General features: G+C 27.3%; 2 protein-coding genes across 6 annotated transcripts; one reads left to right on the plus strand and one right to left on the minus strand.

Annotated features, from left to right (window-relative positions):
- Positions 1–13337: 13337 nt before the first annotated feature.
- Positions 13338–41612, plus strand: LOC119668018 (BAG domain-containing protein Samui). 5 transcript variants are annotated; one of them, XM_038077393.1, is made up of 4 exons: positions 13338–13397; positions 13457–14969; positions 39326–39437; positions 39499–41612. In XM_038077393.1, the coding sequence occupies exons 2-4, from the start codon at positions 14718–14720 to the stop codon at positions 41079–41081; spliced, it is 1947 nt and encodes a 648-aa protein (XP_037933321.1). In that variant the 5' UTR covers positions 13338–13397; positions 13457–14717; the 3' UTR covers positions 41082–41612. The 5 variants fall into 5 exon arrangements, with proteins under 5 accessions (XP_037933321.1, XP_037933315.1, XP_037933334.1 ...); XM_038077387.1 differs by having other exon boundaries at positions 13349–14969; XM_038077406.1 differs by having other exon boundaries at positions 13349–14969; positions 39329–39437.
- A 4123-nt stretch (positions 41613–45735) lies between these two features.
- Positions 45736–51218, minus strand: LOC119668601 (drebrin-like protein). Its single transcript, XM_038078167.1, has 7 exons — positions 50764–51218; positions 50074–50245; positions 48754–49205; positions 48514–48690; positions 47906–48444; positions 46389–46481; positions 45736–46327 (listed from the first exon to the last, which is right to left on the minus strand). The coding sequence occupies exons 1-7, from the start codon at positions 50844–50846 to the stop codon at positions 46188–46190; spliced, it is 1656 nt and encodes a 551-aa protein (XP_037934095.1). The 5' UTR covers positions 50847–51218; the 3' UTR covers positions 45736–46187.
- Between the last annotated feature and the right edge of the window lie 20871 nt (positions 51219–72089).

Here is a 72089-nt window from a genome sequence, read left to right on the forward strand (position 1 = left end):
TTGCTAATAATACTAATCACTTACCATCACTTTTAATATGGATGCACTTATGGGTGTCAGTTTTCCATTAGTCATAATTTCTTTTTATTCGTAAACGTTTTCATACCGATCTTTAAACACATTACCTTAAATATTAAGTACCAGGGAATTTCAGACTTGAAATTTTATGGTAAAATTTCCATAGTAAATAGTAAAATAAAACAAGTTTAAGTAAATGAGAAAAGTTTAATATTTATTAGAAAGATTACTCTCACTTTATCTTTACCTAAAAAATATAAAATATTCTTTAAATATTAATATTCAAAGCTAGCCGTGAGGTGCACGACACGGTGGTTCGAAATGGGTTAAACTATCGAATATTTGTGAAAATATAGAATTAATGAATCATTCATGGATTAATCCTGATTTTAACTCCTAATGAACTATTTTTTTTGTCTCAATATTATGGTGTGCTAATTATTTCACATAAGTTCATATTTAATATAAATTAATAATTTGACTAATTATAAAACTTAAATTACTAATTTTTTTAAGTGTATCACCGACAAAATAACGTGTAAAAAATAAAAAAACAATAATTTTCCGAAAATGTCCATTTTTTTTAAGTGACTCACAAAATTTTTATTATATTTTTATTACATTTTTTTTTATTTTTTAAATTTATTTATTAACTAACAAATGACTTATTTTTCTAGAAAGTGTGCATCAGCGTCTTCCTTTTTGGATAGATAACTTGCTCATTCATTATGTATAAATAATATAACAAAATACCAAAAATGACAAATGTTTTATTTTATGGTGAATGAGAATAAATTCAAATCAGCTGTGAACATTCATTTTATATAATGAATAGCAATAATATTTCTCAATTCCAACTTAAGTGTTTATCACTCAATAAAGGCAGAACGCCCACAGTGGCCACATTTTTAAAGTGGAACACAAAACGATATTCAAAATAATTTTTCCTTATTTGAAACTTTTTCTTCAGATTTGCGTAGCATTCATTTTAAATAATAAATTAATGAATAAAAGAAAATCTTAACAAAAGAAAAATATATTAATATCAAAAATTATACAAAATATTCCTGTAGTTTTATAGATATATATATATCTTATACTTGTACACGCATACACATTTTAAAATGAATATTTTATACAAATTATAAAATATATATCATAAATAATTTTTTTAATTCTACATTTATTAGACCTTATGTAGCGCTGTTTTTATTGCAATATATATAATCTATGCTATATGATATAATATTTTCTACTCCTTGAGAAAGTAACCAGTACTACACTTCTTTTGATCTGGAGCATTATAAAATGCTTGTAATTTCTAAAAAGAGTTACAACAAGACTTGCTTATCGGAACCTTATTAGCAGTCAGAGTTCCTGGAATGAATTCGAATGAGTCTGAACTAAAACCGCTATAATAATCTATATAATATAATAAATATAAATACCAGTGGACTACTTATCGCACAGTGTTGATTTTTAAGGCCTGTTGTTATTCGTTCGTGACATACCCTTGGGTGTAGTCAAATGAAGGCACATGGGCGGTTGCCTCCCAATTCATTAATCAGCAATTTATTTTATTACTGTTCGCTTGTATATGAAAATATAATAATAAAAACTTCATTTATTTGACAGTTTTTATAAAAATGGTTCGTTTCCGCCAAACCGGCCTACCCCACTTCTAACTACAAAAACGTCATACCTCGAAGAGTTTATTATTATTAGCAACACTTTTAATTAGACACTTTCATTATTATTTTTCTTCATTTGAGTTTGACGTGGATTTCCATATCTGTTAACCGCACTTTCATAACTTGATTTTACTTTTGTAAAACAAAAATTTGTTTTATAATCAAAGCAATAATTAGAGATGTGGTAATATAATATACTTGTTTCTGGTTTTTTGAAAAAAAATATTTTGTTATTAAAAAAGACGTTTGTTTAAGTGTGCTCCGAAATATTTTGCACTATATTTTTGTGATAATTGTTTACTGTTCAAAAACACCAAAGACATACTTACCATTACAAGGGCTTTATGTTCCTCGGGCTGATTACGGTCTAGATGTATTGCAACTATATTCTTAAGATAATTGCTTGCTATTCAAGAACACCAAATGTACAGTCTTCTCTGCAAACGATATTTGATAGTTGGGCTGATATGGGACGAGATGTATTTTGAAGTACTTTACACTATATTCTTAAGATAATTATTTTGTTTTCAAAAACACAAAGAGGAGAATCCTCTCTTCGATTGACTTATATTCCTCGGTTTGACTACAGTCTACATGTATCTTGATTTATTTTACAGTAACTTCTTGAGATAATTGTTTACTGTTCAAAAACACTACAAGACCACTCACTTCTACCAAGGGTGCATGTTACTTGAATTGACTGCGGTCTAAAAATACCCTGACATGTATTGTATTAAATTTTTCAGATAATTGTTTTATGTTCAAGAATACGAAAGGAATACCCGCCTCAACAAATGTTACATGTTATTTAGGGTCACTTCGTTCTAGATGTCTCCTGAGATATTTTCAAAAACACCAAAGGACCACACAGTTTTACGAAAGGTATATGTTGTTTGGATTAACTGCGGTCTAGACATATCCTGACGTACCTATATTGTCACTTCATTCTAAATGTCTTCTGTGATATTTTACACTACATTCTTGAGATAATTGTTTGATGTTTAAGAACACGAAGGGGAGATTTACCACTATGTATATTTTACTTGGATCTCACGGGGTCTTTTGCAGTAGATTCTTGAAATAATTCTTTGCTATCAAAGAAAATGAAGGAGACAGTTATCTCCTCAAAAGGTATATTCAATTTTCAATTCAATTCAACATTTATTTGCTTCTGCTTCTAAACTTAAAGTTGTAACTTTAGGAGGTTTGGTGTTTACTTATAGCTAGGTTTAAAAGATAAGCGATAAAATTATAAGAATATATATATTATATATATATATATATATATATATATATATATATATATATATATATATATATATATATATATATAATATATATATATATATATATTATATATATAATATATATATAATTGTATCTGTGCAAACAATTTTAAGGAAAAACAAACCTTATTCTTTTGTAATAAATTATATGATTTTTTAGTTAATTGGATCAGTGCAGTTGAAAATTAAAGATTTGTTGTTTCTGAAAACTGCAAGTTAGAAATTAAGATGATAAAAATTGCTTACGATCAAAGAGGTAAAAGGCAGATTTGTCATCAAGGGCTCTTAATTCATGCAATTCATGAAGTGTGGGTATCTTTGAATATCTTTGAATTTTAGATGTCTCTGATAGCGTTCAAGAGACGTAGTTCAGTTTTCAATCCAAGTTTCTGCAATCGGTGTTTCCCACAAGTTTGTTATATTTACCACTTGAAGAAAGTCATTAAATTGTGTAACCCAATTAAATTCACTTATAGAAGGATTATTAACATGTAGGTAAATGAATCGAAGGATACATTGTTTGGGCTGTCTTGATTGTAGGATTCGTATGATTAAATCGATTGAGCGTTTGAAAACTCTAAATGAAATTTTCACATGGCCTAGCTCAAATCTAAGTGCTGCATTATTTGTAGCACTTTTTGTAGTACTTATTTAAGTACTAAGGTACGTAGTATTTAAATTTACTTGCAGGTGTTAAGCTTGTTCGTAGTTGATTAGTTGGAACTACTTGGTTTGATTATTTAGATATGATCAAAATGTCTTGCCAGCGAAATATTGCAATTTATATTTCCATAGGTGATGACAGATTATTTATATATGATATAAGAATAAAATTAGAATGTTATAAAATTCATTATTTACTTTTACAATATTTTATGAGAGATAAAGATAATGTTAATGCAAGATAAGATAATGTAAATATATCAAAGAATCGGGTACTGTATCTGTGCAACATCTTCACCTAAAAGCGAATGCAAATGGTAATCGAAGTGAACAGTTTTATTTCCCATTAACAAATCATCAGTCTATCAAAAATATTTATTTTTAACTATATTTTTATTTTATTTTGATTGCACACATTACTTGCAAATATTGAATGATCACAAATATTCTTAATGCCACAAAAAAGACTTGTTGAAACCTTCTGAACAGGTTTGAAATATTATTTATATTTCTTGTGTGATGTTCTAGATGTTCAAAAATCTTTTGTTGCAAATTATAAAAATTATACAAAAATACAATTTTTATATACAAAATGAAGAAAAAAAATCATTTTTATTAAATTTGCAAAATAAAAAATTTATTATTTTGAATTTTGTATGCTTTTATAAGAACGTGAGTCACACAACTTTTTCTGTTTTGTGTACTAATAAGCACTTCAGTTTATAAATAAACAATAAAGTTCAATTAAAATATATATAGACATATATGTATGCAAGAATACATCCGATTTCATTGTTTATTAATTAAAATGTCATTGCATTCAGTCTCTATAAATTAACCTTAAAAGGCGATCATCGAAGTCCAAATGGCAATACGAAGTCGTAAAAGCAACACCTACGGCCCGACAAATGTAGTAAAATCGGCGAAGCAAAAATCAATCTGTCGTCATACACTTTTATTTAAAATTTTTATTCATAAAACATCAACCGGTTGATTACGTTTTTAAATTTTTTATTAATATCGTATTTTGCATTAATGAACTTCAATTAGTAGGCAGAATCTGCGTGTCAACACGTACTTAATTTATGCGTCTTACAATTATGGAGAAAAAACGAATAAATTTAACGGCAATTTGTTTATTATTAGAAAATAATGAATGAACACCGTGACAATTTAATTTAAGTTCCAACTTGTGTTCAACCGGTTAAGGTTCATACTATCTTATGCCATATACCTACAAGTATCTGATATGTGAGCCAGTAAAACTGGAAAATTCGCCAACACATTTCACTTTTTGCCGCATTATTGTAGGTTGCACTTAGTTTCAGTGGTTTTGTACTTAAAAAGTGGATTTGAATAACTTTAAATATTTGTGGTCACTTTTCTTTAAAAAGATAAGCTCAATTTATAAATAATATAGATACTTAGATAAGTAAAAATATACTTTTACCATAAAAGAAATATCATCACTCACTTAATATTCCAGTTAAACTTGACTAACTAGTCTTAAATAAAACATATTCTCTTAATTTGTAATTATCAAAGTATTATTATTTAATTACACTACTGCTTTAGTACTCTTATTTATTTGAAAAAAATTATTATTATTACTTATATATGGGTTATACAGATCTAAGATAAAAAAGAAAATAATTTAAAAATTTCATTTAAATCTTTTTCTTAAAATTTTTATTAAAGCCTTTTGTTTTCCTCTCAACAAATTTAAGTGCGGTTTAGTAGGTGTTTAATTAACAGGTTTATTAGATGAGTTTATCTCATCAAAACTCCTGTAATTATGGAGTTGTGCACTCACCAGGAATTACCATTTTGATCAAACAGTTGTACAGCAAAATTAATAAGAGAAATTATAGGTATATATTGGTTGATTTTCAGAGAGAATCCTGTAGAACTTCGGTACAATTCTTTTGAATGGCGCCTACGCCTACCAAATGCTTTCCTTTCATTGAAAAATATATTTTTTAGAAAAGGATAAAGCTGTACAAATCCAAATCAAGTGGATGGGTTGACAATTGAATTAAGAATTCAAACCAAATATTTGATCACCAACTTAAATAATTAGTAGCCTTAAGTCAACTAATTTGAAACAAGGCGAGCACACCCTTTAATAGCCTAACATATATATTCATATTTGACTAGAATGCGATAGATGTTATGTTTGTGAGGTACTAAATTCTAATTCCATAAAATTCTTTGATCATTTTCGTTGCTATACAGCACCATAGGTTTCGATAGGCTACATGTCCGATTTTAGACCAAGTATACCATTTATGAATTTTATCAACAGTCAGACATTCAATATGATAAATTCGTTTCATCAAACTAAATATTTTGGTAGAAGTTTGACTGAAATTACTAAATCTATAATTAAATTTTCTTTCTTCATTTTTGTACCATTAATACTCGTATAAACCTGTTTTCATTTCAGATATAATAACTTCACTGCTATTAGACAACATTTCATGAATTATTAATTTTTCAAATTTTTCCTCATTGAAACCTATATATCGGTGCATGTAATTATTATTAAATATTCTAACTACCCATATAGATGATCTTACTACTTATACTTGTTTTAGGTATAGTTTACCTAAATAATTACAAGATATTTAAATAAATCCCTGCAAAAGTAATATAGATAATTGAAATGATATAAACGATATCGATTGAGAGGCCATTATCTCTAGGTAGCGAGTTTTAAGCTATTTAGATATGTGTTGCTATTTAGATATATATCTTATAAAACACATATCTTATAAAATTTATTTTAATTAAGTAAGGTAGTGTGAACAGTGTTATCGTTATTGCTACCCATTTTTAAGTAATCACGAAATGATATCCTAAATTTCTAAGTTTATATATGAAAAGAAAGATTTTCATAACTCATTGGTCAGCATAGTCCTATGTTTATCAAAAACATTTTTCATTTTTTTATACATTACATGTTGATTTCAGATTAAATATTATAATATTTATTTACTTAAAAATATGAATAAATCATTAATAGTACTTTTACCTCACACTTATAAGGAAATACCTGACTTTTATCCACATTTGTATACATACTTCCTTTCACAAATGTACGTTTTGGTTTGTAATTGTCAAGCACGTGAAGAAGACTTTATATGCAAATATTAATTCATTCATTTCGATTTTACAATTGTACTTTCAATGAATACTAATATGGGGGAAAAACCTTATTAAATTTTTTTAATCAAATTAAAACAAAAACCGACATGTTGACAAAAACATATACATACATATATTATTATATAGATAATTATTTTGTCAAGTTTAATAAATATATTTATTTAACAATTTAATTATATATTGATTTATTTGCTTATTAATTTTTTATTTATTATAATTTTTATTTTACTGCAATAATTTCTAGTTCGAAATTATATTAAAAAGAAAGTTAACTGTATTACTGTGTTTCTTTATATCTTTTTTTATAAAAGTAATACTTTAAAACAGGAATTCATTTATATATTTAATAAATTTATAATATACTATTTCATGTGTTCAAAAATATATTTATTCATTATTATTTTTATTTTATTACAGATATTTTAAATAAAGATGTTTTTTCGAACAGTAGTGAAATACAACAACAAATATTTTTATTTTTTATATTATTTTAATTAATTGAATTTTTGGCTGACCATACAGCTGTTTCGAGTATTGCCAAATACCCATCATCAGTGCTCTTGGAAATAATTCCTGTATTTAATTATTAGTAAATAATTATTTTTGAGACTGCAAGTACCAGGAATTGAACTCGGGTTCTGCCAAATGTGAAGCTCAGAATCAGCGCACCTTAACCAACTGATATTTTAAATTTGTACGAAGGTAATCTTTTATTTTATTGATACGATTCTTAATATCTTCTATAAAAATAATACTTTGAAACTATAGGACTAACTATCCTATAGTCGCGATACGATATGAGTTTTGGTTTTATTTTTTACAGTTTAATTTTTTTACAAATTATATCCCTTTCCTCATTTCGTCCCTAAAAACTAAAATGTATTATATTTCCACAATATATGAACTGTTAAAATTTCCCGATTATGGAAAAATCACTGCTGCAAATCAAGAATCACTGCTGCATTGTGCTTAGATATGTAGATTGATAAAATTTTTTGACGATAGAGGTATCAAAGAAGTTAACATATGGGGCGGTGACTTCTACCTATCTAAAAAAGTGCCCGAAATATTTATTTATTATTTAAAGAGGGGTTTATACTTTCTCCTAAATAATGTAGCTCTATGGCGATAGTATGGTGATCTTATAGAAAAACTGCAATCCCAGATTCTACATTTTTTGCAATGATCTTTTTTTAAAAAAATGATTTAATAATATATACGGAACAAATACTTAATTCATTGGAATATATTTTGTTAATCATCCTTTTTTTTTTAAAACCTCCTTTATTGGATATGGGTAGTACAATCTTAACTATTTGTTAGTTTATTGTTATTACTGAGTTGTACTTAATAGATATTAAGTAATACGTGTGCGGGTTTACTGAACCAGTGTTTAGCTTCCATACAAATAATTTATAATACAATATTATCTATGTTAACTGATGAGGTTTTGTTTGTTTTAGCCTTCTCAGTTCATTGATAATATCCAACAGTTGAATAACTCTACATTGATTTGTTATAAAACTTGTTGTAATATATATATTTAAAGTTTACTAGTCAGATTTAATTAAAAAGTATATGTATTTTGTTGATTTTGTATTTTTATTATAACGTCAAACAATTTATAAACATTTTAACAATTAGAAAAATTAGTGCTTGTTTCCCTTTTCTTGAATGTTTACCTGAAATATGATTTACACTATTAGAAAGATTGTCTAATAGAACAATCATTTGCGTCGCAATAGGCGTTTCATTGTTCGGCGAAAGTGATTAAAACGTCTAAAAATTTTTCGCATGCTGCGGTATTCTATTGTTCCTAACATAATATAGTAGACTGAGACTACAGTTTAAAAGAATTAATTAACTTTTGAATCTTAGATGAGTTCCTGCCTAAAATTTTTCGATGACAATTTTTCGAATACTAGATTCCTTGTCTTCAAACATTTTGTATATATATGATTCATATTTCATAAAACATATTTATGATTTTGTATTCAACAAAATAGTTGAAATACAAAAGTAAAAGAAAAGTATATCAAGTTCTTAGAACTGATTATTTATTATTTAAATTTAGTGAAATAAAATTAAAAGTTATGACATTTTTTTCGTATTTTATTCTAACACTGCAAACGGTTTTGCCGGTACACATACATATATTCTATTTATCTGTGGCTAATTATGGTATTTCTAATAATGACAATTGCAAAATATTTTACTTAATATTTTATGTAACTAAATCTAGACTATTATTTTCCTTTAAAAATTAAAATTTTTTTTAAAGTAACTCCGATGAAAAACTGTAATTTAATATGCAATAAATATATTACACACTAGTGTTATTTTTAATTAAATTCAATTTTCTATAGTAAATTAATTTTATACACTTATTATTTTTTAAATAAAAACAATATATACATATATATAGATTTACATGTGTACGTGCACAAATGTTTGGTTTTTTTTTGTATATTATTTAATAGAACAAAATATTTTTAATCCACCTACAAAATAATTTTGCAGCTGATTTTATTTAAAAATTTTATAAACAAAATTTTGTTCGAGATTCGTCTACAATATCTCGGCATGTTGGGTTGATATAGTGATTATTATTTTCATTATATTTTTTCTGAATCTTTGTAGTTTATGAGATATGAGATAGCATAAAATTGAGAGAATTTGAGAAAGAGTGCTATTGAGAGTATTGTTTAAAAATTAGTTCAAAAATGCTCTAACATTTTGCTACGAACAGAAACAGCGCAAATCTTATTACATTTATCTGACTTTTATGATATTATAAGGCACGGCACATATGTGCTATGCAACAGCACTCAACTGTCAGGAGTCCAAAATCTTTCCAACAATTCATGTAAGTATTTTCGTGAATGTTTCCATTGGCAACAGTGCAAGTAAAATTACTTCGTGCCAAAAAAAAAAATTATATTAAAAGAGCTGAAAAGCGCCAAGAAGCGATATTCGTGCATTTGTGTTTGTCGATCATTTCGTTATTCCCACGTTAATTCTATTTTTAAATCTGATGTGTGTGTATTCCGCACGTCAAAACGCTTTGATACGTACTCGCTTGTTGGTTTGTCGTCTCCGATGGCTACCGTTCCACATATGCCTGTTCATCTTAGCCTTTGTGTTCAATCCACTCTGTCTATAATCGTTCTCATTCGATTGGGCATTTGTATTGTTCGATATCTGAAACGGTGTGCTCATATTTAATTTAATTATCTGTTTAGATCAAACCAATCTACATTGTACGATACAGTGGAAAAATGAAAACTATTTTGCGCAAATAAATTAACGAAATATAATTATAGGAGTTTAATCGGAGTATACTTGGAGTATGTTTGGAGTATTTAACGCTTTTATGAATAATCGTATATCATTATTGGTACTTATTATCTGTTTAGATCAAAACAAGCTACATTGCTCGATACAGTGGAAAAATAAAAACTATTTTGCGTAAACATATTAACGTAATATAATAATAGGAGTATAATCGGAGTATATTTGGAGTATGTTTGAAGTATTTAACGCTTTTATGAATAATCATGAATCACACATTAACGCAACATATTAATAGGAGTATAATCGGAGTATATTTGGAGTATGTTTGGAGTATTTAACGCTTTTTTGAATAATCATGAATTATAAATCAACGCAACATAATAATAGGAGTATAATCGAAGTATATTTCGAGCACGTTTGAAGTATTTAACGCTTTTATAAATAATCATAATTTAACGTAATGTAATAATTGGAGTATTATCGAAGTATATTTGGAGTACGTTTGGAGTATTTAACGCTTTTATGAATAATCATGTATCATTATTGGTACTTTGATGTGACACAAATCCGATTTTATGTTAAAGAGGGTAAATACCAATTGAGACAGTGTCACGGTTTGAAAAATAATTTTAACGAATTTCAATATTCTAAACCAGGACCGTCCAGACCAGATGCCATCGCAGACCAATACAAATCACTGTATAGATTGAAGGGCCGCAGAAACAAATACATAAGTTCATAGTTGTTTTCGATAAAAACAAAAATACGGTTATAATGTTAAATTTAGTTTTATTAATTTATCATATAAATTCATTTGTTTGGTATACTATAAAAAGAAATTAATGTAATTTTATCAGTACATCAAAAAAAATTTACGTAATTATTGTAGATTAAAATAATGTCGCGGGCCGTACAAACATTAGCCGCCAGCAGTACTTTGGACAGCCCTGTTCTAAAAAATTCTTTCCAGTTTTACGAAATTTTTCGAGAACTAAATATTTTAAATATAGGTAAATATGCTTGCGTAGAAAGTATGATATTACACTATTTTTGTAAAAACTTGTCTTTCATTGATATTTTATGAAAATATGATATGAAAATATTTTAAACAAAAATATGTAATAATTAAGTAGAACTGATCAAAATATTTAATTGAAAAATGAAATATTAATAAGGTAGATTTTTTTTGTCGAATGTGACGTGTCTTATGACGAAAAAAAAACTAGAAGGGTTAGAACCTTCTAGTTCGAATGAAGTACTTATAACTTGCATAGCTTCTTTGTAAAATTGCACCCAAAAAAAGGTACTTTATATATAGTAAGTATAAAAATAAAAAATAGGCAACCACAAAAATAGTTTTTAATTCGTTGAACTTGTGTTTTCACAAGTTGTAGTTTATAAGCTCGATATAATATAACCACAGATACTTGTGGAAAAATACGATTAGCCATAGTTTCTAATTTGATAGGTACAAGTTCTAAGCCTGGCACTTGCAATCCAAGAAATTATATGTGGACTATAAACTAATTAAATAAAAATTCGAATAGTTTACAAGATCAGTAATAAGTACTTGGCAATTCTCGAAACAGCGTTGTATGGTCAGGAAAATTTCAATAAATTAATAAAATTTTTGTAGTTGTTGCTTCTTCATTACTGTTCGAAGTATTTTAGAAATATTAATATATTAGATGTAAAAATTAAAATTATATAGCGTAAAATAGTCCAAAATATTTTAAAAGGGATTGAAGTAAAATTTTTACAAGTGGTCATTTTTTGTACACTTGAGAAAATAATTTGACAAAAATAGGTGTAATCAGCCGCTCCAAAAACAAATCTCTTGCTAAAATCTCTTGCTGACAAAATGTCATCACTGCTGAAATTATTCAAATGTTATGTTTTCACAATTAACGAGTTTTACGTCAAAAATTAATATGAATTAATTATAGTTAAATATATCTATGTCTTAAAAAGCATGAACTTGTTAGCAACTAATAAGATGAAAAATTAAAGGTGCTTTTAATAGTATTTTCTTTATGTATTCTTTATTATTTTTGTTCAGCGGAATACATCTAATGGAATCAAACCATTGTTCAAGTAATTAATAAAAAATTCATAAAAAACTGAATGTTGTAAATATAACTAATTTTTATACCTTTTATTTTTAACAAAAATTTTGGGGTCTTTTTGGGAAATAAAAGTACCATAAAAACTTTAAGCATATTTAAGGGTCTAATAACTTTAAAAATGTAACAAAAAACAACTATAACAATATTTTACATTTTATTTTTCCATAATCAGACAGCCAAATTTCCTTAATTTCGTAAAAATGAAATTAAGTTAATTTTCATAGTGTTCATACTGTCCAAAATTAAGGAAATCATGTTTTTTGTTTACAAATCGCATTTTAAAAATTATATGTTCCAAACACCATTTGTATATACTATAAAAGAATGGCTATACTATACTATGTACTATACTATAAAGAATGGCATTCAGTAGTTTTATTAGCTTTAGTAAATTTCAGGTACGTGAATTATTATTTTTCACTCTATTTTAAATTAATAGCAGTCACAGTTTTTTCTCTATAATAAAATTTCAAAATTTGCACTACTTTCAAAATATTTCCCGTTTGTATTAAACTCAATTGTCATTTACATTTATTTGAAAAGAAGTGATTTTTTCATTATCTCAACTTTATTTTTTGCTTATTTTTGCTTAAACTTTATCTTACGCGTAGTTGCATTTGAAATGTCCCTTAATTTTAACCTTCATTTCAACGAAATTAAGACCATTTTCCTTAATTTCGTTCTAACCTCGAAACTGAAATTTGTATCAAAAAAACAAATTAATTTCGCTGAAACGAAGATGAAATTAAGATTTTTGCAAAATTAAGCATATTATTAATAAAAACTTAGGGGTCTTTTTGAGACATAAAAGTCCCTTAAAAACTTAAATGTATTTCCGGGTTTAATAACTTTAAAAAACTAACTTTAAAAAAGTAAATGGTAAAAAAATTACTAATTTTTAAACATTTTATTTTTAACAAAAATTTTAGGGTCTCGAAAATCTTCAGTGTATGTAATGTAGAATTCAACAATTTAAACATATTCAGTTTCAGTTGTCAATTAAAATTAAAAAAAAAAAATTTTATAAAAATTTAAAATTTTGTTTTTTTCAATTAATCAATAGTTTATAAAAACCCGTTAAAATGTGGTATAAATATATTAAAATATACTTAAATTAATATATAAACCAAAATTCTGTATAAATACTAAGGGTAAGAATAAAAAAAATATTTGTTGCTTTAGTTTATTTTTACCCACTGTACCTCGGTAGCATCTCTCACCTTAATGTATTCTGTAATCTCTCCGCATAAATGTGGAAGCTTTTCTAAAAAGGAAACTACAAATTTGACACATATTTAAGCCAACAACAAAAGCTATTCACACTGCGGAGAGCACAAAAGCAAATTGAATTGAGAGTAAATTGACAGCTTTGTGGCAAAAGCGCGAACATAGCACACACTGCAGGCAGTTGAAGAGTAACGCTAAAGCTAAGTGTAACGTTGCGGTCCGAAAGCATTTTTAGATATGACGTAGAAATCAAAGAAAAATACTGTATCAAGAAGAAAGTGCTAGAGCATTAAAGAAAGATAAATCTGCCCGCATATAATAAATATTTCAGTGGTTGTAAAAATTAAATTTTTTTAAAAATCATATTTGTTGCAACTATAAATCAAAATTGCCTGCTGTAATTAACGGTTGAATACCGCAAAAGTATTTTTTTACGGAAAACCCTAGAAAAAATTCAAAAGTATTTCGTCATCAATTGAGCGAGTGTATACGTTTAAGGTGAATAGTTCTAAACGTCACAATTCAAGGTTAATACACGTTTATATAATATAGATAAATAAATAGCAAAGTGCGAACATTTTACCTGTTAGCAAAGCGGTTTTAAAGGTTTGAAAATTGTACTTGATAAAAGTAAATTTATACTAATTATTCTATTTGAAAAAATATTTCGGTTGAAAATTAAGTTTGCAAGAAATTTATTCCAAATTAAAAATATTTTTCAAAATTATTCGGCAAAAGTCTGTATCTGAAACGAAACACAACCAAAAAAAAGAAAAAAATTTCGAAAAAAATTCCACCATTAAAATTAGAAGCACAACAGCAAGAATATAACCACAGTCCGCAATCCGCAATCCGTAATCCGCATCCCGCAACCCGCACGAAAACCTTACCCAACCATAAATGCAAAGAAAGTGGCTATTAAAACGTAAAAATACACATAAAATAAGCAAAAAGTGAAAATAAAATTTAATATTATTTTTCAAAGCGGCGCAAAGTATAAATTGGAAACGTTACGAAAAAATCTTTAAATTTTTTAAGTAAAATTTACAGCAAGAACAAAACATACTTAGATAAAATATTTGTTCTACTTGTGATAAAATTTATTCGTTGCAAAGCGAACAAGCGTGAAAATTATATTCAAAGTAGTAGTATTTTTTTGGTGAACCCTAGACGGAGATCAATTCGCTACGATATCTAAAAAAGAGCTTGAAAAAAAAAATAGTTAACGAAAATATTTGTACATTATGAAACCTGTGATAGCGAATGCCAGTTCTAGCGCCTCCGCGACTAACAATGGTGACGGCAATAGTGCGGGTGCCTCGGCAAATTCAAATGGTACAAATATACCAATATATTATGAATATGGCAGCAGTCCACATCATCAACCACACTACTATAATACCGATGGGAACAGCGGCTCTTATGGCTCACCTCGCCAACATCAGCAACACTATAGTCAACAACCACCACAACAACACAATCCAGCGCATAACCAGGTTAGTATGTCACTATTACTCACTATTATTATTATGCCAAAATCCCAAATGTATCTATCTGTAAGGTGTAATTACCATACATATTTTTTTGAATTACTTCATTGAAATCATGGCAAGGTCATTTCCAGTCTACCTAATTTTAATTTTTTATCTGTGATAAAATACCGCCAATTTAGCTGCGTAACAATGTTCCGGTATTTAAACTCAGTTTAGTCCCTCTATAACTCACACAGGCGACATAGCAATTATTTCAGTTAAATTTTTTGAAGCAAAAAATTAGCAAACATTTTACTAAAACCAAAAAATAAATTAAAATTATAAAAATTTTAAAAGTTATATGTATGAGTAATGTTATTATAATGAGATACAATCGCTTGCGCAACAGATACATCATCTACTACGAGTATTTTTGGAATTTACATTATTGCATCTCAAATACATTACAGATTTTCTCTGATAAAATATAAAAATTTCAATTTTTTAATAAATTTTGCTTTAGAGAATTTGCTATTAAAATGGTTTTTTCATAAAACTCAAAACTGCCGATATTAGCATAAATCTTTTTATATTTTTTATAAATAAATAAATTTTTGCGATGATATTCACTTAAGATAAATTTAAATAAAAATCACTTTCCACTTCAGATGCTTATGCTGCCAATTTTTAAGCAAATATTTTAATTAATATTTAATTAATAAGTATTATATATAACACATTAACTACATTAAATGAAAAAGTAAAAATTTCTTTTTAAAAAATATTTAAATGTCTGCTATTATATATATTAATGTTCATTTAAAGATATTTCTTGTTTATATGTTTCCATTTTATTGTACATTGTGACCGAAAAGTTTTCGGAAATTCTCATTTAAAATTCGCGCGCTGTATATTTTTCGATATTTTAAGTTTATGTAGTTTGGCAGCACTGTCCTTAATTACTATGCCAAAAATGAGCGCGATCTGTCGGACAGTTCGTTTACGGCAGCTGTTGAAACCAGTTCACCTCAGTAGTGCGTTGCGAAAAAAACAATGGAAAAAAATATTGAACAAAGAGTTTGCATCAAATTTTGTTTTTCGAACGAAATTTCGTGTGCAGAATCGTTGCGAATGCTACAAAAGGCTTATGGGGAATCAGTTTTATCGAAAACTCAAGTTTATGAGTGGTACAAAGCCTTTCAGGACTGTCGTACGACCGTCGAAGACATGCCGCGTTCTGGACGACCTTCGACCTCTACCACCGACGAAAACATTGAAAAGGCAAAGGAAATCGTGTTCAAAAATCCTCATGTGAGTGTTAGAGAGATAGCACGAGAGCTAGGCATCGGTCGTGAGATGGCTCGTTTGATTTTGGTGGACAATTTGTGTATGCGACGTGTCAACGCCCGGCTTGTTCCGATTCACCTCAATTTGTTCAACATTATCAACGATTTTAAGGCCAAACATTCAATAAATACCATCGAACAGCCACCGTATTCACCTGATCTTGCACCGTGTGACTTTTTCCTGTTTCCCAACCTCAAATTACCACTCAGAGGAACGCGTTTTGAATCCATAGAAGACGTAAAACAGAATTCGCAGAGGGAACTCAAAGCCATACCGGAAAGCGCCTATAAAAAATGTTTTGATGATTGGAAGAAACGTTGGCATTTGTGTATCGCTTCTAATGGAGCATATTTTGAAGGAGATAAAATAAATATTGATGAAGATTAAGAATTTTGCGTTTTATTTAAAATTTCCGGAAACTTTTCGGTCACAATGTATACTGAATTAAAAAATTATTAAAAAAAATTATTTTATGGATTACTTTTGAGATTTAAGGACTAGAATTAATTATCTGTCTATTTATTTGGTTTATATTAACCAAATTTTAATAGGAATAGGAATAAACAGGGTACCAGCTCCCAATGGCGCGAAGCACTGAGACCATGGCTGATCTTTTATGCTGCAACAGACCCTAACCTAACAGAAGACATTCCGCTTTCCGAATGAAAGTCAGAATGTCGGCTGTTGAGGACCTTCTAATGTCAGAAGTGGAGAGTAGTTGTCGACCCAGTGACCTCCTCCTAGCCCAGATCAAGGCTGGGCAGTCACAGAGAATATGACTGGAAGTCTCGTCTGTTTCCAAGCAGAATCGACAATCTATCTCTTCGGACAGACCGATTTGTTGAAGTGATAATGCAGTCCATAGTAATTGGTTAAATATCCCACCAGTACAAGTGGGACATTAAATTTTGACATTAAATTTAATTTTAAACTCTACTTCACTTTGAAAGCGTTTAGTATACTCTCAGAACACTCTCGTCAAAAATTTCGAAAAAGCTTTAACTTATGTTATAGTACATTTACCCTTCACACCTATCGCATTTTAATAAACTATAAATGCACAATTAAAAATAAGTGTTTACACTGATTGAAATGAGTATATATTTTAAAAATATGAGATAGAATTAAAATTTTCTATTAAGTTTACTAAAAATAATTCACATAAATAAATATATTTTTAACCCAATCATAAATAGCAAAAAATTTAATAACAATAATACAATTAAATAAGGTAGTCTCCTTACTCATTTCGAAAAAGCTTCAATCTAATCTAATTTGCACAATTAGAAATAAGTGTTTACACTGCAAAAACACATTTAAATAAGGCACTCTCCTTAATCATTTTGAAGAAGCTTCAATCTAATTTCTTCTATTTTTTTTTAATAGGAAGATTATTTAGAAGAAAATTTAAAATTGGTATACATACATTTATTTGCCACCATAATTTTTTTAAGTTTGTCAATAATATAAATCTGACCTTCAATATATTCCGCTTATATTTTTTATAGCTTATCACTATGCCATGTGGTTTATTTTTAAAATAAAGCAAAAATAATTTTATACATATATTTAAAAAAAATTAATTTAATTAAACATCTTATAAAATTTTTAACAAAATTATTTATTGAAAGCGAAATAGGATATTTAAAAAAATAACGATATTTACATACGTCTATCTTAAATTTAATATCAATCTGTAATTTCAATAATGTTACATAAATTATTATAAACTATTATCTTCGCTTTTACTAAGATGTCATTTTTAAATAATATTGAAATTATAAACAAAACGTTTTTATGTCAACACTGTTCTGTGAAAATTATTTGTAATTAATGTTGATACAATTTCTAGACATATATCGATCGAATTGTATTGTAATTGTATAAAAGATTACAATAACAAATCATTCCATATTATTAATTAATTAATATAAATTGCATTTATCATTTATATTCCCCGCACATTTCTATCATTTTTTTTATTATTTCGTTCATAAAGAAATAATATCGAATATGGTATAGTCTGAATCTTTTACAGTGTAAGATGTTATATACACGGTATACTCATACTATACCCATTCAATCAATTTTCTAGCAATATTGTTGACAATACTCTAATACAACCTGGTACCCAACCACAACATTTGTACTCACACATTTAAAGAATTTTATCTATTACTATTAAATTTCAAGTGAATCTTTTAAAACACTAACTATTGCATAATGAAAAAACTATACAATGCTTGATTCTCTGAGAAGATAAATCTAAATCTTCTCATTTATCTTGTAAAGCACTTTTATATTTTTTAAGCTGTAATAGTTGCTATCTACTACGCAGTTAGTAAATGTACCTAAAACTTGCCGTAAGTCTTTATATATAAGATATTTAGTGATAATGCCATCGTTTCCATTTTTTTGTAAATCTAAGCTATTTTGAAAATGCCATAAATATCTTAATATTAATATCTCAATAAAGAGGTTTTCGAACAGAAGTGAAACAACAACAAAATTTTTTTTTTTATTTTTTTTTTTTTTAATAAGAAATAAGAAATTATAAGGATATTCTAGGAAACTATATGACTAATTTATTGTATAGAAAACACAAACAACTATGACTAATGTATTAACTTGGAAAAATGAACAACTGTAAGCGTATTCTAATAGTTTAAAACAAATAAAATTCTGACCACAATATTATACACATACTAAGTCGTTAGAACAACTTGATTCATGTATAGTAAAAAAGAAAATCCATAAGTTAAAATATTTTTTCATCTCACATAATCACTTTGTTAATAGGGCACTATCTTTTAGGCAGATACTTATAGAAGAGCTAGCCAGTAAGATAGGAAGTGGTGGTCATGAGGTTGTATTCATCTTTTGTATGCCTGCTCAAAATGTTCGTTTATAATAAAATATGGGGCCGAAGAATAATAATGTTATTGAAAGATACACGCGACTACAGCATCCGTTTTTTTATCGGTACAGCCCGACTGTACAGTGGAACAAATTGAAATATTACTTAGTCGATAAAAATGATATATGAGAGTTGAATTCCCTATTTTTAGAAAAAAATAGTTTCGTATTTAAAAAAAAAAAAAATAAACCAATACCTCTTATAATATTTGTGCTTTTATATTATTTTATAGGCCGTATGCGAGTTCGAGTAAATTGATGGTAAATTGAGGGTAATAGTCAGTTATGTCGGTATGGCAGCGGCTGTTGACATTTACCAGAATTTCGAGTAGGGCAAATTAGATAAAAATTAAGTAAATTAGGTGCTACCATTGTGAAAATTTTATAGAATGTTTAATAAATAAATAAATTTGAAAACTTTTAGCAAAAAATAAGAAATAAATGCAATAAATAAATATTTACATATTTAGCACTGGTAAGTGCAGTGCTAAAAATCCCTATGAAATTTCAATTTACTTTACCTCAATTTACTCGAACTCGCACACGGCCATAATTAGACATTTCATTTCGTATGATGGAAATAACTGTGTAGTTAGTCTAAAAACTTACATACGAGCATTTATAGAAATTTCTTTTTGATTGAAATATTGTCTCACTATAACCACTCTTTTATATTATTTTTAAAAATTATTTTATTTTGATATATAGCATTTACTTCAAGTATATGCAAACAATTTAACAGAAATAGATATTTATTTCATAATTACTCAACTAATCCCATTCGCTTTTGTTTAAACATATTTTGTATATATTGTAATGAAATAAAGAGACTTTGTGTTCGCAAGCTTATCTCTGATAAGATAATTGAATATTTCAACGATAAGAACGATTGCTAAGCATTAGTAAGCATATATGATGTATTTGCTTTATTTAATTGTGATAACTTCAATTGTATGAAGAAGTCTTAGGAGTGTAATTATTTTAGTTTCATTTAAAATGACATAAAAAAATCAACAATGGGAATGAAATACAAAATGTCTTCAGAAACCGAAGCAGAAGCAGAAACTGAAAGATTAAAGTTGATTAAATAAAAAGTATGTCTAGGCGATTTGCGACCAATGGAATTAGAAATGCAATACTTGTCAACTTGAGCACGAATTTCTGGTTTAGCAAGAAAAGAACTTAAAATTTATGTTCATCATACGCTCCCAAGCACGTTCGTAACAGATTCGCTTCTACACTCCGTGGGTGAAATAAAGTTTTTCAAAAAAGATTATAATGACTTTAAGTAATATTTATGTCACCTATAAAATAAAAGAATCGATATTATTGTGAACTTGATTTCCATTCAACCGAAGTCTTTTTTAATCACAAAAAAACTTAGCAATAAAATTAGAACGAAACTCTTGTTCAGAGTCAGTCATTGGCCTGCCTTCAATAGACTTTATTTCGAATAATTGATAGTAGGTGCGTCCTAATCATTGATAATAAAAATAAATTGTTGGAAGTTAAATATATTTTAATCGATGTATGCCAAAATAAAAGAAATTCGTTTACTGTTTTTTTATTAGCGGTATTTGATTTAGATAATGGCAATTAATTTTCGACACATAAACTAAAACTCATTGACGCAAATTAATCCCGATTAAACTGAAATAGAAAAATATACTAAAATTACATTTTCGTAATTAATTTTATTTGAAAATTTCTTCTTGTACAATAATATTAATATTATTTTTTTATATTTTTATAATTTTTCTCTGTAATTTTACAGAGAAATGTTTTTGTTTGTATTGATTAACGAAATTTTTTCGTTTTTCATTTCGTTCTTAATCCATCGATTCACTGCATTGCATTTCTTTGTTCGTGAAGTGCAAATGTTTTTATTAGGCATTTTCCTAGAATTTTCCTACAATTTTCACATGGCAGAATTTATGACACAGAAAATCGCATGCATGCGTTAAGTGCAAATGTTTTCTTATTCGCATTCCGTGAAAATTGAGTGAAAACACATTGGAAAAACATGGTGCAAACTGTATAAACAATTTCAAAACACTTAAAATCGTGTAAGCATATGATGTAATAAAAACTTTCCATCTACAAATATAAATCCGAATAGTTATAGTTATAGTATAGTTATAGTATTGCACTTGCGCTGTGCTCTGTTGTGGCAATAATTTATTAAAACAATATTATTAATTAGTAAACATTAAACTCAGTATGAAAACTCAAGCATACTATAAATCAATAAAATTATACATTTTTAATATATAAATCAGAGAATAATTTATACAAATAAATATATATTTTTATTAATGTAACAAACAGAGGCTGTAGGTTTGAGCACAAAAAGAAATACTAGCATTTGATTTCCCGTTGGATTCGTGGTGTGAATGGTGCGGTATGACCTCTATTCCTCACGCCTATGGTTGCACATATGAGTGTGTATGTGAGAGTCGGGGGCAAAAAGTATATAATATATACTATTTTTATTAAAATAGTACTAGATATGGGTAACAATGTCTACCTATTAGTAAGTACGTCTTAATACTTATTTTCGATGTACAAAAAGTAAATAATATATTCCATTTTTATTAAAATAGTACTAGATATGGGTAACAATGTCTACCTATTAGTAACTTATATATGGTAGGTATATACACGAGCTGAGACATGTATGATTCATATACATATGCTTGTAGCTTGGAACAACAATAGTTATGATTATAGTAAGCCATTAGCAATACCACAGTATCACAGAATATGAGTGTGGATTCGCTATGTCAACACAACTGACAGTTCAAGTGCCAGCATTTCTGATTGATAATTACGTATATTAACTATTCTATTATTATCAACGAATCACTTAACTTTAATTATGCCATCAATATAGAAGATAGAACAGGGTTAAGTATAGCTTTAGATTCGATTTTAATCTATTTTTTTGTTAGATATTCCATTTTGCATACCCCGGTGATTAGCAATCACTATGTCCGGTGTAATGCTATTTAGCGACTGTGGGCATGGCTTTGTAACCAATATTTGGTTATAAAGGCATGATAGTGATAAATCCCCAGCCGGATTTTGAGCGGCAGTAGGTTTGAGCACAAAATTAAGTACAAGAATTGTATTAATCATATAGTATATGATTTCTTTTTTTTGTGGTAACAAGTACTACTTTATATATCATTTCAAATTATTTGTTAAATAGTTTAAGTAGCCTTAGTTAGTTTTTTTATTTAGTTCTTTCTTCATAATTCAAAGAAAATTACATACATTGTTAGTTATATTTAGTTAAAGAATAAAATTAAGTAAGAAATATTCAAAATGACTTCAGCCATATGTCGTCAGTCTACGATATACAAAAGTAACTAAGCAGAACATATTCAAATTATTGCAATAAATAAAAACAAATGTGTTATCATATTCGAGTATTGAATGACTCATTAGAACAACCCATATCATTTTAGACATCAGTATATATATGTATATCATATACTAATATTCAATAGAAAATGTAATTCCTTACAATAATAAGTCTTAATTATGTATACTCCACCCTGAGGAAGAATCAACTTCAATAAGTTAGCGACATTTGTATAGGAAGTTAATTATGAATTATGAAATATTAACATTTCTTTTAGACAGGACAATAAAATATCATTGAGTGCTGAAATGATAATGTATTTGCTAGTTTAAGAGATTTAAATTAAAATCAGTGATCTATAAACGATCAAATTCATTGTTTTTAAGTGAAAAACAATCACAATCATCTATTTATTTTCAAAAGTACAGAAAAGTCCTAATAGCACAAAAAAGTTCAATAAGTGCTACGATTTATTAACAATTAACTACAAGTTATTCAATATATAAATATTTCTATTTAATTAATTACTCTTCATAGAAAATTTACGGACCCGTCTTACACCTACTGCAAAATATTGCATACTTAGTTTACGAACAAATTTGTTAAATAAATAAATTTTATTTTTTATCTTTTTATATTCTAACTTACATTGAAATTATTAATTTATAATCGTGTAATATTCCTAAACAATTGTAAAAAGAAACTATTCTAAAATTTGTTTCTACCAATAATATTGTCTATTAATATTGTAAACATCTAACAATGAAATTATGAAATAGTGAACTTAAATCATTCAATACATTTCGTATTGTAGCATAGGTCTTTACATCCCTTCAAATTAGAAAACTGTTACAGACCCATTTTTATGTATCTTAAATAAATTAAAGAAATAACAATTCATAAAGAGACTTACATACTCTTCATTCATGCAAGCAGTTAATGTTCAATCTATACGTATATATATATATATATATATATATATATATATGTTAACATGGAACAAATATCTTAATCTTAGTTTTGTTTTAACCTCTGTTTTAATACATCTTAATATAAAAAATTAAATTTTATTAATATAAATTTATAACAAAAATAAATAAAATAAAAAATAACATGGCTTTATTATATTATTATACACTAATATGCCATTAATAGATTACTTGGGGCATATATGCACTATGACTGACCCGTTTGACTGTTTTAAAAATCTATTATGAAATGACGAAACATACGGTATATAATTCAGTAGTCAATTGTTATTAAATATTGCTAGTATAAAAATTGCAAACTCAAAAATCCATCCTCTAAAAGAATATCCATAGTATTCAAATTAAATTGATTATTGACTACATATAAATAAACTCCCTAATATAAATTTGAAAATTAAAACAAACAAAAATATACTCTTCATACATATATGCTATATTATATATATGTATATATATGTAAATTATATGTTATATATTTATGGTTAGGGCATTACTTGAATGTCAAAATTAAATTTCGTTATTGTCGATAATATTCTGTAACACATAAAATTTCTGGAAAACCATATACCTAAGAGCTAACAGTAGTTGCTCAATATGTTAATTGGTATCATTAGTAGAGAGATCACCGTGATCAAGTTTTTCTTATTTGTAGTATATATCTTTGGCAACATAATTAATTGACTATTGATGTGTTTATGTTATTCAAGTAAAACTAGTACCTGATATTTTTTATTTAACCTGCTATTAATTCCTAAATTAATGGTACTCAAGCACAATATATCATATCGCTGAAATACATATTATATATATATGTATATATATTATTATATATTATTGCATATTATTAATTGTTTCCTTAAAGTAAACTTTGAATTGTTAGTTACTGTTGTTAGGCTATGATGTATTCTTACCAAATTAAATCATTTTCAGAGTATTATCTATTAACTTAGACTTGGTTTAGTTTTGTTGTCCTAGCTCAAAAGTCTAATGATATGATATTATGTGAAAAATGATTTTGTTTTTCTATGACGGCTTTAAAACCACGAAATAAAAGTTATATTTCTGGCTTATGATATTTTTTTATTAATACTACATAAGACTTAAGTATAGAAGTATAGAAATATAATTTTATTCTTTATGTACCTCTCCAAATACAACCACTCTAATCTTAACGAAACCAAATGGTTTATTGCTATATATAATATGTTTGTCAGCAAAAATTCAATGTACAATGGAATTAGTGTCTAATTAGTAACAAAACACTATAAATTATTTGAGTTATCATATTTCCCAAAGAAAAGCTATAAAAAGTGTCTGTTATCGCATTGCATAAATGCAGTTGAAATAACAAGTGCCTGTGAAATCAATTAGCAACAAAAAACGAGTAAAAATAAACAAAATAGACTGCAATGACAGCAACGACAGCATATATTTTAATTGAATTAGTCTCGAACATTTTGACTTTTTATTTTTTATATTTGACAACAACAAAAGCTGCAAATGAATTTGCAAATACCGACTTTATTACTTTTCTTACCGAAGATACATAAATCTTTAAAGATACAAAACTGTAGTCAAAACGCGTGGTGATTTTATGTATCTTCGCATAATCTTCAATAAACGTTTCAGAATATCTGCCATGTTTATACTTACATTTTCTTTCAAACGTTGACTATATCGATGACGTTGATTGATTTCTATAAAACTAGAAAATTTCGAAATTTGTATCTTTGTAGCTAGCGAATTTCCGCTCTGCAAAAGTTTTTAAGCTCTCTCCGTGCATCTGTTTTAGAATTTTATAGAAATTATTTAAAAATTTTTTTTTTTAATACTCAAATTAAAATTAATTTCTCACTCTCAATGGGTCGCTCAATTTCTATTTGAACTTTTTGAAGTAATCATTTTTGATGACGAATTAAACTAAGAAGGTGTTACTATGTGGGCGATATGGTGAAGATATAGCGTATTTTTGACATATTACAACAACAATTAACACTATATTCTACTTATTTTTCATTTTTCTATTTTTTTCTATTTTTTTCCATTTTATTTTATTTTTTTTTGTTTGTTTTTTGGTATTTGTTTATTTAGTAATTCTTGTGTCAATAACTTTGCGTGGGTCTAGAGATGTGTCGCATCATCTTTTTTCTGGATTTTTCTTACAAATAACTCTTACAAATACAGAGATATTTATATTTAAAAAAATGTAATTTTAAAAAAATAATATAAATATTTATAATTTATAGAAATCTTTGATTTAAAATGTTATTCGAAAATCAAAATGTAATTACAAAATAACAATTTGAAAATAAGAGTTATTTGTTTATTGATGAAGTCATTGAGTCAATATTTTCATTACTTAAATTTGTTGTCATTTCTCACAAATAAAATATAAATAAATTTTTATAGATGTATCCAAATAAAAAAAAGTTATAAATATAAATTTAAATATAAATTCAAATATAAATTTAAATATAAAGATTAATAAAATAAATTATAAATTATATATCAAAAACAACATAATATGACATGATTTCTAGAAGCATCTATTGAGCGTTCTCCAATATTCTTTCACCAAATTCTATCAACAAAAAGCATTTTTTTTAATGAAAATAAAATACGATTTTCTCATATAAATAAATATTTTGTTGAACGGACAATATATATATTGTCCATTCTGCTCCAATATCTCTCACTATCTTTTTGGAATTAGCAAGTTTCCAAGCTCATAAAACCAAATTGGAGGATTTTTGACGTTTTTATTTGAAGTAAAGTGTAAACCGCCTAAACAATTTTCAGATTAACATAAATAATAATAATAAATAATAATAATAAATAATAATAAACATAAATAATCAGATCTTAAGAATATGGTGGGTATGACAATATATTCCATTAATGCTTTAAATCCTTTTAATGAGTTACCAAACTTGTATATGGCCTCAAATTATCTTGATTATACTACACATTTTCTTTTGATCATTAAATTTGTCTAGCTGATGACAGTCTATTTCTGTATTGATCATTGGAGAGTCTATTGGAAGTTCAAAATAAAATAGTTCCTTTCAAAAACACGTCGAACAGACGGCATGAGCTTCATTGAGGAATAACGGCTCTTGAAGTGCTTTGGGTCAACTCAATTCTTTTACTCCATGATTTCTTGCATTTAACATTGTTATAGATAACTCACTTCTCGTCCCCACTGATGATGTGTTTAAAAAACTAATCATTATTTTAGTGTTGAAGAAGCAAATCTTAAACTTCAAGGCAACAATACATATTTCTTTCGTAAGAACAAGAGAAACCCATTTTTCGAGCTTTAAGATTAAAGTTAGATATTTCATGAATACCCTCAGCAATTAAATCTCAGCGATTTCCCGAGCTGTTATCACCATTATTTGCATCAATTAATGACTTTATTGTATCGTCATCAGTTTCAACTAGCCTTCCAGAACATAGTGTATTTGAGAATTCAAATTTCCGGATTGAAATTTTGAAACTCATTTTGGTAATAATGTTATTTCACTGCATCTTTTCAATATATATCATATAATTTTTATCTTGTTTCCGTATTTGAAAAGGTCCCAACCAAAAACTATTATATAGAGTTAATCGAATATATAATGATTATGTGGCTTAAGTTGGTTGAAAAAAACACTATTTAGCTTTATTGGGAAAACACGAAATTACTTTACGAAGTTACTTTATAAACAATCCAATACGTCGACTATTCAAGACCCGCACAGCATCACTTAAAGAAAATATAACTCAAGACTGCTTGAATAAAGGACATCTTCCCATAAAGTACATAAGGTCTTTAATATTTTTTTTTAATTGCATAGCGAAAAGACGCTAAGGCTCCTACTATGTAATCAAATTCCTTTAAATCACAGAAGCCTGCCTCGAGCTATAATAATTTATGAGGTCTATGTTTGTAAATATGATTTGTTGTAGAAAGACTTGTCTCTTGGGCAATTCATATTCCTAAATAAGCGGTATTGGTTACTTCTAGCTTTTTCTACATTAAAAATAAGCTATATTTATTATATATACTACACTATGACAATAAGTGTTGGAGTGTATTTTGCACTTATTTATTTTTTTATTAGTTGTATTCTAATAATAAAATATAAGCATCTTATAAGCATTTTTAATAAAAAATTTAATTATATTAAAAAGTTATATCCGTCTTATTATTATTACCACACTTTAATCCAATGACATAGTTGAAAATTCATTTCAAGCTGAACTTAACTGGGTCAAAAGCCTTTTTTGAATAAAAAGCCATTGAAGCGAATAAAGGGTTGATTTAGTACAATCGTAACATTTACATGCTATATGGTGCTACCCACTCATACAGTGGAAAAGAAAGTTTTATATAAAAATCATGTTTGGCTTACTCTTAAACTTAGTCATCACAATTTCGGTTGATTGCATATTGAATTTCAATTAACTTTTGCTTTTAAGGTAATCAAATTTCTTTCTGTTGCCATAAAGAGAATAATGTTTTTAAAGTTCAGTTTGATAACGATGATATACCATTAACAATTATTGTAAAAATGTTTTTTTTTTATAAATGAGTTCAAGATACTTTTTTTGATTAACTTTTTAACTTACATTTATTATAAATAAGCATATATGGTTTGTATTATATAAATAACGTATAATAATATAGGTCTTGCTTTCTGCAATGAAAACCAATTCACTGAGCTTAGCAATCCACCCACATAGTCCTTTCTTACATTAATATGTATCTTCAAAAATAGTCGCCACATATATAGAGACTGTTATGTGAATCCTTGCTATAGCAATTGTGGTTCAAAAAAATTTTTTAAATATAATGTAATTAAAGAGATATAATTATTTTTATATTATTAAATTGCTTTGGCAAGTATTCTAATGGCCCATTGGGGATTAACAACATTGATCCTCAAAATTTTTCAGACTAAGTAAATGTAAACTCAGAATAATTACTTGTTTTTTAAATTGATTTTGTCAAGATAAAAAAGTTAAACCGACTCAAATATTTATCAATCTGCTTTTTTTTGACCATTATCATTATCTAGAAAGATATTTTTTAATATCTCCACTATTTTAAGGACTTTTTCAAACCGAAAGAGGTCTTCAGACATTAAATAAAGACTATTGTAAAGATTATCAACAGCCTTAAACAATATTTATATTATAGTAGTAGATTTTCAAAAGAGATAACACAACTGATCTCACAGAATATATACCATTGTGTCTTCTAATAATAGCACACCGCAATCGTACAAAATATAGTGTACCATTATTTCTTCTAATAATAATTTTAATTTTATAATTATAATTGTATTAAACTTCTTCTTTTCAAATAAAGTAAGAAAGCTTTCGTCATCAGCAATTGTGGTATTTTTCAAAAGATATATTCTTTGGCAGTCTGGAATTTGGATGATATTACTACGTATCTATTTATTTTTTTAAAGTAGGAATTAGTTTCTGAATTCTGTACGTAATTTTAAAAATTAGCACCCTGTATGGATATAAATAAGCATATACATACATAATTTTAAGAAAAATTTATTTCAATAAAGAATAATACCAAATATAAAATTAAATGAATGATAACTTGGAGGAAGAGAAAATTTAACAAGAACGATTACACCTTTATTTATGTTCTACATAACTAATTTTGGTTATTATTATTATTGGCTTTTATTTATTTACATTTACATTGTCATTTGTTTACAGAAATGCAACCACACCTTTGCAAATTTAACGCAAAATGCACTTTTGATTAAGTGGATTTATGAAGGCGCAAATTTTATCGTTTAATATTTTTTCCATAATCAGATTTATGGGATGAAATCTAAATTCTATAATTTAGAATCTATTTTTTATTTATAAATAAAGGCACAATACTGCTTCAGTAGCATTCCAAGCTTGTGCCCGAAGAACCATTGCTTCTTGACGACCAAAAAAAACATACTTTAATATAATGTATACAATATATAATTTTTAATATAGTTTGATGACTTTCTATAAGTGTTTAACTATCCTAATGTGCTGCTCATTATTCTACATCATTTTGCAAATATTGCTATAAGACATATGTTTCAAAAAAAAGATATTGATGTTGACCTATAATCATAATTTTCTGTGAATTTTTATATATTTAACCAAGAATTAAAAAGGTTTTGCTTGTTTAAGTAAGAGATTTATTCAATTGATTCAGTGATTCTAATAAATCTTCACAAATGATTGGAAGCTTTATTTCTTCAGATTCTTAAATTTGTTCACTACTTGGAAGAGTAGAAGAGTTTAGCTATAATCATAATTTTCTGTGAATTTTTATATATTTAACCAAGAATTAAAAAGGTTTTGCTTGTTTAAGTAAGAGTTTTATTCAATTGGTTCAGTGATTCTAATAAATCCTCACAAATGATTGTAAGTCTTATTTCTTCAGATCTCTAAATTTGTTCACTACTTGGAAGAGTAGAAGCAGAAATACAAGAGTCGTTATATGATATATGTTTCCAAAAAACTTTATCGCAAAAGATATGGATGTTTACCTATATTCATAATTATTGTTTCAATTTTTATATCTTTAACAACGAATTAGAAAGGATTTTGCTTCTTTGAGTGTTTAATTCTATTAGTTCAGTGACTCTAATAAATCCTCACAAAAGATTATAAGCTTTATTTTTTCAGAACTCTAAATTTGTTTATGTTTGTTTTTATTACATATTGAGTACTATGTAGTGAGTAGAGTACTGTAGAGTAAAGTAAAGTAGAGTAACGTAGAGTTGAGAAGAGTTGAGTAGAGTCGAGTAGAGTTGAGTAGAGTCGAGTAGAGTAGAGTCGAGTAGAGTAGAGTCGAGTAGAGTCGAGTAGAGTCGAGTAAAGTCGAGTAGAGTCGAGTAGAGTCGAGTAGAGTCGAGTAGAGTCGAGTAGAGTCGAGTAGAGTCGAGTAGAGTCGAGTAAAGTCGAGTAGAGTCGAGTAGTGTCAAGTAGAATCGAGTAGAGTCGAGTAGAGTCGAGTAGAGTCGAGTAGAGTCGAGTCGAGTAGAGTGGAGTAGAGTCGAGTAGAGTAGACTAGAGTAGAGTAGAATAAAGTAGAGTAAAGTAGAGTAAAGTAGAGTAAAGTAGAGAAAAGTAGAGAAAAGTAGAGAAAAGTAGAGAAAAGTAGAGAAAAGTAGAGTCGAGTAGAGTGGAGTAGAGTAGAGTAGTAATCAAAAGTAATAGATGTACGATAATAATGTAATTTATGTATGTCAACATTTTTTATTTTTATTTTTTAAATATTTTGTAGATAATATTACACTACTATTTAAAATATAGTAATATACAAGTAATTTTGCATTAAATTTTATTTTTCACATGAAAAGTAATTAAATGTATTATTTAGATAAAATAAAAAAATAGTAAGCAAAAATATTCGCATCAAGAAAATCTTGATGTACATTCTCGAAAATATTTTGTTTTCAATTTATTATTTCACCTTGACCGAAACGTTTATGGCGATTTTCAAAAAGGAGAAGAACATGTCGCCACTTTAATTTTATTTTATAAACAACAAAAAAACAAATATGTAGACGCCAAAAACGTAAAAATCTTATAAATTTTTGCATTGTTGCTTTTATATTTAATTTTATATATATTAAATATATTTAAAAAAAATTGTATATATGTGTTAATATGTATAAATATATGAAAGTAAAATGATCAAGGTGAAAATGTCCATAATAATAAAGAAGCGTTTTTCGTATATAAAATTAGACAATACAAAATTAATAATTTAAATCATATTAAATATTATTTTATTTATTTATTAACTTAAAAAACAAAATGTTTAAAATATGATTTGTATCCACTTGATGCAAGTTTTATTTATTTTTACATAAAAAGCTGATTTGCTATGAACATTTACTTAAAACAAATACAAATATAAAACAAATATTTTATTTTAAATAAATTTTTAATTATTAAATTTTTAATACTTGCTTTAATTAATACAATATCGTATTAATGTAAAAATGAATATAAAAATAAAAAACAAATAATACATAAACCAGTTTGGAAAAATTATATTATATTATTTATAGATATAAGAGTTATGTATATATTAATCAATAAAAATATAAACTGTTAAATCTAAATTAAATTAGTTAATTTAATTAATTAGTCCTTTCGAGCTAGCATTTCATATGTTTCCACGACACAAAATACGGTATCGTTTTGAAGAGATTTTAAAAAAATTATAAACTACAACAACAAAAATGATATTTTATATTATTTTAATTAATTGACGGGACATACAGCTGTTTCTAATATTGCCAAATACCCCTCAGCAGTGGCTTTGGAAATATTTCGTGCACTTAATTTTTCGTAAATAATTTTTTGAGAGTGCAAGTACCAAGGATTGAATGATATACCAGGGATATCGGCTTAAATAATCCAGTCAACAAATTGTAATCTTATATACGAATGGGAAAGTGCATTAAATACGCTCACTTATATAAAGAATTCTTTAAAAACGTCTTTCTTTAAACATGCAAGAAGGGAAGACTACTGTACATGGCTCAAATTGCTGAAGCAATGATGACATCTCAGTAACTTTTGAAGAGTTTTTAACTTCAACAAAACAGTAGCTATCTCCTTTCATTATTCATTTATAAAAGATTATTTTTTTAATATCATTTTCCTTCTAAATTTTATTATCACTAATTTAGGTTAAGTTAGATAATCTTATTCTCATGATTCACGACATGAATGCAGAGCTCTTATCCATTGCGTTATTGTATAAATCATAAATCGGGGTTCAAAATCATTTTTAATCTTTAATGATGCTTTTTAAGTGGAAGTCTTTTAGTTAAGTATGACTAGCTTATTTAATCTACGAAACGTATAGACAAGACCATTCGTATTTAGCAAATTAATATTTTAAATATTGATTCATTAGAATATTAGATTCAGAGTTTTACATAATAAATGTCTTTCTGAAGTTTAAAAATTTTACAAATTCTTAATAAAGATATAAATATTTCATCCAGTCTTCTTTTAAACGTTTGAAATGCTTTTAAAATATTGTTTTGTATATTCTTCACATTTTACATTTTATACACAATGTTCCTTTTAGATGATATTGATATTTAATTAAAAACAGTCAACCAAATTATATACGGACTAAAAACTAATTAAATAAAAAATCGAATATTACCTAAGATCACTGTTGATGACTACTTGGCAATATTCGAAACAGCATTGTAAGGTCAGTCAAATTTCAATAAATTAATAAAAAATTTTGTTGTTTCTTTATTACTGTTCGAACCCTTCTAAAAACAATTATTCTTAATTATATTTCTTCATAATTTGTTATTTGGCTATGTGATTTAATGTGCCCAACATTCAGCACAAAAAGTCCGTTAATATCTTACTGCTTTACTGAATTGGAAGTCATTAAATTTTAATATAAGTATTTAAATTTAATCAGTAATAGTTAATCCTCTTATGAAATGTTTATTTTCTCTGATTTTCAACTAATTTTCAAACTAAATAAATTTATTAAGTACATAATTATAACGATCGCCAACTTACTAATAATATATTTATGTTAATAAATCTATGAAATCAATTAAAAAAATTAATGAAATAATCAACTTATTTACATTTTAATTATAAAGATTAAAATCTTAAATTAAGATACTATAAAATTTTAAATAATATATAAAATTTACTCTTTACCAAACAAAAGTGTAAATCGCTAAGTGCAACTTCCGGTTGCGTCAGTGCATTGAACCTATGCTTTTCGAAATATAGTGTGGGTTCCGAAAGAAAAAATCGAATCTTGACGTAAATATCTGACTTTTAATGTTGTTTAGGCGGTATTGCATGCATAATCTGAGTCAATTTTGCATAGAAAAATAGTAAAAAAAAATTATTAAAACGAAATATAAAAAAATATACAAAAAATTTATTAAAATTGATTTCGATTAGATTACAAACTGTTTTAGAAATGTTTTTGTGTATAATATTTTCATAGATATTTTTACACATACGTATATTATATTGAAATTTACTTCAATCGAAATTAAGTAAAATATTTCAATATATAAAATTTTGTATAATTTTGTATATCTCTGAACTATTAGTTCGCATATAAACTATATCGTATACAAAACTGATATGAAATATATTTGGCACTGAATTAGAATCAGATAGCCCCCTTCAGCTAAATCATTAAAAGCAATGAAAAAGACAGTTTATTGCTCAGTAATTCCGCTCACTCTGATGAATATTTAAGAAACAACAAAGATTATTTCCATTTTAAGACCAACTAAAACACATATATCACTAGATATCTAGTATTTCAGGATCTATGAAAAACAAGTATATTTTTAACTGAGTTTCAAATTTATATGCCGTCATATTTGTATGTAATAAGGAACAACTAAATTAGAATTTTATATTATTATATTTATATAAAATAGATTAGTAAAAATTATAACTTTTTTTAGTACATTTAAGCCTTTCGTTGTTAAATTCTCTAAAATATAGGAAATAGACATAACAAAAAGTTTTTTAACGTTGAGTTAAATAATAAATCCAATACAAGCAATAATTTGGTGTTTAATAAAGTAAAAAATCATTCACGTTATTTTTCATATAAATTTAGAGCAATGGTTCCCAACCGATGGTCTGGAGATGGTTAAAAATGGGCCGTGTATCTAATTTAACAGGTTTGCATACATCGGTTGTAGTTTGCCCACTTAGATCTCACTTATTAGAAAATAATTACAAAAAAATTTCTAAGTAATTATATACCTTTTTTATAGCGCTATATATTTATACCGCTTACACAATTGATTCTACCATATTATAATATTAATATGGTATAATATTATTCATTACACATTATACCAGTGATAAAGCATATAAAGCATATTAAAACAATCATAAAACAATCTTAAACTTTCCCTTCTAAAAACAAAAAAAACATAGTGATCCTTAGTCAAAAAAAAGTTGGGGACCACTGCTTTAGAGACTTTGTGCCCCACCTAGAAAGACAGAATCATATACGCACATACGTATTAATTCTTAATTTCTTAACTTAATTTTTGCAAAAAATAAACTAAATATCGCAAAAATTCTAAACTAAATTCTAATACCTTTTATCAGTAAATACGCATAATCAAAATAGATTGAAACAAAACAACCACTCGTGTACTAATAAGATTAGAACTTTCATATTAGAAATAAATATATGTGCACTTTTAGTATATTTTGTAAAACTCCGATTAAAAGAGTCTGAATGCCATATAACTTTTAAATTATTATTCACGACAACAGATGTTTTACAAAACATTAATTTATTTCTTATATTTATAATTTTATTTATTTAGATTATAGAATTTTTTTTGAATCGTTAGTTAAATGAATAATTTTTATATATAAATTATATTTATATTAAATTTTAAAATTGAAGAAAAATTTAATAATTAATTTTATAGTGAAGGTTTAATTTTAACTAGAACAATTAAATTTAAAATATATAAACTTTTGGCTGACCATACAACTGTTTCAAATTGCCAAATTTTCATCATAAGTGGTCTTTGGATATATTTAGAGGTTTAATAGTCCGTATATAATTTTTCAACTACAAGCGGCATGAAATTAAGCTGTTCAGAAAAGAGTCGGTGATCCGAGTGTTATCGCATAATTAAAATAAAATTTTTGTTATAATTTTGTTTTTAAACGGGCTAATTGGTCAATAGTTAAATAATACACTTTTTATTTTTTTATTTTTTGGAAATGCTTTATATTTTACAAACTCCTACTGACATGACACATGACAATAATTCCTGGATTTCTTCCAGAAATGGAAAATAAAAATTAACTATAAGAAATCTAAAGCAGGCAGTATCCACCGAAAGTGAAAGTTGGTGACATCGCGATTAATTGAAAGGACTGCATTAAATACCTTGGAATCACGTTTGATTCCGGTTCACTTCGCACAAGCACCTATAAGTCAAAAGAAGTAGTTTTGCAAAAACACTGCAATGCTTACAACCACTTTTCAAACAGAAAACTGATCTACAGCCAGATAATTAGACCAGCACTACTTTATGTGTGTGTCGCGTATAGAAAAGATACTGACTCTACCATCCAGAAGCTGCAAGTTACTCAAAGTCTAGCTTTCCAAAGACTCTTCAAAGTGCTATGGTACCTCCGCATCATTATCATGCTAAGAGACCTTAGAATAGATATGGTCAAAAATACATAAGGGACAGAGCATTGAAGCTATATCTGAAAACCGACAACTACCTTTCTTAGCACTATCTAATCTCGGAGTAATCACCAACCGTACGAGGCGGTACGCAGATCTTAGAAGCTTATGAGGAATAAACAAATTAGTCAGTGAGATTGGTGGGACTCTGCAAACACCCCCCAGCTATCAAAGAGTAAATGTTCCCAGATGCACTAAAGCTGAACATAATAATTACTTAACTATTGATCAAATAGTTCGTTTAAAAACAAAACTATTAAAAAAGCTTTTGGGCATGAAAACAATAAATTATTTAAAATCTTTGTAAATAAAATTTTTATTCACTAGAAAACCTTGTCTCAATGCATAAATAGGTTGCTTGTCATTACTGTACTAAATTATTCAAATTGTCATGCGTTTATAATATAATATATATTAATTAATGAAATGAATCAAAAATTTAACAAGGCACGAGTTCGATTCCTGGTACTTGCAGTCTCAAAATTATTTACGAATAAAAATACAAGAAATCATTCCAAGACCACTGATGATGGGTATTTGGTAATACTCGAAACAGCTGACCGTACGTCAGCGAAAAATTCATTTAATTGAAAATAATAATAAAAATTGTTGTTGTTGTATTTCACTACTTTTCGAACACATTTTTATAAAATAAATCATATGAAATATATTGTATAAATAATAATAATTTAATATTTTTATTTAAAACTCTGTCAAAACAGTTTTTTATTGCCATTATTGCCATGATGTTTATCTTACCAACTGAAAATAGTGCTAGAGCATTTAATGCTTGTACTATACGTATTTCAATTATAAGTAATTTATCAATGAGAAAGAATACAATAAATAACAATATATATATGTATATATATCCATTCAAAGAGAAATGTCCTTAACAATAAAAATCTTGGCTAAAATTTATTTACTTGGCAACTACACAAAAATTTCAAATTGCTCAGTTCGTGAGATCCGACGACAGTTTCATGTAACGCAGAACGTTCCAATGATTTGTGGAAGTTTCTCGTAAGTTCACTTCAGCTCGGAAATGAATAAAAGCCAAAACATTTATGATTTTAAGCCAGTTCGACTAAAATAATTCAAAAGTGAAGATCAAAACTACAAAAAGTGTGGGTGTAAATTAAATACATAAAAAAAAAATAAACCAATTTTGGTAATATGAAATGTTAAACTTGTGAACAAAATTCGTGAAATAGAAAAAACTTTTAAAAATTAGTTAAAAATAGTTAAGTAACAAAAACTTATAAATAAATAAAAATTTAAACTAAATATGCTATACTTAACATATATACTTATTATTAATTGTATAAACAAACCAATTCTTCTGGGAAGTACTGCATTTGTTGTGCTGACGTCACTCTTATCAAAAAGTCGTCAAAAAGTTCCATCGCGTGTGTAAGAGCGATTATAAGAAATGCAGTATAAGTTTTCAAAGTTGAGATACAAAGTTGCCTTATAGGCACAAAAACCAACAATACAAACATTTGCTTTAAATACTTTGACTAATAAATAAATTGATTTATTTACTTGTTTTTTTTTTAGATTTTTATTGACGTCACTTGTTGCTAATTTTTGGCTGTAATTTATTTTTTGTATTAAGTGAATCACCTTTTTTAAATAAGTCTTCTACTAATTGAACCAAATTTATGTAACTCGAAGTAAATATTTGACTCGATTGAATTTTTTTTATTTTATCTGCGTATCTTAATTTGTTTCTTTTGAAATCATATATAGATATTTTCTCTCAGCAAGTAGATATAAATATACAATACTATATATATGAAAAGAGCAAACAAAATGCTAATTTGAATAATTAATCCGGTACATGAAATTTCCTATTTTTTTAGTTTATTTTATTTAATTTTTTTGTTAAGAAAATTGCAGCTTCATGATGTCATTTTATTTACCTTAATAACTTGTTAAAATCAATTGTTTACTTTTGTCATGAAAATTTTGTTTTTTAAGTTATTCAGCTTTTTATATCTGTATTTTGACAAATCGTTTTATTTATATATGAATTATCTAATTTTTTTTTCGATTTTAATTTAAGTATTTTTTAAAAAAACATACAATACACAATCTTAATTAATATAGAGAATAATTACTTATTATAAAATTAGTTTTAATTTATACATGCTTAGGTAACGTAGTAATGAAGTAAAGAAATTTTGTGTTATATATCTCAATGAAAATTAAGCTATAATATATAAAAATTTATTAACCGATAATTTAACTATATTTTAGTTAAACACATATTATATGAAATCTTAGCTATTTAGCTAACAAACCATATAGCTACTTAGCAAATCCTTACGTGATAATAAAAAATTAAATTTAGTATTTTTTTAATATTACTTCCCAAATCTTTGTCTTCTAGATAGTTATGCTTAGAAAATCAGTAGTCTTCTTACTTTTTTTGCTTGTGACTAATAGTAAATATATAAGCCCTTATATTTTAATATCATACCTGATCATCTTGTAAGAAATATATTTGAAGAACGGAATAGAGACTTCATATCCACATTACGTTCATCATCAATAATTTAATCATTTTATCTGATGATAACTCTAGAAGTGAGCTCAACTTCCTAATAATACTACCCGAAAATCATACCTGATTGTTTATTTAATCATTATAATTAAATAAATAAATATATCGATGAACCTAGTAGTCCAGTTTCTTTTTCTAAGTTCACTTAAATATTAATTTTAGTATTAACTCACAAATGAATAAATAAAATAAATAAATAAAAAAAATACATAAATAAAATAAAATAAATAAATAAATAAAATAATAAATAAAGTAAAATAAAATAAAATAAATTAGTAAAATAAATAAATAATATAAATAAATAAATAAAATAAAGAAATAAATAAAATAAATACATAAGTAAAATAAAAAAATAAAATGAATAAATAAAATAAATAAATAAAATAAAAAAAGTAAAATAAATAAATAAAAAAATCGTATTAATCGGATTAATTTTAATAAATTATTTAATAATTTATAAACAAATGAAAAATTAATTTAATCATTTAATAAACTAATTAGATTAATCTGATTAAATTTTATAAAATGGATGCCACTGTTAAATTTTTAAAACTTGTAAATACTTAATATAAATAAAATATAAATAAATATGTATAAAAAAGAATTCTCTAAAAAACTAATATTATTTTAATAAAAATATATAAGCTAAAAAATACTCTTATATGTTTAAGAAGTTGCTTTAAAGACATGCTCATAAGCTAATAAAAAGAATCTATTTTTGAAATATTATTCTGAAAATTTCGATTAATCTATAAAGTACAATATTAGTTATTATCATAATTGTGATTTTTATATTATCTATAAAAGATTCCTCTCTTCCTTAAATAACTTTATATGTATACGATTCATTATTATTTCGATATATATATATATTTATTATTTAAACAAATATCAATTATTAACTTTTCTTTTTTCTTTATTTTTCAGCAGGGTTTCGGTTTTGAACCAGATATAGATATGGACATGGACATGGATATGTTTCCTCGTAGTCGTATGGGTCGTATGCACCATGACCCATTCAGTAGCTTTGGAAGTTCTCGTAAGTTTTTCTATATAGCAAACATACATTTAACAATATTAATTAATAAACTTATTTTTAGCAGATTTTGATTTTCCACAATTTGGTACATTGGGACGTCGTCGTGCTGGTAATGAACATCATATGAATGATGATCGTGATTTTTTTAACCGTTTGCCATCAGAATTTCGGCAATATATACCAGAAGGATTTGGACATCGTCGTACTGGTACTGGTACTGGTACAGTACCTAGTCATCATCAGGTGCCAACCGGTGGACAAGGACAATATTATCAAAATTATGCACCACCAAGTGGAGCACAATCCTATACTACCGTACCGCAATCGCCATCGAAAACACTTTGTGATGCAGCCATACAAACTGATGATCCTAGAGAACGGAGCGAAGTCGATAGTGCAGCTAATGTTTCAATGCAAACAGATAATTTGAATCAACATGGTTTACGTAATACCATGGATATGGGCATTAAATCTGCAAACGAAAATGAAAATCATGGTCCACGTTCACATTCAGCTCCACCACCAGAACAACAGCAACAATATCAACAACAAATGGCAGCTAACAATAACCGTCCCACACCTCCACCACAAAGTGGACGTCCAAGTTTCGGTACCCAAACTAGTCATAACAATCCATCAACACAGCATGTACCAATACAAAAATCTTATTATCCGCCACAGCAACAGGCGCATCCACAGCAACAGGCGCATCCACAGCAACAGGCGCATCCACAGCAAAAGCAAGCAACACCACCACCACCACAAACGCCAGGTGGCAGTTATATACGTACTATACCAATATTTGTAGAAGGACGTTCAGAGCCTATTATTAATTCACATAAAGACATACCAAATCAACATGGTAACAATGTATCAGCTAATGCATCGGCTAACGCCAGAGCAGGTCCAAACAATCAGTCTCAACAACACTACACACAGCAACAGCAACAACAACAACCACAATATAATCAACAACACTTTAATCAACCACAACAGCAACAGCAACAGCCACAGCAACAACAAAGACCAACACCACTTAATACTCATACACAACAGCAACCACAAGATCTAGGTCCTTCGGGCCTTCCACCACAAACTCCACACACACTTGATTCTATAAATAAAATTCAGGACATACAACGCGATGTACTTGATCTCATGGCAAAAGTTGAGAATTTCGCAGGCACACGCCGAGACAAGGAATATGTCTACTTGGATGAAATGTTGACACGTAATCTATTGAAACTAGACACCATTGATACAAATGGCAAGGACAGTATTCGTTTAGCAAGAAAAGAGGCTATAAAATGCATACAAGCATCTATTAATGTACTCGAAGCCAAGGCTGAGGAGAATGCAAAACGTATGGAAGCAAATGTACAAAATCAGGTACCACGTCAACCATCAACTGAAATAGTTGTGGACAATACAACCAAAGACACTTATGCAGCTGCGACTGAAACTCCAGTCGAACCAGTAGATGCAACGAAAATGCAAGAACCCATACCATTACCACCACCAGAAGGTATGCAAGTCGATGATCGGCAAGTGACTGCTGCCACAGCGACTGAAACACAGCAGCAAACTCAGCTGAAGGAAGGAAGTCCTGCCAGTGCAACGAACAATGAAACCGAATCGAAATGATGATCATCACGCATGCGTTTTATCACAAAACAATTGCGTAAACTTACCAAAAAGAACTCTGAAAAATTCTAAAAATTTTCGCTGAAGTAACTCATATTTAGTATAAAAAGTATCTATGGAACGAAAGTTAAGTGCACTTGTCGTAGTATCCAGTCTGCGTGAAAATAATCGATTTTGAACTGAATTTAGTAAAAGAAAATTTTTTGTTATACTAACGTCATTTTGCTTTAAACTGTTAACGATCAAAATAAAATCAAAATTAATATTAAAAAGATCTAATCTAATCTCAAGCACTAAAATATAAAAATATATATTTTATTTGATGTACATCTAAAGAACGTTTCAATAGAGTCCAGTTAAAATGATGTATGGAAAAATTCCTACTTGTTGGAAGTAAATGATGAGTGAATGTCCTGTGTGTGTTTCGGTGTAGTATAGATTTCAAAAATGCATATATCATATTTACAAACCCAGTCTTAAAATATTTGTGTAATTTTAAAATAATATATTTAAAGAAAATATATAATGTTAAAGCAATTTTTCAATTTTGATATAAAAATATTTACTCTGAGTTGTTGGTGACAATATTAAGATCAGCAACTATGGATTAAATAACGTTTGGTTCTTAGTTTATACAATAACTGAAGAAATTTTGCATATTTATACGATTAAATTTAATAATCAAATTAAACGAAAAATATATTGTATTTAATATTTGTTTAAAAAAGAACTTTAAAGAACTTAAAACTGAATTAAATAAGTTATATATAATTTTTTTTTAAAGCATTTTTACATAGATCTGCAAATGAAACGATAAACAGATCAAAACGATATTTGGGTGTATCGATCCAATAGATTGTAAGAGAGTCTTAGTCAAAAAAATTTTTTAAATAATTTAATAAACTTAGAAAAAGTTGCAAATTAATAATATTTAAATGTGTGAAAATAATTAATTGTGGTATTTTTATTTAATATAATGTTAACTTTAAACGGTCTCTGGTTTTAAATTTAATATAATACAAATATTATTTTAATACCAACTGATATTTATTTATTATTAAATATAATAATTGACTTGGAAGAATAATTATATATTAGTAAGAAATTGTGTCCAATTAATAAAAATATATAATGTGAATATATAAAATAAAAATTAAGAGTTAATTTAAAAATATTTCTGCACATCTGCCGATTTAGTCTTCATGTATAAACAAATTTAAAAATTATTTTTATATTAAATAAAAATACCACAAATTAATTATATATAATATTTATATGATTCTATATAATATTTATATTATATATGTTCATATAATATTTAAATTATTGATTGAAATTAATTTTGTTCTCAAAACAACACTGTTTATCTTAAGCTGTAATTTATACTTGAAAATATTGTACTTTTATTTACAATATTAGATATTCTAAAGAGATTATAAGAATCAAAACGACAATATGTATAACATATAAATTACACCAATTAACACTTATACTAAACATTTAAATTAATAGTAAATAATATTTTTGTCAATAAATATTAATTTTTAAAAAGGAAAAAAACAAATTTTTAACGAAATAACTTAAAACGAAATTTTCAGATATTAAAAGTGAAAATTAAATTTAAATATATATATATGTATATGTAAGGATGTGTAATCAAAAATTATTATAAAATAATAAAAGTATGGTTAAATTGATTAATATATGTTTTAAGCTTTAATTTTATTTATGTTCTATTTTTAACAATTTAGATTAAATTTAATTTAATTAATTTTCCTTAAATTTAATTCACATCTGCTATCATTTTGTGTAATCAAGAGTTATAGAACTTGAAGAACAAGTGTGTAAGTTCTAATCAAATTATATTAGATATTGAGAGCACTAAAATTTTAAATAAATATTAGAATTGTTGATAATGTAAATTATTTGGAAGTTTTTATTTAAATAAAAAAAAACTAACTGAATTTTATCTTATAGTTATCTTATAAGAAGAACCATATCTTATTTCATTCTCGGATTAATAAAATTCTCGGATTATTTTAAGTTTCTACAAACCATACTGCTTAAATTTGTAAAACAATTCATAATAACATATGTTAGTTAAGTGAATTTAAATAGCTGTTGTTTATGCATTACTTCTAAAAATAGCTACCAAGAACAATTATTGTTTGCTATTGGAAAAATATGTATTTTGGAATAGTGGGAATTCGATGGCTTTGTGAGTTAACACACGAATTTAAGATTCAAATTTGACAGGTTTTAATTTCTGGCACTTGCAGTCCAAAAAATTATGTATGGGCAATTAAATTAAAAGTTGTTTTCAAAAAATACTAATAATGAATATTTAAAAGAATCCAACACATCTATAATGTCAAATGTTATTCATTATAGAGATTAAAAATTTTTTTCAAAATCAATTTAGAATGAGAAATCTCCTACTTTCGTATAAACAATGTATCTTTTATTCTACTTTTTTAGAAACTTTTTTAGAAAGGTATCTTTTATTCAACTTAGAGATTAAATTTTTAAACTTCGGTATTTGTGCAATTCGGAACGATATTCCTTTCACACTAATTTTTGCAAACATGGTTTCTAAAGTCGACTTAGAGATTTAATTTTTAAACTTCATTAAAAATTTTTTAACGGTTTTTATGCAATATTGTACGACAAACATTATGGGTTACAAAAATAACTGTTCATCAATTAATCTTAATAAAACTAGAAAGCGAATTGAATGAACTTTATATCAGGACTTCGAACCGGAAATGAACCGTTAACAGAAAATTTAAATAGGCCGATATATTTGCCAGAGGAAAAACCATATTCGTACCAAAAATATATATCAGTTTATATCGTATCACCACAGTACAGAGTATCTATTTATTTAAGCTAATCACTCTTCAGTTATTAAAACTTTAACGAAGGAAAATAAAAATTTCAAAAATAGTTTTAATTTATACATCTAAAAGTTTATTTTTTTATTTAATAACTATGCTTTTTAAGAAGAATAATCTGAATATCATGTCATAAGATACCTGTAGAACCAAGGCAAACTAGAAAACAACACCTTTGCTAACAGAGGGTACTGATTTCTAAAAAAGCAGAAACGGGTATACGGTAAGCAAAAAGGGTAATCAATTCTAAGTATGTTGAGGTACAAAATTATTGAAGCCTAAATAGAAAAGATTAAAACACATGCACTAAGATCACAAACAGATCATACTAAGGTAAATGTAACAATAGGAAACAGGAAATTGCTTGGCAGTAAGGTCTGAGATGTTCTGCGTTCAGATATTTGCAGATCCATGTGATTCAAAAGAACGTTTTGTTGTTGTTGTGGGAACCGTTGAGTTCTATATAACAGTTAGGATATGGTTCTCTCGGTAAGCATATACATCAGTTATAATATAGTTGGGTTAAATACTTTTTTAAAATAATAAAGAATTGTTAGAGAACAAGAGTAGGATAGGCGGGATATTATTTTAAGCTCACCACCCCACCTCAAGACCAATACGAACTATTTTAGTGGGATGAAACCAGATATGAACTAAACTGAACTTTGTATGTGCGCATTAGAACATGAAATCAAATGGCGACATCTTGACAGATAGAGCCGCAGTTAGGATAAACATTGAGAATTGAGACATTTCAATCCTCAATTGGTAAGTGACAAGGAATTGTTCAACACACGACTGTATACTGACCTCAATTGGGCTACACCAGATCTTGCTTTAAGGGGAGGGCGTCGTTATTCCCGAAAGATAGCCCGAGAGGCGTGTTATGAACTTTTTGCAATGCAACCGTAGTTTCCAAGAAGATACTGCAATTGTATGCAGAACTATAAGTTTCCGTTACAGGAGCACGCAGGTTCGCATTCCATTTAGACAACCAAGTGTCATTCACGATTGACAAAAAAAGCTAAACCAATAAGTGTTTGTTATTGACAAATAAAATGTATCTAAAAATTAAGAAATATAATGTTTATAATCTATTAGGAAAATAAAATACTATATATAATAATTTCTGTCCGATAGTTTATAACAAATGTAAGTAATTTAAATAGATTAATTTTAATTTGTATATTTATTTATTAGTTTTTATTGTTATACAATAAATATATTAAATACACGATCAAAAATATTGTGGATAAGCATTTTTCGAAATAACAGGTGAAAAATGATTTTTTTAATATAATTTTTATAACCTACAAATCTCAAAAATTTTTATTAAATTGTTTTAGGACATCATATGTTTAAAAATTGCATATTAAGACTTTGATATTACATATTATTAATAATTTTATTATAAAGTAAAAATGTATTTTATTTGTTAAGTATGAATCTCAGTTATTTGTTCAAATTCCATATACTTTTAACTTTAAGTTAATTTATTGACAGGCTAATAATTTCATTTTAATACTTTAAATTACAAATTTATAACAATAACAAATGAAAATATATAATAATAATATATAATACTTTAAAAAAATTAGTGATGATTAAGGACGCAATCTTGACATAATAAAGTACAAAATATTATAAAAGAATGTATAAAATCTTATTAATTATAATAAACATCATAAAAATGATATTACAAAAAACATATATAAATACACAAAATTTATTAAAAAGTGCCGCGTGAAAAATTTTATGATAAAATTGATAAATAATGAAAAATAATTTAAATTTCTAATGTAATAAAGAACAATAAAGTTTATGCTTGGCACTAGGGTCTTTAAATACTATATTAATGTTGCGCATAAATATAAATAGGTTTATAGTATAATGGATTATATATGTTTACGTCTATATTGCAGTATAAATTTCTTGATAAAGACTTTAAGAGAGAGAGAGAGAGAGAGAGAGATGTGTGCTGCTTATTTACTAGTTTCAAGTTTTCATTAAAAATTATTAATAATTTCTAAAAATGCTTAAGAATGTATACATTGGCTTAGCATAAAATAAGTTGTGTTTTGTAAAAAAAATAATAATACGAAAAATTGTATTGCCATAATAATTATGGTTATTGACTCGAATTTTTACTCTATAAAATGTTTATTTGTTTTTTATTTTTGTTATTGATTTTTAATAATTATTAATTCCCTTTTTAGTTAATAATTTCGACATAATTTGCCGGAAACAGTCCATATGTTCCATCGGGTCCAAGCCCTTGCCACCAGCCTTCATCAATTTGATCAATATGCGTTATAATATCGCCTGGATCAAAAGTTATTTCAGACTCATCAGCTTTAAAGAAAATTATTAATAAAATTTTTGTTTTATGTTTATTTTAGAAATCCATAGTTACCTGCTTGATAATCATATAAAGCTCTTGCTCTCAACCCCAAATCGCCTAAAGAATCTTGGCATATGAAATCATCTTCATTAACAAGATCAGCCACTATAGTGTAAATAATCCAATTGATTAATTCATATATTTATACTATTTTAATTTAAATTTAATACTTAAATTAAATATGATATATAATAAATACTTAAACTTTAATTTAAACTAATATAGGTAAGTAGCATATAATAGATTTAATTTTATCCAAAATTTTGGATACGTACAGATTGAATAGGATCGGTGAAGACAAAATTGTCTGGGGGACACCTTGTATCAATTTCATAGCTTTCGACACCTTGCCTCTAAAATTAACGAAGGATTTTAGACCCTATAAGATAGTTACAGATCCATTATTTTGTTAAATCACTGATAAGTGTTTTGTTCAAGTCATTTAGTAAGATGCTACGGGAGACTGTAACAAACGCCTTGTATTAATCAAGACCTACTAACACCGTCCGTTCAAAAAGGCGACTTTGGTTTAGGCCATTAGAAATTAAATTTAATTTTAAAATGGGTTAAGGTGGTATCAGGTAACTTCTCGACAATCTTAGCTCTACTTCTATTCAGAAGGCATGTCTCTTAATAATTATATAGTTTAACCAATTCTTTAACAAAATGATTAACTAAAGTGTGGGACTATAAGCGCCGCACTTTAGCATTTATTCAGTTATTCATAAGACTTAGTTGTAAATTTAATAATTGTGTATCAATTTTCCAAATTGTGGTTATTAAAAGATTTTGTTATAATCCAACTAATTCGGCAATAAAGCCCTAATCCATAGAATTTTATGGCAGACACGGTGATATTATAAAAACAGATTAAGATTGCTGATAAAAAGACTCTTTTTCTTCTTGTTGTTGTTGTAGTAATCCACTGGGACCTGCTTGCGAAATTCCTTTGGGGGTGTTGAACGACACTTGGTCGTCGCTGGCGATGAGTGGCTCAGGGACGTAGACCCAGCCGTTTTTGAAACCACTTTATTTCTTCACTTAGACCGTTTCACTTAGGCATCGATAAGAAAAATTCTAGCCAGATTTAAACTTTTTTTATTTAAAATATAGCAAAATCTAAGATACTTTATATACTCGTATTATATGTATTAAATTAATAGCCCTTTGTGAAGTACTAACTTTTAAGCAATCTAGCTTACAACTGAATGTAAGTAAAGGCTTTTTTTTAATAAATTATTGTTGGTATTAATCAAATACATTTTGTACTAAGCAAGCAACTTCTGCACTAAATATATTAGTAAATATTCCATACCTTAAAGAGAATTCTAATCCAATGTATTTAAAGAAAATATTCGAACAAATGATTTAGTTAAAATCACATTAAAGAAAGAAAATGTTTGTTTCAAAAATTAAAATATTTTTAAAAGATAACAATATTGGAAGAGTAATATTAGATAAAATGTTGGTTAGCAATACTTATGTTGCTATATACACATAAAGTACATGGAATTAATAATTCAACTTACATTCGTTTCTCTCTAAAGAAGTAATCATGCCATTCTTCGTCGATTGAGATTGCTGCACTGTAACAGAAACTTTTGTGCGCACAACTTCCTCTTCATCATCATCTTGATCCTGGTATACAGCAGTATCTGTAGCATTTGATGATGATGTCTCATCGGGAGATTGTAAGGAATTTGATTTGCTATGAGGCGAACGTTTAATAGTTGAAAATTGCTCTTCATTGTCTACCAAGTAATCATCCACTGGCTGTATATCATCATTATTAGCAATAGCTGTCATTTCTGGTTTAACAGGTTGCTCAAGTTCGCCGTTACTAGCAGTTGATGATGTTATGGAATTTGCAGTTGTTGTATTATTCGAAGCTGTCATTTCGTTTGTATTTTGTATATTACTGGATGTATCTACATTCACTTTAGGAAGTACAATTTTGGCTGGAGCCTTTTGATAATGTTGCTCTTCCTGTTGTTGTGGTTGATTAAAAGCATTTATGCGTTGTGCAATTGAAGTACGTGCAGGTTTGGCTGGCGGTGCGGTATTAAGTCTAAATAATAATAATTTTATTTTATTAAATATATTATATTAATATTATATAAAAAGAGAAATAATATACTTTGTCTGCAATTGTCCTTCACTAGTATTTTTTGTGAAAATAGCTTTTGCTGCGCCCACACGCGAACCAATCAATTCTCTGGCCTCTTGATTGCGTAGCTGACGCATACGTTCAGCTTCAGTCAATCCGGTACTAAAACCAGCAACAGTTTTTTCAGGACTTAATGGTTGTGGCGATCTACAAAAAATAATGGTTAAAGTTTAAATATTTTTAAGTGTATCCAATATAAGTTATGTTTACGTTTTTATAGGCACATGTGCAGACTGCAATTTAGTGGTACTAATAATTTTCTTTTCACGTTCTTGATGTTCTTTTTCTTCACGTGCACGTTGTTCTTTTTCCAGTTTCTCTATTTGTAAACGTTTAGTTTCCTTCTCTACAGCCACACGCCGTTTCTCTTCCTCCTCCTCTTTTTTCCAAAAATCCTGCATAACGCTAGGATTCAGCTCTTTTGTTGGTATTACACGTGTATAATTGGTGCCAACTGGCGTTTTCTGCTCCTCAACAATTGAGCGTGGTTCCTTAAAGCTGTATGCCGAACTTACTGTGCTTAGTTTTTTTAATAAGCGTTCCAAATCCATATCGTCTTCGTTTCGTGCATTTATTGTTAAATGAGCTCCAGATAATAATTTCGTTACATCATGTATGTGATTAGCACAAGTACCCTTTCTCAAAACTGGGGCTCCTTCACCCTATTGTATGGAAAAAATAATTTTTAATTATTAATATTTTTATAAATTGATAAGAAATTTTTTGTTTAACATTGAAGTTTATTTGTACATAAAACGTAATTATAAATTTTGAACTTTAGATAAGATAAAAAATGTGTTTTCTTTAAATTTATCAATAGCGAGAAGGGCCGGTAAATATTATTTATTGCAACACTTTAAATGGAATAATATTGGAGATTATGTTATATGACTAAGAATTTTAATCAATTTTAGAAAATTTATTTATAAATACAAAATAGCTTTGGTTTGAATTTTATATAATTTTTTTGATTTTATATAGTTTGTTTAACCAAATAATTAGACCGACACTTCTATATAGGTGTGTAGCATTCAGCAAGACCTCAACCACTACCATTCGCCAGCTGGAAATTGCACAAAGCCAGGCTTTGAGAAAACTTTTCAAGGTGACATGAGAAGTGACTTTTCAAGGACGAATGATATCCTCAGGAAACTCAAGAACGATCCGATCACAGAACAGGTTACTAACACCGCGTTATCAAATCTTTGAATGGTTACAGGCTCCTTGGGGAGGTATGCAGATCTTAGGTCAGATATTGCTTAATCAGATGAAGTGATAAATAATAATCCAGTCAAGACGTAGAGACTGGATTAGTAGAGAGTTAGTTGATAAAGAGTAAAAGTTATTGTTGTTGTTGTAGCCCAAGAATGACAGGCTCTATGTCCCGGAGCTACTCATCAAAGACAATCAAGTGCCGTTCAACACCATCCAAAGGAGTCACGCAAGAGTGTAAATGTTTTCAAGTGCACTGACTCAGCTAGCCTCAACATACATATATTTTTTATTTATTTTTATAGTATTTTTACTTACTTGCCAATTCACTAACAAAAATTTCTTGAGTCCTGTTTTTGGATCTTCTATACGCACAAATGCGTACATGATTTTTCCACTATTTAAGTCTTCGCATAACTCCTCCAAACCGCCTTCACCACTGGCCACCACTTTTAATTCATTCGTCTGTCCCTCATAGCCATAGAGTGACCTTTTCAAAGAAGAAATGTCAGAGGTTAATTAATTCCATAAATGTGAAGAAGTGCATAACGAAAACCACGCAATTCAAGCAAATTGAGAAAATTTATTCATAGAACTTCATAATTAAAATAATACAAAAAAAAATTTTCATGCTAAACTGAATTAAATAGAAATCAAAAATTTGCTTTTGCAAACGAAAAAAAAAATAAAAGTAATTTAAAACCTGTAAAGAAATTGGGTGTGGTTTCTTAAGTTTATTATTTTTAAAAATTATTTTTTTGATAAATTCACAACTGTTTAACAAGAGCAACAGACTTTATGAATAATACTCTTTGTTTTAAAACAATAAAAAATTTTATAAGAATTAACATAGAATATAATAATAGCTCCTCATTTTATATTCTAAAATTCTAATATCTTTTATTTATTATTAACAATTAATCATTAACAATAATAAATTATTAAACTATTTAAATTTATATTCTTATTACTATATATATTGTATTGTATATTTAAAAACATTCTTACCAATTTGTTGTGCTTTTGTCGTCCAGAACATCTTTCCAAGCGGCTAGAATTTGTGCTCGATGCTTCTCAAAACTGATGGCCATATTTGTGTGTTAGACTTTGACGACCTTGAGACTAAGTGTACCACCGCAAACTGGTGGATATAAATAAATTCCCCCACCTGTGAATTTTACTTTATTTTTACACGTTCACACGCTTTCACTAAACTTCTGTAATTGTTGTTTTTCCGATTTTTCTTATTAGGCAATTTTACTCTTTTTTCCAATTGATTTAATGCAGTCAGTTATTTCCCTTGGTTTGTGTAAATTAATTCCATGTGAATGAATGGTAGCACATACGAACTCCCCCGCAAAAGTTATACTCAGCAATGACAAGTTGCTGCCGCAGTAAATAATTGATTTTTCTTATGTTCTGGAATTTTTACTTTTAGTTTACACTACTAACACATTATATATATTATTTATATAAAAATTATATTAGGAAAATTATTTCACGTCTCTTAATAATATTTATTCATATAATATAAAGTAAAATCACTAAAACCAATTATTTCTTGCAAATTCCAAGACACAACAAGCCATGAATAAAAGAGCAATAACACTTGTCAATTGGGGCTACCGTTTGATTGGGGTATTGTTATTGTTGTTGTGTGTTTGTTGTATTTTGTTGTAAAATGCGCAAAACAATTTGACAACAGATGGCGGAAGAAAATATTTCCTTGTTGCCAACACTTTATATTTTATTAGTTCATGTTAATATAAATATAAATTTTTGGAATTAATTTACAATATTAATTATTAAGCTAATAATTATTAACTTTCATGAAAGTTTATTAAATTAGTAAATTCGTATTAATCTATCTATTAAAATAAATTAAGTGTATAATATGTAATAAATAAGATATTATGAAAAAATGCTGGTATATGGCATTTAATTAAAATAAGAATAAGAATTATGAACACTAGCAACAGTAATAATGCTAATAATGAACTATAATGAACTAGTAATTTATTCAGTTTGGTTTCCAATTGAATGTCAAATATAAAAAGAAAATAAAAAATGTGGTTGACAATGCGACTCTTTTATATGATGAGCTGTATTAGGCTACGAATATACTGCATGCGAATTTTGTCTTGCGTGTTCGTACATATATTTTCTCTTGCGAACACATACCATGTTGCGGTTACATTGCTTGCGAATCGACAGTTCTGTTTTGTTTGTTTTTAAAACAAAATGTAAATTGAAGTTGAAATATATTTAGCAAAAAATTTGTTCTCAAAAAGATGAATTTGGGTGCAAAATTTTTATTCAAGATATAAAAATGGAGAGTTTGTCTGTTCCTCAAACAAAGAAATTACCATATCATAATCCATTTCCTAAAAGTAGTACATGTTTTAAAATTTATTTTCGTTTATAAACTCGAAATTAAGTGAAAATGACAGACATCTTTCAATTTCACTATTTACATCTTCTATTTTGAACGAACGAATGAATTTCAAACAAAATATTTTGTTTAATTAAATATTCGCATGAGAAAGACAAGACGTCGCGCGAATAATTCTCAGCAAGTGGAACCACTCACATATGATTACATACATTTGATTTGTTCGTACGAACAGACAAGACAAAATTCGCATGCAATGTAACTGCAGCCTTAAGGTAAATATTTAATATTAATATCAATTTCACACAAAAAATTGACATAAAACTACTTTATATGCATATGTAGTTATTACATAGAGCTTATGTCTATTTTTCTGATGCATTGCCAATTACTTTTATATGTGTTCCGTAGAATTCCAGAAAACAATGACAATTTGCGGATCACAATTGCATATTATGTACATTATGTACATATTTCAGCTGCTTTTTATTTGCAAAATATTAAGGGCATTAACTCTGTCTTGTTAACTCATTGCACTATGCACGAAATGTACAGATTGCACAATGGACAACAGCAAAATATCATTTAGCATTTCTTGGAATGGTTTGACATCTTACTATACCTAAACACATGTATATATGCTGACAATGAAATCAAAAAAAAAAGAAACAGCTTTTTTGACAACTGTTGCTTCTTATATGAATGTAGTATGCAGCAAAAACTGCTACTTCATTTTGATGTTGAAATTCTGCAAGATATATGTTTTCGCGCTTTGGCAATTTTGGTACAGCATTCTTGCACTTCGTACACCTTACTATAACTTTTCAAGACATAGTGAATAACCTTATTGTTTTATCTTTTTTCTTTTTGTTGCCGGTAGATGGTAAGCATCAAAAGCGGTTGAATCTAGTAAAACCAACTGTTAGAAATGCAAAATGAACAAATTACAGCAATTGGACAAAAGCTGAAACACCATTCCACTGATCCAGGGAAAGGCTGATAGGTAGTAATTACTGATTAAGAGTAAACTTTGTACAGAGTGTTGTTGTAATCACAATTGTTAGGTGAGATTATCGTATCCACGCGGACGTTGTCGTTCAGATCAAGGTCCAGAAGTTATGAAGGCTTGTTTCATATATTATTGAGCAGGTCCATGGGGATTATTTTATATTTAAACCACAACTTTACGCTTTCATTTGTAACTTCTTTAGCATTTTCATTGAACCGCATCATATTTAATAGTTGCTCTGCTAACACACATTTGCGTATATATTACATTGAACAAAGAATGTGAGCAAGTATAACGTTTATTTCACCGCATGGTTTTCGTTTCGTGTGTAAGTTGATGAGATCATTGCTTACGAAAACGCATCGACCATAGTAAAAATGTAGTAAATAAAAAACTACCAGAGTTATATATGTTAACTCTCTAAATATAAATTTCATACTACACGTGTGCAAATTAAATGTTTTTTACCCAAATTACTTCTATTAATTATACAAACGTTCACTGATACAAACAGTTGTTTTCTCTTAGATGTTTTTCCTTTTGAAAACTTATACATATGCATACAAAAACTATGCATGATCAATTTTCAAATCATTTTCATAATTGTTAAATAATTCAATTTAATAATAATGTAAATAAGGACATCAATACAAAATTTAAAATTGTTGTCCAGATTTATTTTTACACCACTTTTCAAATGAACTGAGTTCATTTTGTTAAATTAAACAAAAATTATAAATTAATATTTACTATATTTTAGTTCTATTAATATAATTAAAATAAGTCATAATAAAACATAAATATATCATATATTAATTTCAGAATATATTTTTACATTAAAATATTTTATATGATATTAAAAATATATCTCTCTTATGGCAATGCTACTTCCAGCTGTCATTCTTTGCTACAATTTTTGCTCGCTGTCTTCGCTGGCGCTGCTATCTTTGTTAAACTGAAATTCCTAAAATTCTTTGCATTCCGCTGAACCTATAGAAATTATTTGCGGAGGTATTGTGAAATTTTCCTCAATTTAAAACAAGATAAATTAAAATATTTTCTTTAAAGAGAATTACGTGTGTGATATAATAAAATATAAAAGTGAATACCATTAAAATATGTGAAAAAAATTTGGCAAACAATAGAAATAATTGCAGTTGTTACTAAACTCTACGTTTCACCCCCCGCGTTCGACAATATTGTTTGTTCTCTACATTTTTGGCTGTGTAATTTCTTTAATTTTTACTCAGGAATTTTTTGTTGTTTAAAGGTAATATAAGTTATTTATGTATATAAATAAAATTTCAAAAAAATTTACAATGTAGAATATAAAATAAACTTTTTTTTATTTTGTTTGGTAAACATTTGTTTGAAATAAAACAAATACGTAATAGTATATATTTATTTATAATATATATTTTAATATTTTTTTTGTTGGTTAATACATAAAAACCAACAACTCCTATTAAATATACGTTTTTGTTTTTACCGCAAGCGTTGCTAAATGAAATTTTCTTTGAATGCGATTTGGAATGCAGCATATCAAATGTTTAAATGCATTTTTCCTATTGGTTTATTGCAATGAACAAACTTTTATATGCATTTCAAATTGTATTTTAGCTTTTGTGTGAAGCATAAAAATTACATACACTCCGATGACACTACTTCGAAAGCAATATTTTATAACTCTAAGATGAGTCACATCTGAAGTTAGCGTCAACAATTTTCGTCGTTCACAATTCACAATTCTGTATTAATAAATAAAGTCTTCAAAACGAAATTACATATCAAAATACTTTTTATTACTAAAAAAAAATGTTTTGTTTTTTCTCGTAATGCAATTTTCCACAAATATATTGTGAAAATCGTGTTAACCAAGCCAGCCACAAGTCACAACGCTTACCATAAACAAAGCATATTTTTCGTGCACTTTCGAAAATTATTTGCTGTTGTTAAACATAATTCCTATTTTGTTATTTTCTTTTTGTTTTCATTCGTTTGCATAAACCTGCCCAAAACCACATCGTGCTTCTGCCTTCCTGACATTCCCACTACACTCTTTTCTCACTCTTATCTGCTCTAGTTGCAGTACAACATGTTGCCATCTTCGCCACAACAACTTTGCCTGCTCAACACTTTGTCCATATGCTCAACACTGTTGCGCTGTTCCGCTGTTCATGTGTTCATATTTGTGGTGGCAATTGGCAATTGGTAACTGGTAACTTCTTTCGCTTCGTGCACTGTGGTGTCATCTTCCATTTTAGCCGGTTTTTTGTGTTTTTCTAAAATTTCGTGCTAATTTTATTTATATATATTTCTCGCATTATTATATTAAATAATAACAAAAATTTTTGACAAATAATTTTAAACGACTTTAACAAAAAAAATTTCTTCTTTCCATTTCAGTGCTTGTTGGCCTCGCAACACTTTCTCGTTAAATGCAGCATATTAATTCATTTCGCGTCTTTTGTGCACAGTACACCCGCTTGACCCGCCTATAACGCACTCGTTACGGCCATCCCACTCATCGCGGTTTCTTTTTCGTTTTGCAAGTGCATTATCGATTTTTATTTTTGCTTCAAAAAATTGTTGCAATTTTCAATTTTGTTTTATTTGTTTTGCTACGATTTGCTTTACTCGCTTCACAGACAAAGCGTCGTCGCGCTTCTCTCTAAAGTAATTTTAACATATTCTTGTGCAATAAATTATTTAAAATCAGTTTAATATAAAAAGTTAAACGAAATAAGTTCAAAATAAAGTAAAATTATTATTTTAAATAATAACTGCAAGAAAAGAACAACGCCGCGTAGCAGAGTTTATCAAAATGGAAACAGCTTTGGATGTTTTATCGCGCGCTGCCACAATGGTGCAGGACAATGCAAATGGTGAGTTTAAAATTTTAAAAGGTTTTAAAAATCATTTATTTTTTTAAATTGTTAATATTTTCATTAACAAAATATGTCAGTTAAAAGTTATATGGTAAATATTATTATCAATCCACTTCAAATTACAAGATATGTGTACATACATGTTGGATTTCACTTTAAAAAGCAGTGTATGTTGTTAATGTTCGTCTCCAAAAAAGTGTCGATTTATGTAGAAAAAAAGAATAACTAACATTTGTGGCTCCATTTTGAAAAACATTTGTAGAGAATTGATGGTTAGTCTAAATAACTGCAATTGACAGGTGACAGGTTGAAAAATTACATTCTGCAAAACTATGGCCCTAGGAAAATAGATTTCCTAGGGATTTTTTGCACTGCACCTATATAAATATTTATTTATTTATTGCACTTATTTTTTATGTTTGGTTAAAAGTTTTCAAATTTATTTATTTATTTATTAAACATCTTTTAAAATATTCACAATGGTAACACCGAATTAACCTAATTTTTATCTAATTTACCCCACTCAAGATTCTGGTAAATACCAACATTTACTGCCATATCGACATAATTTACTATTTTCCTAAATTTACCATCAATTTATTCGAATTCGCACACGGGCCTATATTAGATTTATATGATTACATTATTTTATTGCTGTAATTTATAATTCGTAACGTTTTTAAACCTTGACTGAGAACCGATATTAAGCCCAATAGATTTTAAGTCAATACTTCAGATTTTTAAATTTAATAGAACAAAATCACAAACCGAAGCAATGGTTTTAAAAATTTTAACCGGTTTTTTAATCGGAGCAATGTTGCACAGTTCAGAGCACTGTCTTAAACAAAAGAAGCAAATCATTTAATTGTAAACGCATCTGATAATAACATATTGTTCATATTAGTATATTAGTATTACTTTTTCTTATCAAAAGAATTCTCACTCTCCGCATTAAAATTAATTAGTTATTGCATATTTATAGGGGAAGCAATATTTATTTATGTTACTCAATTCTACAGATTCAAAAAATTTATATATAAATAAATTCCGAAGGAGATGGAGAAAACTTTTGGAACAATAGATTTTTATTGTATAAATTAATATTCCATTTACAGTATGAAAAATAAAAGTGGTGCTGAAGCCAGTACAGCATTGAATGTACATTCTATTGACTGCAAACATGTCCCAGACCTTGACAATGTGAAAATCTTACATAAAGAAAAAAATTGAAATAAAAGAGCTACTTTCTGGAAATGCTTTCAATACTTAATATTCCTAAGAGACTAAATTGTAAAACGAATACGGACAACTGTGCTCAGGCTTAGGAATATTATGAACAAATGACACAGGATATTGTTTATATATTTTATAATATTATAATTGTATTTATTATTTTTCCCCGCTTAACCTTTACATTGTATATTTTTTTAGTTTCTCTAGAAATGACTATCAAAGATAGTCGAAATATCGGAAAATATCTTAAAAAAATAATTTGTTTTAAATATAAATAAGAAATTATATTTTTTTTTATATTTTTATTTAAATGATTAATTAGCCAGCTCATAAATTATTATATATAATCCATTACAACCTTCACACCTTTATGATTTAGAGATTATATGCAGTTTTTGAATTACAACACTTCTACAGATTTTATTGCCAATCTTAGCTCAAATTGTGTAATGTGCCTACTTTTATTTATATTTTCGAAATATTTGTCAATATTTTGCCCGCCATTTTCTAATAGATGATGACCTTAAGTTCGCGGAACGCCCGGGGTTTGTTGATATTAACCTCTGACTTCGAGTAGTCCCAGAGAAAAAATTTTAGTGGTGTCAAATCGGAGTAACACGAAGCACAGTCAAAATCATCATTTTTTAATATCAAACGACCGGGAAACAATGGCTTTAAAATAGCATAAAAAAATCAGATAAAATAGCTCGGTAGTTATTTTGATTGCCGGTTGTTGTTTTGTCGTTGACTTCTTCAAAAAAATATGGAATGACGATCATATTAGCACAAATTCCACATCACACTGTCATTTTTGATAGTAAAAATGCGCTTTTTAATAATTTGAGGGGTTTTCAAAGCATAGAACCGACAATTTTGTTTACGGTTCCATTTAACATTAGATGTATCTCATCATTCATATTGATCGTTTGTTAAAAATTCTACTGGGCGTCAGTAAATACGAATGGTGTGTATTCAAAAATTTTCTTAAGAATAGCGTTTCAAATTTTTGCTATTTTTAATTGAAAATGGTGCAGTGTTTTACCATCAGGATGGTGATGAAGTTCCACTTGATATAGCCAATCCTGTATATGTTCTTGATAACTATGAAGATTAGTTCATTCTGCAAAATAGCTATAATAATATAACCAGTGTTGAAAGAATGGTTGCAACAGATATCCATATGTTTGCAATTATTTAGATTAATTTCTCGATCCTCTAGAAATTCTGTAAAAGAAGTAAATAATGAATTTGTAACTTAACTATATTGTTACAAATATTCTCAATGTGTAGAGAAATGAAGTTTTAAAAAAATTAAGACTTGCATTTTTTCTGTTTAATTGATATTATTTAGTGGCATGCCTTCTGCGAGTTTCTCTCACCAATCCTTAATCCCCCGCTTTTCACCTTCTCTAGTATACCGACAAAAAATTTTTTATGCACTTCACAACTAGAATATGGCCTCATTAAAATTTATTCATTTTTAAATTTCTTATAAACAGATAATATTATAAAGAAAATTTCAATAAATTAATCAAATTTTTGTTGTTGCTTCTTCATTGCTGTTCGAACCCTTCTTAGTTCTTTTTGTCCTAAGATTTTTTTTTTGTCATAAAAATAAATAATAACATAAAAATTAATTCAAAATTTTTATACTTTTCAACAATTGCTTTGCTTTTAATTTTTAAAATGAGGATGTCATTAAGTAGGGCGGGCCGATGGTCGATAATTGGTTAGGACCATGTTATGTAGAATATCACGGGCACGTCAAAATTGATTCTTGCGAACTATGACGAAAATGTATGTTATGCAGAGTGTCACATCAGTTTGTCAATTTCGTATTCTTACTATTACTTTTGTGAATTTTAAAGGAAATATATACATACGTACATACAACAAGGCTGTGGCTGAGTGACAAGTCAGAGATAGGTTCGGATCTCATGTCAATTGTATTGCCCTGACTATGTGAATATAATTGTAGTCCAAGGGGTGTCAAAGGTATATCATGTTATCAATATCATATTGCATCACATTAAAATAAACTCAGATAATATTTAATCGGTTTTGTTTCGATTTTGAATAAATCAACTATAGAGCTATTTGCTTCATATAAGATATATTTAATATTTCGACACTTCTTAATTGGATCCTTAGCTTTAAATTAAAATTAAAAAAAAATTATAATAACAGTTTTAATTTTTAGAAATAAAAACGCGTTTGGCATGTGGAATGACCTCATCCACAAAGGTGAAATCCATTTAATTTGTTTCCATTAAAAAAGTAAGTCAAGTAATGAGACTTTAAAACGGATCCATTTTATTCTGTGGTCAATTATGTGGAAATAGTTAATTGCTGCGCCGTTTTTCGTGAGGTCTAAAGTGTTGCTTGAACTGTTTAGCCCCTTGGTATAAAATTTTTTATGTACAAATATGTACTTTAAAAAAAATATTCTAAAAAATTTGCCACTTTTTAATAGCAAAGGTAATTTTTTGCAATTCTGAGAATTGTTTGTCTTGTTGAACTCAGGCTATTATAGTTTTTTCACAAAATATGTTTACATTGCTAATATAGTAATTTAAAATTTAAACAAAATTGTACTTGCATTATATATAATTAGATTTTAAATTTATGCATTAATTTCTTTACATTTTTTTAAAGAAAAATTAAAACACCCGGCACATATACAACACTTTTTAATTGTTTTGGTGAAATTATTATATTAGTAAAGTAATAAACAACATGTCTTAATTGAAATTTAGGGCGACTCTTCGTCTTCTGTATGTGTCTAGGGCTATATAACAATTTTTTTTAATTCGAAAAACATAGTTTTTTGTACATATAATTTTATTTAATTACATATGAGAAATTGGTTTATTCCATTACGAATAAAATATCATTTTAGTAATAATTTCATACAGATAGTACATTAGTCTATGTTTTTAGTATTCATCTATATTCGTATGAGATTACTTAGGACAAAAATATATTCATATTAGTGGTTGTTAGATCACATTTTAGTAATGATATATAAAAAGATACAACTACACTCAAGCTGGCGACGGCCATTACACTCTGAAATTTATTCTTACATTTTACAAAAATTTTTAAGAAAAAAAAAGCTTTTTTAATAAAGAGAAAGAAAGTTTGGAAATAGTATGTAGATGATATTTAAGAAGGAACGTATAACCTAGACCTCAAAAATTTAAGACTGTGTCCAAACCGGGTAGTGAGAAATATAGAAATCGTCAGTTATAACTCTAAGTCTGTGTGTATGTTTGTTTAGTAGGCATTGACCTGTTACAAGATATATAATGTTGCCTATAGCCTATAGTTATCTAGTTTATTACATGCTAACTCTTTACAGGACAGGCTAAAAGTAAAAAAGAAGTAAGCTTATGAGCAACGGATACGGGGTTGCATTTTATTGTTCCATTCGGTAAAAGTCGGAATTACTGGAATGTGTGTAATAAATAACATACCTCGAAATCATTATAATAAATTAAAGAGGTGTAGTCCAGGTTTTACACTTTTATAAACCAATGTCTACGAAGTATTTTGCGCATTAAGTGACCCCAAAGAATATCTAATATCGATCCGTAATCTCCTACAGGCCAGATTAGAGCAATAGAATAAATTCAGAAACGAATATGCTAATTGAAAGAAGTTAATTATTCATACACCGACATCATTAACTAATTCCATAATAAAGTTCGATTTAAATTCATAACAAAGGATCTATGCTCCACCTAGAAGCACAGAATCGCATACATGCATGTATACAGTTCCAAATGGTGCTTTGGATGGCTAAATTTGGTTAGTTTTTCTGTGGTCTCAATTTGTCATCTAAATTGAGCTTTTAGAACCAATAGATCTATCATAAAGTTTTTACATTTTTAAAGAAATACATTATATTCTCACACTTCATTTAGTTTTGTTATTTTAACTTCTTCTGTAGTAGTTTTCTGAGTCAATACGATAATTATAAGTAAATTTTATAAATCTCAATTGCTTAATTTACTTAAATTAATATATTTAGTTGAAATTTTTAAATATTTCTTCATTTAAATTAATTTTTAATTTATTACTTTCATTATATTATAAAGTAAAAAAATTAATTATAATTTTTGCAACTAAATTATAAAATAATAGTGCTTTATAATATTTTTTTAACAAAACGCTTTTAAAAATTAATAAACATAAACCAATTAATATAATTAATATTGCTTATCTCTGGTATTTTTTGAAGTTAATTACATTTTTATAATTACGTGTCGAATATTGTTTTATAATTGAAACTAATTAATAATTATTAAAATTAATTTTTATAAAAAATTTCGAGAAATATATGCATTAATAAGTATCAAAAATCACAATTAGCAACTATTTGCTATTCCTCTACAAAATAATATTTCTAATTTTGTTTATTGTTTTTTTTTAGTATTTTGAAAAATTATTCAAATTATTTATGTGAAATATTTAGCATTTTTCAAATGACACTTTAATCTTGTAGAAAAACAAAACAAAATTCCAATGAAATTGAGGAAAATAATATTTATGTGAGTGTTTATGATGGATTTAAGCACTTGAGATGAACGGTCCATTAAATTAGCTACATCAAGTCATTGGGTATTTTTTTTTAATTTCATCATTCAAATTATTTTGTATTAACTTTGGGTAATACTGAACATTTTTATTTTTGACCATGGTTCAGCACACTCCTCATTGAAATTAAGTACAATAGTAATCCTAATAATTCTTAAATCTTATAATTGTAATTCTTATACTTAATTATATGATTATTTATTATGATAATTAATTTTCTTTTGATATGATGACAATTCTCCGAGATTATAGAATGTCCTAAGTCGATTTCCACGGCATCTATTAGTCACCTTTGTTGAAACTAATAAAAAAAAAGCCAATAAAGATTGAATAATAGACAATCCAAAAAACTAACACCATAATAAACTACATAAATAACACCCATATATGTTCGCCTACTTATACCTTGACTGGGTATCTGTATGTTAAAGACCGCATTTTTTAAGCAATAATTAATTTGTTGCCATTGTTCAATAACATTTATTATATTGTAGTTTATTGTTAAGTTTGTATAGCACACAAGAAATATGTATAGTATGATTATAATATATTTTGTATATTTTCATCAAAGATTCAGACTACAGATACTGTAGAGAAGAGAGAGAAACTGCATACTATGTACTTGGGGAATGCCCGGCACTGATGCACAAACGGAAAAAACACTTAGGAGGGTATTTCATGGATTATAAGGATTCAAGACTAGGAAAGATAGACTTTATATTGTCTTTTATTAAAGAAATCGGTCTTGGAGAAACACTCTAATCCGACTAAGGGGCACAATAGATCTATTAGGTCGCAGTGCAATTTCTGGTATTTATTAGAATGGTTCGTACTTTTGCGGTGACTTATCTATTCAAAAACGATACATATGTGAAATTAGTTTATGTTGTCAGAAACTACAAATTTACTTATTTCTTAATAATATCAGAAACGGAATAAGTTTTAGTTTGCTACATTTAGTGTTCATTTAACAAGAGAGTGCAACAACGTTGGTTATATTAATTACAATAACACATAATAAAATCGGTCTTTTATTCCTGAACACACACTAAATAAATATCTCCCTTTCGTATTGCATTCTTCTGAGTAATTCTACATTAGTGACCCTAACAATACAAGGTATTTTTAATGAGCGATAATAGTATCAGATTTCAATGGCATCTAATATTTTGTCATAGGTATGTCTAATGGTGTGTTAAGCCCGCAAATTTCTATCACATAAAATAAAACTGTCCACACTTCATATATTACAGCCTTTAATTGGAAACTTTACAAAATTTGTTTCAAAATGAAATTTTACTGGTGTAACCTCTTCCATGTCACAACGCGCCTCAGGTGGGCTTTTAAATCACAAACACTCTAACTTAACACTTTTTTTATAACTATCTAAACTTATAACCATTTTTTCTGGTATTGTAAACTAGGTTTTAAATACCTTTTCAATGTAATATAGAAACATATATCACTAGATGTTACTAGTCTATATTACATCAAAGACAGAACCTTTTCTTCTAATAGTTTTGCATAACGCGCGTGGACTTATTGTAATAGTAGCCGTAATTTTTTCTTTTAGAGTAGCAAAAAAATACGACATACGAAAAAAATATGTAAAGCAACGACTATGCTCCTAAAATCTTTGGCTCGCAAGAAATTTTACGTCTTAAGTTTTAGTGCTGCCAAATGGAAAAAATCAGTTTATTGTGAATTTTCAGTGAAAATACGTTGCAAAATTCTAGTCATCCGTTAAAATCATATGAGCATTTCATTTACTAATAAATTCAAATACATAAATAAATAAATTAATTTAAATATACAAGATAAAAATGCTTACCATTGCAATTCTAATATTTATTTTGTTTTCTTTTATTTAAATTAATTAATATTAAGTGTTTACAAATATTATATTTCATGTTATACAAAACATAATAAAGAAAATATATCAAAAATAAGCATTTAACATATATTAAAAGTGATGCCAATTCTTTTCAACCAGATTAAATGCTGTTTTTTTACAACTCTTAAGGAAAAAACGGCCATTTTTTTACTTAATTACTGAACTTTTCTATACTAATACTCCATATATACATATATAATCTATTTTACAATATTATTTTTGTATTCAATAAAAACTAATATTAAATTAATTATAATCAGATCCTAATATAAATATTATTTATATAAAAAATTGAGAAAATGAAGTAATAATCATAATTATACAATTTAAAAACCTGAAACGTAGGGTGTTTTGTCTAGTAGGAACATATGGAATATATTCGAATAATATATTTTTCAAAGTGAAATTTTGGTGATTACTTGGATTAAGTGGGTGGCATTTAGAATACAAAATAAATTATATAAAATAATTAAGAATAGTTTAAATAAAATTATTAAACTCATAAAAATTTTAATTTTGCAAATTCATTCTGAAATTTGTTCATTAATAGAACAGTAAATAATATACAAATGATATACGTAAATTATGACCTTAAAATATATATTAAAAATGTTTTTTCGTATGTTTTTGTTTGTAAAGATTTATATTAATAATAATATTATATAAAATTTTTTTTAAATATTTTGAAACTAATAAAATTTTTATTTGTTGTCAATTGTGTTTGGAGTCATATTGAAACCACATAATTATCTATTTTCTGATAATTCAATCTCTTAATAATTTAATAACACATTTAATAGTTCGATTGAAAATTAAAAAATCTGATAAATCCATAAAAAATTTTTAAAATATTTCAACTGATAAGAATAAAAAAAAATTAAATCAAAATTGCCTTGATTTTTAATAAGTACTACTAAATTTATGTCCCATAAAAATTATATCTATAAATCAAAAAAAAAAAAATTACTGATTAAAATTAAGTACATTAAATGCAAAAGCAATATATACATATATGTGTATTATATGTATAAAAATAGTAAAATTATCAAAATTATTTTAAAGATATTAAATTTCGGCACAATGAAACAATTGTTAAATTAGTATATAATATTAAATTAGATAAAAATTTTAAATAACTACCAATAAAATAATTGTTAAAATAATATATAATTAAATTAGATAAAGCTCTAAACAACAATCAATAAAATAATAATTTAATTAATATAAATAATTAAATTAAATAAAATCCTACATAACTACCAATAAAATAATTGTTAAACTAATAAATAATTAAAAAACTACCAATAAAATAATTGTTGAATTAATATAAATAATTAAATTTGATAAAGATTTTTACCAACTTCTTTATGGTTTTATTAATATTAAAATTTATTTTATTTTTCTTTATTGTCGCAATTTTTTTTCATTAAAATATATTGCAGTTTATAAATTTTTTAATTTTGGCAATTAAAATTGGTCATGGAATTTTAAATGTAACGAAGATGTGGTTTCTCTAATGGATTGAATGACGACAGAAGCTGCTTTTAATTCTGACAACTGAAATTAAATTTGTCACTTCATAGATTTTTTTCCAATTAAAACAAAATTTATGAGTTCAAATAAATTTGTAAATTGCTAAATGAAAGGAATAACTATCGGGTTTTGTGGTTATATTACAACCTAAACATAAAATATCGCTATTAAAATTGAATCACGCTAAATCAACGAATATCACATTAAACATTATGCAATAATATTTTAAGTGAAAACTTGACTTACAGTTTCTAAATGAATTTATACAATATTATATTCGAAAAAAACAGTTTTGAAAAGATTTAATTTTTGTTAAAACTGATTTAAGGTGAATTGTTCGAGGGTCACTATTTATATCTTGAGCCTTAGCAACACTGATTATTGTCAGGTGTCATCTGACATTTCCATACATAAGTTTTATTATGTATGGATTATTATTAAAAATAACATACCTACCTGAAACGTGCACTACTCTCCCCTTCTGACATTAGAGGGTCCACAACGGCTAACATTCTAGTTTTCATTCGAAAGGCGGAATATCTTCTGTTCGGTTAGGGTCTGTTGCAGCACGGTCGCAGTGCTCCCCTCCTTTGGGAGCTGATACCCTGTTATTTCTATTCTATTCTAAACATAAAAAGGCATTATTTTTGTTATTTATAATGATTTGTAAATCGCGAAAATTAATGCGTGAAAACTTTCGTGCGATGATTTATTACGACTTTTGTCGTGGATTATCAAGACAAGAGTGCATCGATCAAATTACTTCTACATTTGGCGATGAAGCTCCACCCACAGTGTCAAACACTGTGAGATGCTGGACCAATGATTTTAAATGTCACCACAGTTCGCTCACTGACGAAATTCATGAAGGTCGTAAAGGTCGTCCAAAATCAGTTATTGTGCCAGAAAACATTGATGCTATGCAAAAATGCAATGTCGGTGCTTCAGAAGACGTATATAAGATTGTAACAGGTGACGAAGACGAATCATGGATATATGTGTACGAGCCGGAACGTAAAACGCAGTCGACTATATGACTGTATGAGTATTTCAAGATGAACCAAATCCAACAAAAGTTGTTCGCGCCCGAAGCACTTCCAAACAAATTTCTCGCTTGTTATTTCGCGAAAATTGGTTATAACATATGGCAACTGCGAGTACACCATTACAATGAACGTAAAACGGTCAATTCCGAATAGTATACAATCATTTCTTTATCGGAAGTCTTCAGTGTAATACGGTGAACAAACAAGTAGAGTCGAATCATTCTCCATCTCCATCACGACAATGCGAGTGTCACATATCTCGTCTAACAACCGACTATTTGAAAATTGAAAAAAATGAATTAATGAATCACTGATTTCGGCCCTGATTTGGCACCCAATGACTTGTTATTGTTCCCGAACGTAAAGAACAAACTGCATGGACAACAATTTTTGTTGTCCAACGGCGGAAGAAGCCGTTGTTACATTTCAAAACCATGTTTCGGAAGTGTCTGAAGATGATTGAAGAAAATGCCTTGATAAATGGTTCGAACGCATGCAAAAGTGTATTAAGCAATCTTATGAATATGTGCTATATACCGAATATTATTAGAAAAATCGTTTTATGGATAAAATATATAATCATGCATAGACCCTCACAAGTCTTCAATTTCAAATGGGGGAAAAATTTTTCTGCCAATTCAATAGAGAATCAGGATAACCTCTTAAAGTGTTGAAGACAAACGGAACAGCTTTAGCTAGATATAAACAAGAGAAAGACAGATTATATGAGAAGAAATGTAATAAGTAGAGCGTCAAAGTACAATAAAAAAATTTATTTAAAATTATAATACCATTCAATGAGTATCATTTAATAATACTTATAAAATGACATCAAATATGTGATTACTAATTTGAGTAGTTTTATAAAAAGAAAATAATACAAGTCATATTTGATATAATATAAAAGTTTTTATTGTTCTACTTCAAAAGCGATTAAAGGAATTAACTTACTTGGTTAGAAACAGAAGTAAAAAATTTGTTTAGTTGTAAATATAAAAATTTATATATAAAAATATTAAAAATACATAAACACCCTAAGATTAATACTCACACTATCTTATCATGATTATGACTATTACTCACGAATAGTTTCAGTTTTTTTCCCCAATACGCACACAAATGTTTGAGAGTGAAGACTTACTGCAGTTTTTGCGTGAAAACTTACCTACCAACAGTTTCAGATATATATCCTACCCTATCCTATATTGCATATCCATGGTCAAGAACTGCAAATACGTATCAACTGCATGAATCTGTAGAGGGTGTAATTATCATAGCTCATATCCTCACATATACGAGTAAGTCTTTTGCAAAACATGCAGATGGTCGTAGTAATTAGATGAGAAATAAATATTAAAAAAAAAATGTTTTATTTTGGCATTAGCTATAGTTCTCGATGCCATTGATGCGATTCTGTGATATGATATGATGATATGTTATTTGGAAATGAGGGTAGTTTGTATTTACGTAGAGATACAGTGATATAAAAATATTTGGACAATTTAAAAGTAAATATTGATACATAAGTTTCTGTAGAAAGTTATTCGTCTGTTTGATGTTAATTTATGTATATGTACGATTACTAAAATAAAAAAAATAATTTGTTGTTACCAAGGACTGAAGGAGAGTAAGCAATTTTTGTAGAGCATTACAATTTTAAAATATTGGACTTAAAACGTTTAAATCAGATTTGTTTTAACATATTGAATATTAGACTTAAAACAGTACACTACATCAATTACAAAACTAACCCTTCAACTTCACTCAGGCATACCGTCAGCACATAACTTAATTTAAACCTAAGAGGGTGTTTCGTGTAAATGACAGCTGATTTATATTCAGTGTGTTTTACTATTTAAAAATGTATAGAGTTGGTAGATGTTATATAGCTGGTGATATTATGGGATCATATTTTTTTAAACATGGTCGTGGTAATGTTTATAGAAGATACTATGGATCCATGAGTAAAGACTTTTGTTCTACAATTAAATGCTACTAATGTGCCACAGCTTTAGTGTCAACAAGACAACACGACATGCCATTTCGTGTTACAGATCCAACAATCACAGTTGGGAAACGCTATGGTTCCATGATTAATGATTAATTTATTCGCCAATCTATTGCTATTAATGTGCAACAGCTTTGATTTCTACAAGAAACCAAAAAAAATGTGATACAATTAGATTATTTTAGACAATTTTCGATGAAGACATAATTTTAGATTACGGTACTGTAATTTAGTCCATACAATAGTGAGGTCCCTCCTTACTAAATTATTTTTTATAGAAACAATAACCATTGTAACGAAGTAATTCTTAATAATACTGTTTGAATTAACTGAAAATTAAACTCCTACAAGCCTAAAATATACGAACATTTATATAATTTTATAGAGATCAACATAGTATGTTTATTACGCATAAGTGGAGACAGAACTCATCGAGAATGAGAGTGGTAGATATGGTAATAAACTGGGAGGACAGCATTAAATATCTAGGTATCACGGTGTACAAACGATTCACATGGCTTAAACATGTTCAACTGAAAAGAATTAACTGTGCCAAAATTCTTCATCACCTCCAACCGCTATAACAACAGAAGGCTGTTATATAACCAAATAATTCAACCGTCACTTCTATATGGATGTGTAGCGTTTAGCAAGGTCTCAAACACTACTATTCGCCAACTAGAAATTGCACAAAGCCAGACTCTGAGAAGACTTTTCAAGGTGCTATGGTGCATTAGGACGAATGACATCCTCAGGGACTTCAAGTTTGGTCCGATTAAAAAATACGTAAAAAATAGAGCGCGCTGCAACTATTTACGAAAACTGACGGGCTTACCAGCACCGCATTATCAAATCTCAGAATGGTTGCAGGCGCCTGAGGGGAGGTATGCAGATCTGAGGTCAATTATTGCTTAGTCTGATGAAGTAATAAATAATAATTCAGTCAAAACATGGAGAGGGGTTATGAAAAAACCTCGCAGTTAATAGGGAGTAAAAGTGCTCAAGTGCATTGACTCAACTAGCCTCAACATAATAATAATCTATGATATTAATGTATTTTATTTCATTTTAAAAATTAAATTTCTTAAGTTGTATTAAGGTTCCTTGCCATTGCTTCGATGTTTATCGACAAGTTAGTCGAAATTTTCTTTTCTGTGGTGCTTAATTCGTTTCCCTTCTCGTTATAACTTTTCGGCTAATAAGTTACGGGAAATATTATATATCTTTCTCGTAATCAAATAAAATTCATAAGTACTTTTATTTAAAAATATAATTTTGCTGCATTCTCAGGACATTAGTATGACACTTACCTCAATAAAAAGTCTTAATGTAAATATCTTGATTTAAATTGCAAAATATTTGGATTAAGCATTCCATATACACCAAACTAAAGCTTAAAATCGATTAACATTTTTTATTATTTATTTGACTTTTTTTTTGTTAAAAAAAGTAAAAAAAGCAATCCTACTGCATTTTAAATATGATTCATTTGTTTTGTGCATAATGCGATTGTCGGCGATTGTAATTTAACCTTTTTAAGCCGTTTACGAGTGCTTTTATTTTATTTTCGAAATCCGCTTAACTTAAAGGAATTCGAAAAATTTCTCTTGGAACAGTTACTTTTGGCACTTCCGTCACGCCAACGCATACCGAAGTGTGGAATTTATTGTGCGATCATGATCGGATTCAACACGTAACGGTTTCTGGCGGATGCAACAAAATTAATTACATCAAAGGAAAAATTATATATATCACAAACTCGATTTTATTGTAAATTGATATTAAAATGCTTGTAAATTCCATAAGTCGTAAAAATAACGAATGTTGGTTGCCCTCATTTACTTATTTATTTAGGGCTTCGTAGCGAAGTTCGAACATTTTTTACTCATCATTCAATATATTTTTGATGCAAGTATGGACATCAAACTATCTCAATTTTTAGTCTTCACTTTCAATATTGTTGCAATTCAAATGTATTAAATAACTTTTAGAGATTTTTTTTTTTTCAAGCTACAGAAAAAGTATTATTACAACCAAATCAAAAATTGAAACATTGAATTGTATTATTTAACAAATCAAAATGCATGTGAATAGGCGACAAAAAGTATCTTGTTGGCATTCCAAATCGATGTATCTTTTGCCACAAACATTCATTTAAATTAAATTCATTTGTTGTTGCTTGAAAACCGAAGCTTGTATTTATTTATATTTGCAATTTAACACGCTTCGGATTGTGTAGTAACTCATTTCAGTGACAAGAGCCAAGTATCCGCTACGCTAATCATTTCAATGAAATTTAAAATATTTTGTCAATTTGCAAGCTGCCGGCGTTTGCTTGGCTTGCCGCGCTTTGTACGCAAAATATCTCAATCCGTGGTTGGTTATTCGCCTCTTACAACAATGCAAAAAAGGTCTTGAATGTCATTAATAATTTTGCAATCTTTACTTTTTTACAAAAATATTTCTATTTATTGTTTATCATTTGAAAACAATGTTGTTTTTTTATTTAAATTAATTTTTTGTTTTTTTCAATTTTATCAAATAAATTTTTGTTTAATTTTTAAAGAAAATAATAAAAAGCATGTTTCTATTATTTTTTTTTTTTTTGTAAAAATTATCATTTGTTTTATTATTGTAATAATAATTATTTTGAAATAAGTATTTTATTAAAAATATAACATTTTTTGGTTTTTTCTTGTTTTTATAAAATTAATAATTATTACATCTTGCATTAATAATTTATATTATTAAATATTTGAAGAATATATAAATAAAGACTTTTAGTTATCTTATTTTATAAAGAGGTTTTTCGAACAGTAGTGAACTACAACAACAAAAATTTTGTTTTTTATATTACTTTAATTAATCAAATTTTTGGCCGAGTATTGCCAAATACCCATCAATAGTGGTCTTGAAAATATTTCTTGTATTTAATTATTCGAAAATAAATTTTTGAAACTGCAAGTACCAATAATTGAACTCGTACCCTGCCAAATAATTTACTTTATACATATATATATATACACTTTACACTTTATATATATATATTTACACTTATATATATCACTTTACATATATATGTATACCATACTATACTATACTATATATATATATACTATACTATACCATATTATATATACTTGACTATTATTAGACACCTTCCAAAGGGAGGCGTAGGTATAATGGGCTGAAGCCAACTTCAAAATAAATCCTTAAGCTGTATGTACACGAATATATTATTTGTGCAGTAAAAACCGAGTTTAAAATATGATGTTTTTGTTTTGTTTTGAAATTGTTAAAGTACAATGATGTAACTCATTATCTGACAATAAAGTATATTTTTATCATTTTCGATATTCCACCAATCATCACGTTGACCGATTATATTCTATCATGCAAAATGAATAAAGATCCTATGGAATACTGCAATTGATCCATATTATACAATCGATGAAATTGTTCAGGTTTTAATCTGTCAGCCTTTCACTGAAGGAAATTTATGAGCATAGTCACACTATTGTTATATTTATATAAATGGAATTTACAACTTTCTTAAATTAGCATGGATCCCAGATAACAGCGGATTTGAGCGAAACGAGAAAGGAGATGAACTCGCCAGAAAAGGAGCGGCCTAATATTACATTGAGCTAAAACCATTCTGCTGTCCTTTATGAAGCTTGTGCAAACTTAAGATTAATGAATGGCTGGAAAAAGAAGCTAAAGCTGATTGAG

The sequence above is a fragment of the Teleopsis dalmanni genome, chromosome 1 (genome assembly GCF_002237135.1).
Source record: "Teleopsis dalmanni isolate 2A chromosome 1, ASM223713v2, whole genome shotgun sequence".
Taxonomy (NCBI): domain Eukaryota; kingdom Metazoa; phylum Arthropoda; class Insecta; order Diptera; family Diopsidae; genus Teleopsis; species Teleopsis dalmanni.

Bases quoted from the DNA above. Each gene is read 5' to 3' on its own strand.
- LOC119668018 (XM_038077393.1), top strand. From the start codon at position 14,718: ATGAAACCTGTGATAGCGAATGCCAGTTCTAGCGCCTCCGCGACTAAC. The intron at 14,970-39,325 runs GTTAGTATGTCA...TTTATTTTTCAG, and splicing joins ACAATCCAGCGCATAACCAG to CAGGGTTTCGGTTTTGAACC. The intron at 39,438-39,498 runs GTAAGTTTTTCT...ACTTATTTTTAG, and splicing joins CAGTAGCTTTGGAAGTTCTC to CAGATTTTGATTTTCCACAA.
- LOC119668601 (XM_038078167.1), bottom strand. From the start codon at position 50,846: ATGGCCATCAGTTTTGAGAAGCATCGAGCACAAATTCTAGCCGCTTGG. The intron at 48,445-48,513 runs GTATATTATTTC...ATTATTATTTAG, and splicing joins GAAGGACAATTGCAGACAAA to ACTTAATACCGCACCGCCAG. The intron at 46,482-47,905 runs GTAAGTTGAATT...TTTACACTATAG, and splicing joins TTCTTTAGAGAGAAACGAAT to TGGCTGATCTTGTTAATGAA.